Raw genomic sequence first — 72,089 nt, 5'->3', positions numbered from 1 at the left:
TACAGGACCTGCAACATGTGGTCGTGCATTATCCTGCTGAAATGTAGGGTTTCGCAGGGATCGAATGAAAGGTAAAGCCACGGGTTTAACACATCTGAAATGTAACGTCCACTGTTCAAAGTGCCGTCAATGCGAACAAGAGGTGACCGAGACGTGTAACCAATGGCACCCCATACCATCACGCCGAGTGATACGCCAGTATAGTGATACGAATGCACGCTTCCAATGTGTGTTCACCGCGATGTTGCCAAACACGGGTGCGACCACCATAATGCTGTAAACAGAACCTGGATTCATCCGAAAAAATGATGTTTTGCCATTCGTGCACCCAGGTTCCTCGTTGAGTACACCATGCAGGCGCTCCTGTCTGTGATGGAGCGTTAAGGGTAACCGCAGCCATGGTCTCCGAGCTGATAGTCCATGCTGCTGCAAACGTCGTCGAACTGTTCGTGCAGATGGGTGTTGTCTTACAAACGTCCCCATCTCTTGACTCAGGGATCGAGACGTGGCTGTACGATCCGTTACAGCCATGCGGATAAGATGCCTGTCACCTCGCCTGCTAGTGATACGAGGCCGTTGGGATCCAGCACGGCATTCCGTATTACCCTCCTGAACCCACCGATTCCATATTCTGCTAACGGTCATTGGATCTCGACCAACGCGAGCTGCAACGACGCGATGCGATAAACTGCAATTCGCGATAGTCTACAATCCGACCTATATCAAAGTCGGAAACGTGATGGTACGCATTTCTCCTCCTTACACGAGGCATCACAACAATGTTTCACCAGGCAACGCCGGTCAACTGCTCTTTGTGTATGAGAAATCGGTTGGAAGCTTTCCTCGTGTCAGCCCGTTGTAGGTGTCACCACCGGCGCCAACATTGTGTGAATGCTCTGAAAGGCTAATCATTTGCATATCACATGATCTTCTTCCTGTCGGTTAAATTTAGCGTCTGTAGTACGTCATCTTCGTGGTGTAGCAATTTTAATGGCCAGTAGTGTATCTAAGTATAATGTTGCAAAGCGACAGGAAATGGAACGAGCAATTTAGGTCTGTTGAAGGAAAGTTGAATGGTTTACTATTGTTTATTGGCAGAATTCTATGAAAACGTGGCTCATCTATAAATCAGACCGCGTACAGAACATTTATGCAACTCATTCTTGACTACTGCTCACGTTCTTCGATCCCTCCCTCCCCCTTCCCCCCCAAATCGGATTAGCGAATGACATTGAGAGAATTTAGAGACTTGCTGTTACATTTCATACCCCTTGGTCCGATCAACACTCGAGTGTTACAGAACTGTTCTGAAATGAGAACCCCTGGAGAAAAGGAGTGCTTTTCGCAAAACGCTATTGTGAAAACTTAGAAAATCGACGTTTGTGACAAACTGCAGAACAATCGAATATAAGAGAAATCAGGACTCGTCTGGGAGTATACATACAATCGGTTTTCTTTCGCTCTATTGGCGAGCGGAACAGGAGACTGCCAACGGTACAAGTTACCTTCCGCCGTACTCCCTACGGTGTCTTGCGGAGTGGATGTAGATGTGACACACTACTACTTGACGCTGGCGCCTGGTTCCGTTCTCTTGACGTCCGGTCTGTATCGACCTTCCCTGGTTGTTCTGTGAGTGGGAGAGGTGAGCAGTGATTTGACGGCCGGATGTGCCGCAAGCCTCGTCACTTTCACGCTCGCTCGTAAAAACGAGCGCACGCCGCCTGCGTGAGGTAGCAGCCAGCGCGTCTGGGTCGCCTGTTACCTCAGCCGCCGCGCTCACACAACAGCTTAGCTTTCTATTGGCACACTTCGCCATGGCATTCCTCCTCGGCCTGTAAACAGTCTCGTTAGTGACTCCCAAAGCGCCACATTTTCGAACCCGTGCCGGTCCCTTTGCCACACGCGTCGCCAGCGCAAGGATCTCAAGATCGCAATGCTACTTTAAAGTGGCGTATGTGGAGTAGGTTATTAGATCGCCGTCCTGCGATCCAGGACAGGCTGGTTTAAATACTATATCTTCTCATATGCTTTTCGAACTGGGGGAATCCAAATTAGTGGTCTTACTATAGGATGGGCGTAAAGTTTTTTCCTTTTTTTTTGTTATTAACAGAGCTAGCGAGGTAAGATGCTCTGTGGAGATAGTACCACTTTACAAGAACACGTGGTGCTGGCTGTATGAACTTGATGCTAGTTTGTATTACCTGATGGATCATAGTGAACACATTCCCACAGTTTTTTTCTGCTGCCGGCAAGTGTTGTTGTGGTGGTGAATTTCTTCTAAGCAGAACATTTTCATAAATTAAACACGCCTGGTAAGTTAATGAAAATTTGTCATTCCATAACTGTTTTATGTATTCTTATGTTCTCATCTAACGAAGTAACAGAAAAATAATTAATGGTATCTCTATATTTCCATGTGGCGTTTCGCGGATGATGCTGTAGTATACAGAGAAGTTGCAGCATTAGAAAATTGCAGCAAAATGCAGGAAGATCTTCAGAGGATAGGCACTTGGTGCAGGGACTGGCAACTGACCCTTAACATAGACAAATGTAATGTATTGCGAATACATAGAAATAAGGATCCTTTACTGTATGATTATATGATAGCGAAACAAACACTGGTAGCAGTTACTTCTGTAAAATATGTGGGAGTATGCGTACGGAACGATTTGAAGTGGAATGATCATATAAAATTAATTGTTGGTAAGGCGTGTGCCAGGTTGAGATTCATTGGGAGAGTCCTTAGAAAATGTAGTCCATCAACAAAGGAGGTGGCTTACAAAACACTCGTTCGACCTATACTTGAGTATTGCTCATCAGTGTGCGATCTGTACCAGGTCGGGTTGACAGAGGAGATAGAGAAGATCCAAAGAAGAGCGGCGCGTTTCGTCACAAGGTTATTTGGTAAGCGTGATAGCGTTACGGAGACGTTTAGCAAACTCAAGTGGCAGACTCTGCAAGAGAGGTGCTCTGCATCGCGGTGTAACTTGCTGTCCAGGTTTCGAGAGGGTGCGTTCCTGGATGAGGTATCGAATATATTGCTTCCCCCTACTTATACCTCCAGAGGAGATCATGAATGTAAAATTAGAGAGATTCGAGGGCGCACGCAGGCTTTCCGGCAGTCGTTCTTCCCGCGAACCATACGTGACTGGAACAGGAAAGGGAGGCAATGCCAGTGGCATGTAAAGTGCCCTCCGCCACACACCGTTGCGTGGCTTGCGGAGTATAAATCTAAATGTAGATGTAAATTTTAATTAGGGAGATAAAAAACGACAGTCTTGTACAAGTTTAACTTTTTCAGTTATAGGATTTACACATTGCTTATCTAAGTCAATTTTTAACTTTGTTTGTATACTGCTCTGTGGTTATTTGTGTTTTCTGTTTTTATTTCTTTAAGGGCGTCATTAAAAACTGGGACCAAAACGTGAACATGTTCGTTCTCAGATTGAAGTCCTCTATGCCAGTGGAATGTCTAACACCAAAATTGCTAAAGCATCGGGTGTTGAGCCAAAAATCGTTAGAATTTCAGTTAGTAGAGGTGCGCTAATGTTAGGACAGCAACAGAGTTGGGCAACCAATAAATCTCACACCAAACACTAAAGAAAAGTCTGACATATAATACAGGATAAAATTGGCGCTTAAAATCAGGCAGTTGCTAAACGGCAGAATTTCTCAGGTGACTACCAGCAAAGAAAGAAGCCATCGGTAGAACAACTGTGAAAGACTTTATTCGTAGACAATTCTGGGGAAAAGCTGCCAATGTCCAACCAATAAAACCCATACTGACGCAAAAAAGTTGATCATCGGGTATTTAGTGAAAGAATAATATCTGAAGGTTTCTCCAATACAAACCCCAAAGGAAAGAATAAAATGATGCACACTTACTTTACAGGCGAGTCTCCAGTAGAACCTTATCGAAAGCCCAACAAACAAAATGCCTGAGTTCGTACAAACAAGCCAGAGAAAATTTCCCCAGTTCACAGACAAAAGTAAGGATTTAAGATAGTGGTCTCCTCTAGGGACATCTGTGCTGTGGAAATACTGAACTGCATGTGACTGCTGCAAAAAGTACTGTCAGTGGTGATTTTTATCGGGGAAAGATTGTTCCCGTCTATACTAAAGCAATCCAGAAAGGTCTTTTGCCAGATTCAGACAATCCTGTTCTTATGCAAGATGGAGCAACAGCTTACGCAGCCAAACAAACAACGGCATTCATGAGGAGAACTTTATATGTTATTTGGGGTGACTGGCCTGAAAACGTTCCAGTCCCTATCGAGGACCTATGGGCCAGAATACAGGACGCAGCCTTCAAAGAACCTCCTCCACGCAACAGACACTAGCTTATTCCACGTGTTCAGGAGGAATGGAACTCGCTCACCCCTGAAGAGACAGCAGTGTTTGAGATGGGTTTTGGCAGACGAGTTGAAGAATGTCTTCATAGCCAGGGACACCATACAAAATCTTGAAGAAGTGTTCAAATGACTAACCAAATAATTCATTCAAATGTAGAAATGTGTCGACGAAAAAAAATCTGTGTAATAAAAATATTCTTTAGAACTTGAGGGACAAACTCTCCGTCCACTTTGTACACTGAAGAGCCAAAGAAACTGGTACCTTTCTTTCATATCGTGTAGGACCCCCGCGAGCACGCAGAAGTGCCGCAACACGACGTGGCATGAACTCGACTAATGTCTGGAGTAGTGATAGACACAATTGACACTATCAATCCTCCAGGGCTGTCCATAAATCCATAAGAGTACGAGGGGTAGGAGATCTCTTCTGAACAGCACGTTGCAAGGCATCCCAGATATGCTCAATAATGTTCATTTCTGGGGAGTTTGGTGGTCACCAGAAGTGAATAAACTCGAAAGAGTGTTTCTGGAGCCACTCTTTAGCAACTCTGGACGTGTGCGGTGTCGCATTGTCCCGCTGGAATTCCCAAGCCCGTCGGAATGTACATGAATGGATGCAGGTGATGCTTACATACGTGTCACCAGGGGTCCCATATCACTCCAACTGCACACACCCCCACCATTACAGAGTCATCATCAGTTTGAACAGTCCCCTGCTGACATGCAGCGTCTACGGGTTCATGAGGTTCTCCCCATACCCGTAAACGCCCATCCGATCGATACAATTTGAAACGAGACTCGTACGAGCAGGCAACATGTTTTCAGCATCAACAGTCCAATGTCGGTGCTGATGGGTCTAGGCGAGGCTAAAGCTTTGTGTCGAGCCTTCATCAAGGGTACACAAGTGGGCCTTCTGCTTCGAAAGCCCATATCGACCATGTTTCGTTGAATCACACTTATCATGGCCCAGCACTGTTATCTGCAGCAGTTTACGAAAGGGTTGCACTTCTGTCACGTTCAATGATTCTCTTCAGTCGTCGTTGGTCCCGTTCTTGCAGGATCTTTTTCCGGCCACAGTGACGTCGGAGATTTGATGTTTTACCGGATTCCTAATATTCACGGTACACTCGTGAAACATTCGTACTGGAAAAAAACCCACTTCATCGCTACCTCGGAGATGCTGTGTCCCATCGCTCGTGCGCCGACTATAACACGACGTCCAAACTCGCGTATATCTTGATAACCTGCCATTGTAGCAGCAGTAACCGATCTAACAACTGGGCCAGACACTTGGTGTCTTATGCAGGCGTTGCCGACCGCAGCGCCGTATTCTGCCTGTTAACATATCTCTGTATTTGAACACTCATGTCTATACCAGTTTCTTTGGCGCTCCAGTTTACTCCATATACAGGCTGTCTTCTTCATTTTCCTTTCCTTTAGCCCGCATCTTCAAGGAATCTGCATGTTAATCTTGGTTTGGTAATGTTAGTGGCAGAGATCGGCCGGATGCCCTTGCTCTGTCGCCCCCCCCCCCCCTCACGGATAGAATTTGCATGCCCCACCTGCCTGCGGCTAGTGTTATCCTGTGTGAAATACTGAGAACGTCTCGAAATCTACGCCCAGGCTGCCGACAGACCGGCGCTCGTCGTTAATCCGCAGTGCGGATTCGATTCGAAGCCGTCGAGCCCCCTCCTCCCCCCCCCCCCCCCCCCCCCGAATGCCAAAAGCGGCATGCAAACGTTCTGTATCTGGGCTGGTCATATACAGGATGCACACAAGACAACAGAAGCGAAACAAAGAAAACGTAAGTCTGCATAAGAACCATTTTCGCGAAAATTGCGAATGTGTGAATTCAAGCCGCCACTGACTTTAGTTCGTAATATTTTCCTAGTCACTACAAATCTATTTGAAATGTAAACTATTAGATTTAGACCCCATCTAATTCATACGGCACACCGACACTTTGCGGAAATTGAAGAGCACTATCAAGTCCAAAGATCCAGGAATGTTGCAGGATAATACCCATCCACACGTTGCCAAGGCAGTTTCCACAACACTGCAAAAGTTCAACTGGAAAGTCGTTACATGTCCTCCATAGAGTTCCGATATCTACCCGTCCGATTTCCATATTTTTTGAGCCCTGAAGAAAGAGATTTGCAGCCTTCGATTTTCTTCGGACAAAGAGGTGCACGCCCGGGTAAATTAATAGTTTCATAAGCAACGCAAACAATTTTCCACGAGGGCATTGACAGTCCTGTCACACAGTGGTATAAATGTATTAAAAATTATGGCGATCACTTTTGAAATAATGAACAGTTTACTTACTCTTTTTCCATATGTCTCGTTTTCATTTGGTCGCCCCTTATAATAATGCCCACGTCATATGCAACGGTAAAAGGGAAGGGAGAAAAAGAACAGTAAGAATAAAATGTATTAATTTAATACTTTTTTCTTCGTGTTTTAGTACCTCTATAGCATAGCTTCCAATAAACTTTAATTCGGAGACTCACGACTTTGACAAAGACGTAATTTACACGATATAAATATAGAAGGGTGCACTCGCCATCAGAAAAAGCACCCTATGACATTTGTTCTATCTTTAGCAGAGCCTTCATGAGGACTGCAAATATTGAAACAGGGAATCTCTGGCTTCAGCTGAACAGGAATTTGACCTATCGATCCTATCAAATTTAATGACGACGACTTCAGTCTTTTGCATCCAGAAGAAGAGCCAGTTTTAAAATCACCACTTTTTGAGGATGGCAGCACTAAAATGATGAAAGCAATGCGACAGTTGTGCTTTGTTCTTCAAAGACAGCGACTGGTGTCCTCGATTATGCAGACAAAGGCTTTCAAGTTCAGCCTCCAGTTGGGCCGCAATTCAAAAATATTTTTTCCTTACCAGGCCCTCTTAAATTGAAGAAAAGTGCAAGGCAGCAGCATTGCTCAATTTTCACTTTCGGTCCTAAAAAAGTTAGTTTAGAAAAAGCTGCAGGGAGTAATAAAGCAAAATTAAGAAAGAAAGGAAGAAGAGCAGGAGAATTACCTTTAGAAAAATCAAAGTTAAAGCCTAACGGAGAAAGCTAGTTCAGAATGTTTGCATCGAAGATAAGACCTTACCAATCTGGCATAATGAAAGACGACGGAACATTCCTCAGATGATGATTTAGATCCACCGTTGTACAATCTCTGAAGTGACGATGATTGCATGACACTGATCGTTTCGGAGAAACTCCTGTTACAAGAAACATTGGAACATTTACTGAAAACGATTCCGTTTGTCTCCTTTGTGGAGAGTTTGAGAAAAGCAGGGAGCTTTGGTTACGACGTGTGATCTGCAGTGGATGAGTTCATTCAGAGTGTAGTGGATGTGACACCGTTGAAAAGTACGTTTGTGACTACTGCCGTTGAAATAGGCACTAAATGTGAACAGAGACTAGTTGAGTCCTTTAAGTTGCAATTTTATTATAACACCAAAAGGATTTTGCTTGCATCGCTTCATCACTATCAAAGTGAAGTCTTCGGAGGTGTTTTTTAAGTTTTGGAAACAGATGAAAATCGGATGAGGACAGCACAGGACTATATGGATGATGATCGACGACAGTGAACGCAAGGTGTCGGATTGTTGCAGATGTTGCAGCGATCTTGTGTTGTCTGGCATCGTCATGGTGGAGGAGAGGGTGCTCCATGTGTGGATGAAATCTTCGAGTTCGAAACTGGATTACAACACTCTGTTTCTCAAGCATCAGTATAGTTACGTTACACACCGCCTTGTTAGACGCTACAGTTCGGAGACCTCCAGCGGCAGAGAGCTACAGGTGTGTAGACATGAAGAATAAAGAGAGGCTTCAGATTTCAGTACTTGTGTAGGATATGCTTCCTCGTGAATGATACTACATCAATTTTCTTGCGACTGAACATTCATATCTTGCCTCGTACACCATTTTTACACAATGTTTAATGCACACTGTACCATTTTTCTAACAGTACTAGCAAATTTACCTAGTATTACTACGACCAAGTCGTCTGCGTAACCTCGGCAAAAGTAGCTTCTAGTATTTAGCGCCTCAATATACTCTAAAGCGCCACAGCAACTTGTATATCCATGCGTATTCAAATATAGAGATGTGTAAACAGGTAGAATACGGCAAGTATCTGGCTCAGTTGTTAAATAGATTACTACTCCTACAACGGCAGGTTAACAAGATTTAAGTGAGTCTGAACCTGTTGTTGTAGTCGGCACAAGAGCGATGGGACACTGCATCTCCGAGGTAGCAATGAAGTGGGATTTTCCTCTAAGACCATTTCATTAGTGTACCGTGAATATCAGGAATCCGGTAAAACATCACATCTCCGACATCGCTGCGGCCGGAAAAAGATCCTGTAAGAACGGGACCAACGACGACTGAAGAGAATCGTTCAACGTGATAGAAAAGCAACCCTTCCGCAAATTGCTGCAGATTTCAATGCCGTGCCATCAACAAGTGTCAGCGTGCGAACCATTCAACGAAACATCATCGATACCAGTTTTCGGAGCAGAAGGTCCACTCCTGTACCCTTGATGACAGCTCCACACAAAGCTTTAGCCTCGCCTGGGCCCGTCAACACCGACATTGGACTGTTGATTACTGGAAACATGTTGCCTGCTCGGACGAGTCTCGCTTCAAATTGTAACGAGCGGATGGGCGTTTACGGGTATGGAGAGAACCTCACGAACCCATAGACCCTGCATGTCAATAGGAGACTGTTCAAACTGATGATGGCTCTGTAATGGTGGGTGCGTGTGCAGTTGGAGTGATATGGGACCCCTTGTAGGGAAGCAGCCTACTCACGCCTTATAAAATTCTCATCAGTCTTTCCATTGTGTGCCAGTCTAGTCCGCTGTAACTAGCTCTGACGTCATAAATGTTGCGCAATACTTTAAAAATCAAGTAAATAACCTGAAACGGGTCTAGCATGTCAGGATTAATACTAAATTAATATGTGTTGAATATCAGTTCGATAACTTTAACCATTTTCGAAATTTGGACGTTTTTCTGTAAAAATCATTGGCGCAACAGAAAAGAGCTAGAGACTTAAAAATTTATATTTAGATTCCTTTTTCATAATTATTTAATAGAAACAGTCTTCTGGATCTCACAAATTAAGATTTTAGTTGAAATTCAATATTTTCTGGTTTTTGTCTTAAAAATTAAGGAAGCAAGATAAATTAAGTAGGCTAATAAATAAGGCTAGGATGTTTATATTTAAGTAGAATGGAGATCTGCTATAATCATAAAGATGTGAAAAATTTCAATTGAATAACTATAAAACTATAGCGATAGCGTATCTTCAAAGGGCAAGTTCAGAGCTCGTCTACTGCGTGTAGTGTAATTAAATTAATTCTCTCGCCCAAAATATTTTACTTAGCCACGTCAGACTTTTATTATGATTACTTACCTGTGTGCTGAATGCACATTTAAATTGAGAGCTTCATCGGACATCAGCAAAAGAAGCTATGATTTATTCAATGAGTTAATGTGGTGAATGAAAAAAATAGTGACCAGCAACACCAGGAGGGCTTTTGTCCCCACTTCTGTGGAACCTAGTGTGAACTAATACACGGAAGAGTCAAAGAAACTGGTACACCAGCGCTATATCGTGTAGGATCTCCGTGAGCACGCAGAAGTGCCGCAACACGACGCGGCATGAACTCGACTAATGTCTCACGCCTAGCTCTTCTACAGCTCTAACAATGGGTACAAAGATCTTATGTTAAAAGCCCCCTCGATATCCAGGGTCTTGTTGATATGTGTCCAGGTTTAAATATAGAGGAACCTCAGTTAGCCTCCTTTCCCTGACGTGTACGTTAAAAGAAAGGAGGGCAAACTGATCGGTCTGGACATATGCATCACAATTAAACAGCAGTTGTTCATTCTACTGTGAGCAACTGTCTGTCAATACCTTCACTTCCTGCGAAGGAGGAGTGCTGTCCTCGTAAGGAAGATGAGCTGAGGTCTGTGCAGTTTCACTCGAGCCTACTTCCTCACATCATCGGGATGCTCTCTAAGTAGCTGGAAGAAAAGTCCGCCATCGGCATGAATGAAATTATATTTTTTTAAATAAATACATTTTCTGGGGTTCCTTGGAATTCTAGCATAAATAAACCTACCTCCAGTTCCTCAGTGGCGTGAAACGCCACCTGCAGGTACATCCGGTTCCTGGATCAGAGACACTTTCATCACCTGTCTTCGCAGAAGATGACTCGGGGCGGCGGTTGCTCCTTTACCGTGTTGCAGGTCTCTAATACGTGCAGTCTCAATTTTTCCGCTATGGTCGCTTCCAATATCTTTGATAACCCTGGCGGTAATCTGCGAGAACCCAAAGTACAATCTCAGATCCTGTTCGTGCATTGCCGTCAGGGATATTTCACCTACTTCTAACAAGAGGGATTAGCTGTCCAGTACAGCCCTTCGGTGTCGAGACCTCCTGGTTCTGCGCCGTTATTTTCTCGAACAGATTCTTTGGTGGAGAATACTTAAGAAGTTTCGTACCCAATCTGATGCTTTTGTCGTCTTAAAGAGCTCGGCCGCTGTCTTCATCAGCAGCTTCGCCTCGTCCCCTAGAGATACCTCGGGAACCATTTTCTTAACCTTTTGAATACCATAGGGACATTTGTTTCCCACGATAGATTATCAGAGAGCCAGTGGGAATTTGTTGCCTGTAATTGCTATGTACCAATGTCCCACTGGTAAAGGGAAACCTGATAATTACAGAATTCTTATAATTACAGATTGCACCTTTAAGCTGTGCTGCCTTCAACATTCATTGTTAATCCGCTGCTCCGTATTGTCGCATCGAATTATCTCGTGCCTGCAGACAGGTAACCCGACCAACAGATTAGCAAAGCGTGCTGCTGTCGCGCCTCTCCGGGCAAGTCACGTCAATGAACTGCATGCTCGTATTGACGTTTGCCGGGTCACAAACGGTGCCCATATTGAGCGCCTATAATGTGAGCCAAAAACTTGGAAAGACGATCTCCCACAGAGATGTGACAGTTTTCTGTATGTCTGTTAGCTTCTGCCCAGTCGTCTACTGAAACCCCACAGGAACTTAGGCATAACCCTGTGTGTCCCAGCCCCTCACTGTATTGGAAAACAAAATGGTTGGAAATTCTTTTTTCAGATAGTTACGTCATTCTAAGACATCAATTAAAATAACCATGTATTAATATCTTTCATAAAAAGAAAAGAAATGGTAGTCAAATGATTCAGCAACTCCACAGTTTCCATCCTCTCACAGACAAAGATAAGACCACATTTGCCCTGAAGGACCTTCCTGAACTGGGGTCCTGGACTTGAGATCCCCGGATCTTCTCAAAGAGAGCCATCTGAGCAAGCTCAGTCTACTTGACTTATGAATATCCCTGTTGGATAACCGCCATTCAGAAAACAGAGAGTGCAGCACCTTAGGGCTTTTCCCTATTACCTTCCTCAGCTTTTTCTGAATGTGAAAAGTGAGAGTACTAGTTCTCTTTTCCCTGTCTTAGATCTGGAAGTGGTCTGTTTACCACTTCACTCTGAGACAGCCCTTTTTTTGTGAGGGAATAAGTACCAGACCTTTTAATTCCTTCCATGTTTCTTTAGAAAACGAGTCTTCATCTTCCTTTTGTTTCTGTTCCTTGAGGAGTAATCTCTTCTGAGCCTCAGCCAAGGATTTAATCTTGACCTGATAAGACTTCTCTGTGACGATTTCCACTTCTTGAACTGGTCTATTGCCTGGTCCAGTTGCGGACGTAGCATCCATCCATTCCAACCCCGATGTTTGGATGTTTTAGGTATCATCATATCCCTCAGTTTCTGTTTTTTCTTGTTCCTTGTTCTCCATTATTGTCCCACGAAGATTGGAGATACATTCAGTCGACACCATGTAACCCCAAGTGGGACAAGACTAATTACTCTGGGAAGTCACCTGGTATTCCTGAGGCTCCGTTAATGACACATTTCCCCAAGTGCCAGCACTATCAGGATGGATCGCATCATATCTTGGGTTGGGTATCTGGGGAATTGCTGAAGGACAGTGGGACTGGATATGGGAGAGATGGGGCATTGTGGAGCACTCTACGTCTGGTTCATGTGCTGAGGCCTTTCTAGCATGGGAGACACTCCCAGTAAGTGTGCTAGAGCCACATAACATAACCCTCAGCTTCTTGCGAACTTGCAAGACTCTCTGCCTGCATGGACAGTGCTTCTAAAAGGTGGTGTCCCCTGAGAGGACTGCAGTAAGATACACTGGGGTGACAAAAGTCATGGGATACGTCCTGATATCGTGTCGGACATCCTTTCGCCCAGCGCAGTGCAGCAGTTCGACGTGACACGATCTCAACAAGTTCTCTGCAGAAATATTGAGCCATGCTGCCTCTATGGTCGTCCATAATTGCTATAGTGTTGCTGGTGCAGGATTTACTGCACGAACTGACCTCTCGGTTAATAACATAAATGTTCGACGGGATTCATGTCGGGCGATCTGGGAGGTCAAATCACCCACTCCAGTTGTCCAGAATGTTCTTGAAACCAACTGAGAACAATTGTGCCCTGGTCATATGGCGCCTTGCCACCCATGAAAAATTCCTCGTTATTTGGGAACATGAAGCAAGCAGCAGAACATAACCATTGCCAGTCAACATCGGTTTAGTGTGACCAGACAACCCAGTCCATTCCATGTAAACGCAGCCCAAACCATTATAGGTCTACTGAAGTGTTGCACACGTCCTTTTTGACAACCTTGGTCATGGCTTCGTGGGGTCTGCGCCACACTCGAACCCTACCATCAGCTCTTACCAACTGAAATCGGGACTCATCGGAGCAGGCCATGGTTTTCCAATCCCAACCGATATGGTCACGAGCCCTGGAGAGGCGCTGCAGAGTAAGTCGTGCTGTTAGCAAAGACACTCGCGTCAGTCTTCTGCCGCCATAGTCCATTAACGCCAAATTTCGCAACACTGTCCTTATGGATACGTTCGTCGTGCTTTCCATATTGATTTCTGTGGTTACTTCACGCAGTGTTGCTTGTCTGTTAGCACTGATAACTCTACGCAAACGCCGCTGCTCTGGGTCGTTAAGTGGTGGCCGTTGCCCACTGCGTTGTCCGTGGTGACCGATATTGCCTGAAACGTGGTATTCTCGGTACACTCTTGACACTGTGCATCTCGAAATATCGAATTCCATAACGATTACTGAAATGGGATGACCCATGCGTCGAGCTCCAACTTCCAGTCCGCGTTTAAAGTCTGTTAATTCCCATCGTGCGACCATAATCACGCCGGAAACCTTTTCACAAATACCAAATGAGTACAAATGACGGCCCCGCCGGTGCACTGCCCTTTTATACCTCGTGTACGCAGTACTAAAGCCATCTTTATATATATCTTATCGCTATCCCATGACGTTTGTCACCTCAGTGAAGTCAAGATGTGGAACTTTAAGCTTCAATGTTGTTAAAAACTAATTCTAAGGCTCACACGTTTTATCTTTTGTTAACTTACAGAGAGCATGAATTAAATTTTTTCTAACAAGTACGGTAGATCAGTAAGTGTGAACTATACCATAATGATGAGAAAGAAAACACGAATCAATTTTTAAACAATATTTTCTTCTCAGATTGTATTTTTCAGAGCAAATACTCTAAATTGCTGCCTCCAGCTTAGCTACAAAGTTGACATTGTCGAAGAAATGACGTACACAACAGCAGCGTAACGGGGTATTGCCGCCCTGCTAGACACAGTGTCGGTCGCAACCTCCCAAACTCGCCCACGTTCGTCGATCATTTGCTATTTTTTAAAGCCCGTAGCTCACCAACAGTGTAATTTCGACCTGCGGCTACCCCGAAAATTTGCCTCGGTCCGACTTACCCTATTCTGCAAATGGTTCAAATGGCTCTGAGCACTATGGGACTTGACTGCTAAGGTCATCAGTCCCTTAGAACTTAAACCCAACTAACCTAAGGACATCACACACATCCAGACCCAAGGCAGGATTCGAACCTGCGACCGTAGCGGTCGCGCGGTACCAGACTGTAGCGCCTAGAACCGCTCGGCCACACCGGCCGGCCCCTATTCTGCTCCGACTATCTTATCCTTATGTTTTTCTTCATCCTATATTTCACTTCTGATAAACGACAAGAATTGAAAGGGAATACACGCACGATAAGGGCGATTATGACCTCTCTGTAGACATTGACAGATGATATGTAGATTCTTCCGTCGCTTTGTAATCTGAGGCGCCCGAGTTTATCTATTAAATACACATGAGTGAAAATTTTAATACGAGTAACATATTCTCATAAAAGTAAATCAGTAATAACTTGAACTTGACATTCTTATTTTCTGTTTATCTTTTCACATGAACCAAATGAGTACAAATGACGGCCTCGCTGGTGCACTGCTCGTTTACAGCTCGTGTACGCAATACTACAGCCATCTGCATATTGCTTATCGCTATCCCACGACGTTTCACACCTCATTGTAGTCAACGTGTGGAACTGTAAGCTTCAATGTTATTAAAAATTAATTCTGAATCCTACATGGTTTATTTTTTGTAAATTTACAAAGAGTATGAAATAAACTTAACGAGGAACTGGCCTGTCTTATATGCCTCACACTCACGCATACCACAACTCAAATAGCGCTTGTCTTTTAATCCCTGTTTGTTTCCTATAGGAAGCAAAAGAGGGCATCAGTAGTCACAAGTCGTTATGTTTATCACAGTCTTCAAATACTGAAAGTGCACGCTTACCCATTGTACACTATTACCCAGCTCTCCTTATTATCTTTACCGCATGCACAGCATACAATACTTTACGAGCACGGTGTGGAGCGTCATACAGTGCAGATTGACTCACTACAGTAAGAAGGCCTCTCCCACTCCAGATTGACCGACTGACTCTCAAGCACTCGTAAAACTCTCTTTCACCTCACTCGCATACCTGTTCAACATCTATTTCAATTAAGAAACATGTCCTACCATTTGTAATGTCCACGGGAATTTCATGAATCGCTGTGACTTCATTGTAATTATTTTCTGTAAATAAATGTGTCCTTTCTGTTTCTCTCCTTGCGTATTTCTTTCATTTACCTATGTGCTATACCGTACCAGTTGTTTCTATGGATGGTCCAAGTTTCATTATGCTGTACTGAGTAGCTCGTCACGCGAAAGTTACTTTCGTCCTTAAGTTTTGCACAGCAGTTTAGTTGTAAGATAAAATTTTAATATTAACTTCTATTTTTTTATAGAGCAATGCCTTCGGCTGATCATTATTAAAAGGGTTCATTTTTCCCCCTTAACCCTTTTGAAGTTTTTCATATTTTCTTTCGTGTTAATTTTACATATATCTTGGGTAGGAGTTACATGTTTTTTTTTTTTTTAATTTGCTCGTAATTTTATTCACATCGAAATTTCGGAGGTTTTGTGACAAGGTGATTCACAGCCGTCACTCAAGCATAAACAATAGTTTAGAAGGTGGTCGTAGACAAATGTAATAACACGCACTGGGTGTTGGAACGATTCAGCAAAGAAAGGAGCAGTAATGTGGTGCCGTTTACCATCAGGACACATGATACATGTCTCTATGAACTGCCTGCGTGATGGTGAGGTACTTCTATGGCCAGCAAGATCTCCATATCGTTTCCTGGCAGTATATATATATATATATATATATATATATATATATATATATATATATATATATATATATATATATATATAGGGTGGGGGCACTAGGTGTGTGTAACGTCAACTCTGCCCCATTAGCAGCATCCAGGATGTCAAGGAGCAATTAGAACAGTTGTCGGACAGTTTTCCTCACGGCAAGGTCCAACGTCTTTATGACACCCTATGCTTCTTTCCGACGTCCCTTCACTATGTGGTAGCAGATACGTGCTAGGTAGTGTAAAACCAGCGTTGATGAAACCACTACATAATACCTACCACACAGAGGCCGCGTAACTCGAGTTGAAAGTCAGTTACTAGAAGTTCATTTCTAAAAAATCGGGCATTCGGAGGATGCAGTCTACTTGTAGAAAACATTTAAAATTAGACTGAATCTACTTTTTATTCATACGGAAACATATGAAATTGCTATCAAGTCCGTGTTTACTATGGTAATGCTCTATCATTCAAAGTTCACTGTCTGTACAACATAGTTTCACTCAAACAGCAGCCAGAATTTTTGCAACTCCGACCCGACAAATTTTCACGTTCTACCAGGTACCGACCCACAACTATTCGCGAGTTAAACATTCGGTAGTCTCAGTGGTCTTCTTCGAAAGAAGTGCTCGACAATGTATTCCGTACAGAGCACGAAACATGCCACGCGGAATTGTTACTACAATCAGAAAGATCACAGGCTCATAACTCTCAAACTACACTCCTGGAAATGGAAAAAAGAACACATTGACACCGGTGTGTCAGACCCACCATACTTGCTCCGGACACTGCGAGAGGGCTGTACAAGCAATGATCACACGCACGGCACAGCGGACACACCAGGAACCGCGGTGTTGGCCGTCGAATGGCGCTAGCTGCGCAGCATTTGTGCACCGCCGCCGTCAGTGTCAGCCAGTTTGCCGTGGCATACGGAGCTCCATCGCAGTCTTTTAACACTGGTAGCATGCCGCGACAGCGTGGACGTGAACCGTATGTGCAGTTGACGGACTTTGAGCGAGGGCGTATAGTGGGCATGCGGGAGGCCGGGTGGACGTACCGCCGAATTGCTCAACACGTGGGGCGTGAGGTCTCCACAGTACATCGATGTTGTCGCCAGTGGTAGGCGGAAGGTGCACGTGCCCGTCGACCTGGGACCGGACCGCAGCGACGCACGGATGCACGCCAAGATCGTAGGATCCTACGCCACTTCCCAGCAAATTAGGGACACTGTTGCTCCTGGGGTATCGGCGAGGACCATTCGCAACCGTCTCCATGAAGCTGGGCTACGGTCCCGCACACCGTTAGGCCGTCTTCCGCTCACGCCCCAACATCGTGCAGCCCGCCTCCAGTGGTGTCGCGACAGGCGTGAATGGAGGGACGAATGGAGACGTGTCGTCTTCAGCGATGAGAGTCGCTTCTGCCTTGGTGCCAATGATGGTCGTATGCGTGTTTGGCGCCGTGCAGGTGAGCGCCACAATCAGGACTGCATACGACCGAGGGACACAGGGCCAACACCCGGCATCATGGTGTGGGGAGCGATCTCCTACACTGGCCGTACACCACTGGTTATCGTTGAGGGGACACTGAATAGTGCACGGTACATCCAAACCGCCATCGAACCCATCGTTCTACCATTCCTAGACCGGCAAGGGAACTTGCTGTTCCAACAGGACAATGCACGTCCGCATGTATCCCGTGCCACCCAACGTGCTCTAGAAGGTGTAAGTCAACTACCCTGGCCAGCAAGATCTCCGGATCTGTCCCCCATTGAGCATGTTTGGGACTGAATGAAGCGTCGTCTCACGCGGTCTGCACGTCCAGCACGAACGCTGGTCCAACTGAGGCGCCAGGTGGAAATGGCATGGCAAGCCGTTCCACAGAACTACATCCAGCATCTCTACGATCGTCTCCATGGGAGAATAGCAGCCTGCATTGCTGCGAAAGGTGGATATACACTGTACTAGTGCCGACATTGTGCATGCTCTGTTGCCTGTGTCTATGTGCCTGTGGTTCTGTCAGTGTGATCATGTGATGTATCTGACCCCAGTACTGTGTCAATAAAGTTTCCCCTTCCTGGGACAATGAATTCACGGTGTTCTTATTTCAATTTCCAGGAGTGTATTTAATTTAGAAACACCGAACTTGTTTGTAACTCCAGTCGCTTCAGTCACGAGGTATTCGAACCGCAATTAACTCACTATTTCTTCATTCCGTAGACCGGTTAGCAAGCGATTATCTCGAACTATTCTACTCACTGCCCACTCCACTATATTCGCGCGGGAAGAGTTTAACTCTGATTGGCTGTTGATCCAAATGACCAATCAGAATGTTCCTTCCAGATCATTCTCGGGCCAAAACTTGCCTTATCCAATCAATAAAAATGGTTCAAATGGCTCTGAGGACTATGGGACTTAACTTCTGAGGTCATCAGTCCCCTAGAACTTAGAACTACTTAAACCTAACTAACCTAAGGACATCACACACATCCATGCCTGAGGCAGGATTCGAACATGCGACCGTAGCGGTCGCGCGGTTCCAGACTGAAGCGCCTAGAGCCGCTCGGCCACTCCGTCCGGCTCAAATCAATAATCTGATAGTAATTAACATCATTAAAACTTCAATTTCTAGTATATTGTGTAGTCAAAATAGGTGAAGTACGAATTACTCTCCAAATTGATAAATAAACTTATTCCATCTCTAACATTCATTCCGGCTCCGTTTATACAAAACAAGCTCACACCACCATACGTCATCTGAATCATGGTTGCACCACAACTTTAACACGGTCTGTTTGTATGGGGTTTTATGAAAAATGACATATTAGGTTTTAAGGTATGTCTCACATACACTCTCTCAATCCTTCTTACGCATTCACACAGCAAAATATAATCAAATAATAATTTTGACTGATTTTTGTATTACGTAATTTTTATGCACTGGTAACTTTGTAATGTCTTCAAATGATAATGCAAGTCAATCTGTATTTCTTCCTAACATGGTTTTAGAAAACAAACATTGGTTTTCCGACTTTAAGGTAATTTTCTTTATCACCGGCACTATAATAAATAAAAATCTGAAATTTTGAAAGCATCATTCCATTACTTAGAAAAGGCTGTGTACCAAATTTGAACAAAATCGGATAATAACTAATACGGATTATTTAGATTTGTAGAGGGTATGAATCTTCGTATTGTCTGTCTGTTACGCTATGCAGTTGTGAGTAAAGCGACAAAAAACGTAGCCATCCTGCAGCCACCGCACTAAACGGCTGCGTGCCTTACTGCGACGAATGTCATCTCGTAATAACTTGCTACGTTACACCTTCCGAACCAAATGAGTGCATGCCTCCAGGCTACAGAGGTGCAACGTCATACGGATAAATGGTCTCATACAGCAAAGTTCATGATGAATTTAACTCGATATTTTAATCACTGAAAACATCTTTCCATCTCTTCCTGCCCCCGTCAGGTAAGGTTTGCCTTGGCTGCAGCCCATGGATAGATGATATAATGATCACTCATAAATTTTCTCAAAAACAAAAAAATGAAAGTATTTTTATATTAATCGTTTTATTGGTTGTCAAAATGTTCTTTTAATATTTACTCACTTTTGGAAACATTCGATCAATTCTAGAAATATTTTTCCACTCTGATGTTGGTACATCGAAAACATGGTTTTTGAAGCATTCAGCAACTTGTTTACGTAATAGATATTGATGCCTAGGAGTTTATGGTTTGGCATAAGATAACACAAATAAGTCGTCAGTCGGTAAACGAAATAGATATAGCCACGAGACTTTAATTCCATTTTCTTCTCTGCCAAGTAATCAAATGTTTGATGTGTTGTCTGACAGCTGTCATTTTCATGATTATGAATAATGCCAAGTTCTTGTTGATTTCAATCGATGGCTTCTGATAAACAAATACCTGTGTAGCTCTCAGCATTAACTATTCTTAATTACCCTAACGATACGTTCACAACGTGTCCATTGTACCAAAAAAGCAAGCCATCATTTTCTTGGAAGTACTACGCGAACTAACCATTTTTATTGTCTTTGATACATTTTTCATGTTGAAACGACCCAGAAGATGACTTCTGCATATCTTCATAGTCTTACGAAGTTTTGTCCCCTGTTACAATGTTGACCTTTTGCATCTCCTCTAAAAAATGGCTCTGAGCACTGTGGGACTTAACTGCTCTACCACTAAATGTTCATGCAAAATCGAATCTACTGCTTTCTTCGACATTCCTAAGGATGCCTCTATCCCACGATTTGTTCAGACGAGGATCCTCTTCACTCATGTTATGATAGCATCGATGGTTTTTGGAACATCAACCGATTTTAGTCGACCTTCAGGACATTAATCCCTGCAGAAGCACAAAGACGACGAAATTCTGCAAATTAATTGTGAACAGTCTTTTCTGAACGTGATTGATTACCAACTAGTTGAACTAAGCGTTCTGAATGATTATTGTTGACTTACGTGATTACGAAACTCATAAAAATCCATCTAGAGAAAATTTCCATTTTTTCTTAAGACTGTTTCTTTAAACACTCATTAGCTATTCACACAATTTCTGTCCTCCCTTTGTTTTAAGAATAAGAAATGAGAAATGTTAAAGCTCTCAGTATTAACTATTCTTAGATCCCCCAAGGATACGTTTACAGCCGGCCGGAGTGGCTGTGCGGTTCTAGCCGCATGCAGCCACAGTTACAGTATCTGTTGAAAATGGTTTCCAAGTACCTCAGCACATTTGTGTACGCGCCATAGTATGTTGTGTCTGACACGTTCGCATCGGCTAGGCTGCCTCCGAACAGTGTCAAAGGCAGAATAAATATGCTGCTCCACATCTGGAATGGGCTCTGAATACACGATACTTTTGAAATGGCCCCATAATCAGAAATCCCACGGGTTAAGATACTGTTAAAGAGCAGGCCATGCAGCGGGACCCCCTCGTCCGTTCCATCGGCGAAGAGAGACACGATTGAGGTGCGTCTGGGCGTTAACGGCGAAGTGAGTTGGCGCCCATCATGTAGTACCCACATAACCCTTCGAATCATCAATGGTACTTCTTCCAGCAAGGAAGGCAAAGCTACCCACGAAAAACGCCGATAGTTCCGGCCTGTTAGGCGACGTGCGAGGAAGACTGGTCCCAAAATGCGGTCGCCAGTTATCCCAGCCCACACATTCCGACTGTACTGATGCTGACGATTAACTGTCACCATACCATAGGGGGTCTGCATAGTATCCCACAGATGACTGTTATGACAGTTGAAGATACCACAAACAAACTTCACAAGTATCAGTATTGTGGGATTTATCTCCCTATCGCCAACATGAGCGGAAATACGGGCAAAAATGGTCGCATTTCATTACATATGGCTGTTATAGAGGCTCCCTGAATGTGAAAAATGATTCATGCCAGAACGATCTTTCTTGAAGCAAAAAAACTTTTTCTGAAGTGTTTTGCCCAAAAGCACACGCCCCACACACTACGTAAATGTTCAGAGCTGCCTTTGCTGCCTTCACTCATGTACTAAATCCAAAGCGAACAACATGTCACAAATGTTAGATCTTTTTCCACTTGCAACTATATTTTATAACACTTGAACAACGTTCATAATTTTCAGGCTTGAAAGACCTAAATCGTAACTGCGAGGGAAATATGAAAATTTCAAATAAGAAAATGACCGTTGAAAAATACACTCATAGCGGCGCGTCACTTTCATCTGTTGAGAGCCGTTTGGCAGCGGGAGGCCTATGGCCGGAAGCCAGTACTGTAGGTACTGCTGTGGGGCGAGGACACCCTCGGTCGTAAACTGTTCTGATCTCGATGCAGCCATGAGCTGTTTGTGCGATATGTTTATGGAACACTTTGCTATTACAGATGGATTCGAAAATGATAAGAATTGCGTTTGAGGTTCCATCAAAAACGTATCTGATACGCAGCTTAAAAAACTAGGGAATGGAGTGGACTTGAGACTTTGATTTATAGAGTGCAAAGATTACTATTCGACCATGAGCAGATACGTTTCTGTAACAGATCGAGAAGACTGGAGACCTTCCTACATACACTTCCGCATCTTACAATGTTGGCAGGTCGTGCATATGACCGGATTTAGAATTTTGAGGCGTAGTGGGGAACATTGGCTTCCTTAAGTGAACGACTCTGTCTCTGGCGTGGCCGGCCGGTGGCCAAGTTTTATGTCTAATACTGTACTTTCTTGCCATCTTGATAAAATATTCTGAATGGCTTTCAGTTAAGATGTGACACTGAGTAAGTAAAACTCATTATTTAAACCCAGATTTGAAGTTTCGCATCTAAGCTACAGTTGCTCTCTAATGTCACGTTCCGAGTAATCTACATTAGGAAACATGGATGTAATGAAAATAGGCATATCACAACAGCGCCATGTCAGCCTAGCGGCAACAAGTTCGACTTTGAATGCGCTGGTTGACGTGCAAGTCGGTTTCGATCTCACTGAAGAAACTCTTTGGTATGGAAGTTTTTCTCTTGATTTCTTTATACGATCTGCAGACAACCGGAACGAAATACAGTGGTTAAATCACAAGAGAAGCTCTGAATCATAATCCATCTCACAACCTCAATTCAAAACATTATATGAGTGAGCATGAGTACCTGTTTCGGAAACAGTTACACTCAGAAAAGGCTCAAAGGGACCATTTATGACAGTAATTTGTGTGCTGCTCATCATTTCGGGAATCATCATCAGAGACAAATGATATGGAAGCAATGGTCATGCTGAGGTAAATATGGAGGTAAAAAACATATTGAATAGCAGAACTTCACGCTCTTTCATATCTTTCTTTATGTATCTGCGTCACATGAGGTATATTTTCCTTGTAAATATACATTTTGATTCACTGTGTGATATGCTTGAATGATTTCACAACTGTGACTGAAAGAAACAATTTCTTTCATTACATCAAACTTTCGTCATAAGATAGACACGACAAATGTATAATTCAACAGCATTTTCTGATGCATTTCAATCGTGGTGGTAGAATGTATGCTTCAAAGCTTCTCAAGCCATTTTCTTCACGAGCAATTGCTACATAAGTAACTTTGCTGTCTCTGTGCCGAGCCGGCCAGAGTGACCGAGCGGTTCTAGGCGCTACAGTCTGTAACCGCGCTACCGCTACGGTCGCAGGTTCGAATCCTGCCTCGGGCACGGATGTGTGTGATGTCCTTAGGTTAGTTAGGTTTAAGTAGTTCTAAGTTCTAGGGGACTGATGACCTCAGAATTTAAGTGCTCAGAGCATTTGAAGCATTTGAATCTCTGTGCCGAAATTGTATGACACTTGCTTTGGTAGCTATTAACTTCTCCCATTCTCCCACAGAAGATATCTCTAAAACAAGCAGATCTCTTAAAACCTAGCAGAATACCTACTGTGTCACTTTCAATGAGTTTATGTCCTCCATAACTCCGTTCAGGAATTCAGATGGTTCAAATGGCTCTGAGCACTATGGGACTCAACTGCTGAGGTCATAAGTCCCCTAGAACTTAGAACTACTTAAACCTAACCAACCTAAGGACATCACACACATCCATGCCCGAGGCAGGATTCGAACCTGCGACCGTAGCGGTCGCGCGGTTCCAGACTGTAGCGCCTAGAACCGCTCGGCCACTCCGGCCGGCAGGAATTCAGAGTTAAATGGACTGTCTGTACTTACGTCAAAAACGCACTGCCTCCCTTTCACTTGGTATAACACTTTTTCATAGGAACGGTGTGACACCACAAACTACACTCCTGGAAATTGAAATAAGAACACCGTGAATTCATTGTCCCAGGAAGGGGAAACTTTATTGACACATTCCTGGGGTCAGATACATCACATGATCACACTGACAGAACCACAGGCACATAGACACAGGCAACAGAGCATGCACAATGTCGGCACTAGTACAGTGTATATCCACCTTTCGCAGCAATGCAGGCTGCTATTCTCCCATGGAGACGATCGTAGAGATGCTGGATGTAGTCCTGTGGAACGGCTTGCCGTGCCATTTCCACCTGGCGCCTCAGTTGGACCAGCGTTCGTGCTGGACGTGCAGACCGCGTGAGACGACGCTTCATCCAGTCCCAAACATGCTCAATGGGGGACAGATCCGGAGATCTTGCTGGCCAGGGTAGTTGACTTACACCTTCTAGAGCACGTTGGGTGGCACGGGATACATGCGGACGTGCATTGTCCTGTTGGAACAGCAAGTTCCCTTGCCGGTCTAGGAATGGTATAACGATGGGTTCGATGACGGTTTGGATGTACCGTGCACTATTCAGTGTCCCCTCGACGATCACCAGTGGTGTACGGCCAGTGTAGGAGATCGCTCCCCACACCATGATGCCGGGTGTTGGCCCTGTGTGCCTCGGTCGTATGCAGTCCTGATTGTGGCGCTCACCTGCACGGCGCCAAACACGCATACGACCATCATTGGCACCAAGGCAGAAGCGACTCTCATCGCTGAAGACGACACGTCTCCATTCGTCCCTCCATTCACGCCTGTCGCGACACCACTGGAGGCGGGCTGCACGATGTTGGGGCGTGAGCGGAAGACGGCCTAACGGTGTGCGGGACCGTAGCCCAGCTTCATGGAGACGGTTGCGAATGGTCCTCGCCGATACCCCAGGAGCAACAGTGTCCCTAATTTGCTGGGATGTGGCGGTGCGGTCCCCTACGGCACTGCGTAGGATCCTACGGTCTTGGCGTGCATCCGTGCGTCGCTGCGGTCCGGTCCCAGGTCGACGGGCACGTGCACCTTCCGCCGACCACTGGCGACAACATCGATGTACTGTGGAGACCTCACGCCCCACGTGTTGAGCAATTCGGCAGTACGTCCACCCGGCCTCCCGCATGCCCACTATACGCCCTCGCTCAAAGTCCGTCCACTGCACATACGGTTCACGTCCACGCTGTCACGGCATGCTACCAGTGTTAAAGACTGCGATGGAGCTCCGTATGCCACGGCAAACTGGCTGACACTGACGGCGGCGGTGCACAAATGCGGCGCAGCTAGCGCCATTCGACGGCCAACACCGCGGTTCCTGGTGTGTCCGCTGTGCCGTGCGTGTGATCATTGCTTGTACAGCCCTCTCGCAGTGTCCGGAGCAAGTATGGTGGGTCTGACACACCGGTATCAATGTGTTCTTTTTTCCATTTCCAGGAGTGTATATCAAACCATTTCGTAAGTATAGCTTACGCGATTGGTAGAATGGTGTAATGGTTAAGGCAAGCTGTATCTAATTAGCACGTAGAGGGTAAAAATGCTGCCACTTACATCAACTTTAATTCGTAGTGAGAATTGTTAGTTTAGGACGATAACTAGAATTACTGAGTATTCATAATTGTAAAAAACTCATGTGTGTATAACTGTGGATGTAATGGACTCACATGCTCGACTACGTCTACACTGCCGGTCTTGCACAATTTCTTCTCTTTATGTATTGTGGTTTCAGCTTGGTATTAAAAGAAAATGATTTTCGTACTTCAGTCGGTATTGGCGTCTTCGACGTAAAAAAAAAAAAAAATACATTCTGTTTGATGCCTTCATCGTCATTGACGTCATACGCCATGCGACAAAAATGTTAGTTTCATATTCGTCTCAGTAATTTTGGTTAATGGTCGTAATATAATTTAAAATCAAGTGTCTATTTAGTGACAAAAGAGAGTCAAATAGACAGCGTAGTATGTATGTACAATCTGATCCTCCGTTTTTCTATAAAGAAAAGAGAGAGAGAGAGAGAAAGACAGAGAAGACTAACGAATTTGGCTCTTCTTCAACGGGAAACAAAACGTTCGTATGTCATAAGCAACGCAGTAATACAGTAACGTTTTCAGTTTCCTTCCTCCGCTACAACTGCATTTAGCCGCTGGAAATAGAGGCCACAATTTTCCAGATTAATCTGTCATTTTGTGATAACTTTTGCCATGCATCATGACCTGCTTCGGACAGTGCTGACTTGGTTGTCGATGCTGCTCTTCTACACCTAATAGTTGTCTCCATCCTACCCATACGTGATCTATGGGACTGCGGCCAGCACTTTTGGGAACCCACTCCAACAGCTCAACGTCTCCGTTCATTTGAAACCTTTTTTTTTTTTTTTTTTTTTTTTTTTTTTTACACAGTTCGCTGTCTGAACATGAGAAGATTATTTAGTGGAAGATTATTTTGCCTCCCGACAAACAGAAGGAAGCTTTACGTTCTCCAGTATTTTGCAGTAGTAATGACTAGAAAACGGATGGTCCATTTGCCATAGGACGCCGCAACCACTTCTTGATATTCATCTCCAAACTGTGACAGCAGTTCGGCCACACCTTTACCTCTGATGGTCATATTTGCTGTCGAATTTTGCTCCACTTGGTCGATATGCATGGACCGAAGTATTTGATATAATAGAAAAATCTTTCTCGACTGTAAATACGATTTGCTCTCAGTACTAAAGCGGTTTCCTTCAGTACGCCAGTGCGAAGTTTAACCAGGCAGCTTTTGTTGCTCCTTCAACATTTCCTTAACAGTTGATATTCTTCCACGCCTGCCTTTCTCGTTGAGGCGACGACAAATGGTCGACCTGCTCACACTTATTTGGAGGATGTTCCTAATTTCTGTGCTAGGTCTGAAAGAGTCATCAGCACTGCAGTGGTTCAAATGGCTCTGAGCACTATGGGACGTAACTGCTGTGGTCATCAGTCCCCTAGAACTTAGAACTACTTAAACCTAACTAACCTAAGGACATCACACACATCCATGCCCGAGGCAGGATTCGAACCTGCGACCGTAGCGGTCGCGCGGTTCCAGACTGTAGCGCCTAGAACCGCTCGGCCACTCCGGCTGGCGCACTGCAGTGGAGTGTATTGTTGTCTTGAAGCTGCATGGTAGTCCTTGGACGTCCAAGGCGACCACGACCTTTGATGTGGTCTTCCTCCGCCATCCTTTTCACCTAGAGATGTACCGTAGACTTTCTGTATCCTAGGGCACGGGAAATGGCTCTGATACAGTATCCATCTTCATAAAGCGCAAGAATGCTATCTTTATCAAATTCCTTGAGCTGTGACATTTCTCAAGTAAGGACCTACTCAAAAGGCAGAAGTAAACGAAGTGCGATACAAGCCGGAGAACATTTCCAACGCCTCAGAAGTCTAATTCATTCCCGATTACTTTCTTTGAAAAAAGATTTAATAAATTAGTTCCTTATGTTATTGTTTAGAGTATCATGCAAATATATTTTGTCTACAAACATCACACGTAGTAATCACAATGACATCGTTTTTAAAAATTGGTGGTAAAATTTAGATCCACGTTGTGATGTAGGTCACGTTGCTCCGGTTATCGTATTTTAGTTAAAAGTGTTATCTCACATATTACACCACAAAAGTCTGTAACAGCGCTTGATATATGCGGGAAGAGAGTGGAGTAGTTAAAGCGGTGAGGTCGAATCTCTTGTTACCCGGTTCCCATTCTGCCGCTTCTACAAATTTTAATTTGTAATGTTTCCATAAGGTAAGGTTTAACAACCGTAAAGTATTTTATCAAATGCATTTCAGTCATCAGCTATTTTGTGTCCCATTATTAATCTACTGGTTGCGGTTATTAAGCATCATCCAGAATGTTTAGGTCCATTTCTAAGTTGCCAATGTAGAAATGAAATGATCGTATGGCATTGTTGCCCAGAGTGTCCCATTCGGGTTCGGCCGCCAAGTGCAAGTCTTATTTCAGTCGGCGCCACATTGGGCGACTTGCGGCCGATGATGAGGACAACACAACAGCCAGTCCCCGAGCGGATAAAATGTCCGACCCGGTCGGGAATAGAACCTGGGCCCACCGAATGGAAGGCAAGCACGCTACCACCCAGCTAAGCAGTTGGACTACTAATGTAAAAACAACATAGAATCATTTTACACTGGTAACCTAGAAATGGCTGTTAATGTATAACAATTATTTCTTGTATGTCGCTTACCAGGCTCCTAGGACCCATTTATGTCATTTGTTTTAGATGTCTTCACATGGTAATCTCTATTTACTTATCTGATAATTGTCTTCTAACTTTTAAGAATACCCATTACAATAAGAGGTATAGCTGATTTTAGGAGTGTCACGAGATAATTACACATTGAAGCTTGTTGTTACATTACCTGGAACTATACAGGGTGGTCCATTGATAGTGGCCGGGCCAAACATCTCTCGAAATAAGCATCAAACGAAAAAACCACAAAGAACGAAACTCGTCTAGCTTGAAGGGTGAAACCATATGGCGCTATGGTTGCCCCGCTAGTTGGCGCTGCCATAGGTCAAACGGATATCAACTACGTTTTTTAAACTAGGAACCCCCATTTTTATTACATCTTCGTGTAGTACGTAAAGAAATATGAATGTTTTAGTTCGACCTATTTTTCCGCTTTGTGATAGATGGCGCTGTAATAGTCACAAACGTATAAGTACGTGGTATCACGTAACATTCCGCCAGTGCGGGCGGTATTTGCTTCGTGATACATTACCCGTGTTAAGATGGACCGTTTACCAATTGCGGAAAAGGTCGATATCGTGTTGATGTATGGCTATTGTGATCAAAATTCCCAACGGGCGTGTGCCTTGTATGCTGCTCGGTATCCTGGACGGCATCATCCAAGTGTCCGGATCGTTCGCCGGATAGTTACGTCATTTAACACCCGTACCACATTTCTTTGCACAGGAATTGCATGTCGACGACTTTGCACGTCGTGTACAGTTCTGCCACTGGGCACAAGAGAAATTACTGGACGATGACAGATTTTTTGCACGCGTTCTGTTTAGCGTCGAAGCGTCATTCACCAACAGCGGTAACGTAAACCGGCATAATATGCACTATTGGGCAACGGAAAATCCACGATGGCTGCGACAAGTGGAACATCAGCGACCTTGGCGGGTTAATGTATGGTGCGGCATCATGGGAGGAAGGATAATTGGCCCCCATTTTATCGATGGCAATCTAAATGGTGCAATGTATGCTGGTGTCCTACGTAAAGTTCTACCGATGTTACTACAATATGTTTCACTGCATGACAGAATCGCGATATACTTCCAACATGATGGATGCCCGGCACATAGCTCGCGTGCGGTTGAAGCGGCGTTGAATAGCATATTTCATGACAGGTGGATTGGCCCGCACGTTCAACGGATCTGACGTCCCCGGATTTCTTTCTGTGGGGAAAGTTGAAGGATATTTGCTATCGTGATCCACCGACAACGTCTGACTATATGCGTCAGCGCATTGTCAATGCATGTGCGAACATTGCGGAAGGTGAACTATTCGCTGTTGAGAGGAATGTTGTTACACGTATTGCCAAATGCACTGAGGTTGACGGACATCATTTTGAGCACTTATTGCATTACTGTGGTATTTACAGGTAATCACGCTGTAACAGCATGCGTTCTCAGAAATGATAAGTTCACAAAGGTACATGTATCACATTGGAACAACCGAAATAAAATGTCAAACGTGCCTACGTTCTGTATTTTAATTTTAAAAACCTACCTGTTACCAACTGTTCGTCTAAAATTGTGAGCCATACGTTTGTGACTATTACAGTTTCCTATTTAAAAAAACGCAATTAATATCAGTTTGACCTATGGCAGCGCCATCTAGCGGGCCAATCATAGTGCCATATGGTTTCCCCCTACAAGCTAGACAAGTTTCGTTCTTTCTAGTCTTTTTGTTTAACGCTTATTTCGTGAGATATTTGGCCCAGTCACGATCAGTGGACCATCCTGTATAACTGATCGTCTAGAAACGATGTTCACAATTGTACGCCACTGTTTGTTTTAATTTAATACGTTCGATACGGCCTATTTTGTAGAGTGCGGCTGAGAATAGCCATGAAGAAGGAAGTGCGTGGCAGTTGTGTTAGGTGGGCTGCATTCATTAAGGCGAAGCCTCTCAGCAGGCCCTCCTACACTTGTCGGGAGACATTGTTGTTCTAGGCATCTTTACTCGCTCGCAGTTCGCTCACAACTGAAAAGAGCGTCTTGATGCCATCGACGCGCATACTAGAGACACTGCCCAAAACGTCTGTGAAAAGCCTCGTGGGATTTTCACAGTGGCTTCCATTTCGCGATCGATCGTTCCTCAGTCTCCAAATAGCCCCCGTATGTCGTTATGTTACCTATGCAGTACATATGTACTATCTTCGATATAAGTTGACTGCTGAGGGTTCATCCAATAATTGTTCGTCTTGCTTTTCCTGTGATGCCTGTTTATGTAACATGAGATATGACTCTCAGTATTTCTAGAGAAATTATGTCAGGTGTTTGTACAATTTCAGTGGGTAATTTCTATATTGTTCAGATTCAAAGGAATACGGGATGCTCTTAAGTAATCTGTTGTACTCTGTAAGCATACAAGTGGAATCTTGCACTCATACATTTGTAGAGTTCTGCTATTTTTGTACTCATTGTACTTTCATTATTTTTTTAATGTTGTTGTTGATAGACATCCTGGATGACGGTTAATAACCGAAACTGGTAGATAACTAATGGGACAAATAATAGCTAATGGTTGAAATGCATTTTATACAAAAAAATTAATTCATTGTTAACAGAGAATTGTTAGTTTAGGAGGTCATTGTCAATTGTAACGTTCAAACTACATGTAGTATTCTAAACATTTGTGTATATAACTTCCAATGCTCATTGGAGGAAGGCAAGGACAAACGGTCTCCCCTCGTATCCTTAATATAAATACACCTCTGTTTGAAAACGAACTAGCCGTTGATTGTTAATCGTTTCGTATTTTTAGCAGTATCATACTCTTAGATCTTAAACTCAGTTTTAACTAATGATTTCTGCAGATACTTTTGTTACCTTTGTTAGCGAGAAAAATGCGTACTGACCGTAAAACTACTCTCCCAGAAGGAACTAAATGAAAGCTCCCATGTTGGGAGTCATGTAACGTTTATTTTAGTGATTAAAAATCAAGTGAAACGAAGAGTGAAGTTGGCAGTATGAACACACTGTTGGTGTCAATATGACGTTGCAGTACCTCGGGCCTGAAATGATGCAGAGCCAGTTTAGACCAGAAATATACAGAAGTGGAAGCACTATTAAATGCTGCAATTCGTATGAATTGATTGCACATGGCATTCCTGTTGTAGTATAGCTATAGAGCCCAACAAAGTCAGCTGCGTATTTTCCGGTGAGAAAAAGCAGTCTTCGCTGCATCAGTTTACTGAAACTGGTGTTCCACGGAGTTAAAATTTCTGGTTGACGACTATGCGTAAAGCCTCTAAGTCGGATGTCAGTTTCCCAACCTTGAAATATTTTTCTATGTTGTTGTAGTGGATACTTGAGTTAGACTAATTCCACGATAGGGCGGACTTGGACCACGTAAAATGGGTTTATTGTAACGGAAAACAGGTGATCTTCTGCAGTATTTTCTACCATCTACATCTACATTTATACTCCGCAAGCCACCCAGCGGTTTGTGGCGGAGGGCACTTTACGTGCCACTGTCGGTACCTCCCTTTCCTGTTCAGTCGCGTATGTTTCGCGGGAAGAATGACTGCCGGAAAGCCTGCGTGCGCCCTCGAATCTCTCTAATTTTACACTCAAGATCTCCTCGGGAGGTATAAGTAGGGGGAAGCAATATATTCAATACCTCATCCAGAAACGCACCTTCTCGAAACCTGGACAGCAAGTTATACCGCGATGCAGAGCGCCTCTCTTGCAGAGTCTGCCACTTGAGTTTGCTAAACATCTCCGTAACGCTATCACGCTTACCAAATAACCCTGTGACGAAACGCGCCGCTCTTCTTTGGATCTTCTCTATCTCCTCTGTCAACCCGACCTGGTACGGTTCCCACACTTGTGAGCAATACTCAAGTATAGGTCGAACGAGTGTTTTGTAAGCCATCTCCTTTGTTGATGGACTACATTTTCTAAGGACTCTCCCAATGAGTCTCAACCTGGCACCCGCCTTACCAACAATTAATTTTATATGATCATTCCACTTCAAATCGTTCCGTACGCATACTCCCAGATATTTTACAGAAGTAATTGCTACCATTGTCTGTTCCGCTATCATATAATCATACAATAAAGGATCCTCCTTTTTCTATGTATTCGCAATACATTACATTTGTCTATGTTAAGGGTCAGTTGCCAGTCCCTGCACCAAGTGCCTATCCGCTGCAGATCTTCCTGCATTTCGCTGCAATTTTCCAATGTTGCAACTTCTCTGTGTACTACAGCATCATCCGCGAAAAGCCACATGGAACTTCCGACACTATCTACTAGGTCATTTATATATATAGTGAAAAACAATGGTCCCATAACACTCCCCTGTGGCACGCCAGAGGTTACTTTAACGTCTGTAGACGACTCTCCATTGACAACAACATGCTGTGTTCTGTTTGCTTAAAACTCTTCAATCCAGCCACACAGCTGGTCTGATATTCCGTAGGCTCTTACTTTGTTTATCAGGCGACGGTGCGGAACTGTATCGAACGTTTTCCGGAAATCAAGGAAAATGGCATCTACCTGGGAGCCTGTATCTAATATTTTCTGGGTCTCATGAACAAATAAAGCGAGTTGGGTCTCACACGATCGCTGTTTCCGAAATCCATGTTCATTCCTACAGAGTAGATTCTGGGTTTCCAGAAATGACATGAGACGCGAGCAAAAAACATGTTCTAAAATTTTACAACAGATCGATGTCAGAGATATAGGCCTATAGTTTTGCGCATCTGCTCGACGACCCTTCTTGAAAGCTGGGACTACCTGTGCTCTTTTCCAATCATTTGGAACCTTCCGTTCCTCTAGAGTGGCTGTTAGAAGGGGGGCAAGTTCTTTCGCGTACTCTGTGTAGAATCGAAATGGTATCCCGTCAGGTCCAGTGGACTTTCCTCTGTTGAGTGATTTCAGTTGCTTTTCTATTCCTTGGACACTTATTTCGATGTCAGCCATTTTTTCGTTCGTGCGAGGATTTAGAGACGGAACTGCAGTGCGGTCTTCCTCTGTGAAACAGCTTTAGGAAAAGGTGTTTAGTATTTCAACTTTACGCATCTCATCCTCTGTTTCAATGCCACTATCATCCCAGAGTGTCTGGATATGCTGTTTCGATCCACTTACTGATTTAACGTAAGACCAGAACTTCCTAGGACTTTCTGTCAAGTCGGTACATAGAATTTTACTTTCGAATTCACTTTACTTGAAATAGGTGATATCAACCAAGTCATCTGGAGAGAATGATTGTGACATTTAACAAAAGACATAAACATTCACTGGCTTTGAAAGTGGCGTTTACCACCATTTTATAAGCGTCGTTTTTAAGAGCATGTAAATGAAGTAATGAACGCACTTTCTGTTATGAAATAACGTGTTCACCAGTTAATTTTGTTTTAATGTAATCTACCAATGATTGGAGATGTTTAATATTAACTTTAAAAAAACACACATCAAAAAAAATTTTCCTTCACCCCGGTTCCCAGAACTCCAGAAGATAGACGTTGACTGTGGATATTGTATCACAGACACAGTCTCTTTCACTGTTCAGAGATGTCACTAAACCCGCCCAAAGATGTAAACAACCATGCATGAGCAGCGCCTATCAGACGGAGGTGGTCTGACAGCTGATCAGTTCCAGTCGTTCCACCAGGAAGAAGGTACACGGCTCGTGTTGTCTGTAGTTCAACCATGCCTAGACAGTCAATACCGCGGTTCGATCGAGTCCGCATTGCTACTTTGTGCAAGGTAGGGCTCTCAACAGGGGAAGTGTCCAGGCGTCTCGGAGTGAATCAGAGCGATGTTCTTCGGCCATGGAGGAGATACAGAGAGACAGGAACTGTCGCTGACATGTCTCGCTCAGGCCGCCCATGGGCTACTACTGCATTGGATGACCGCTACCTACGGATTATGGCTCAGAGGAACCCTGAGAGCAACGATACTATGTTGAATAATGCTTTTCGTGCAGCCACAGGACATCGTGTTACGACTGAAACTGTGCGCAATAGCCTGCATGATGCGCAACTTCACTCCCGACGTTCATGGCGAGGTCCATCTTTGTAACCACGACACCATGCAGCGCGGTACAGGTGGGCCCAAAAACATGCCGAATGGACCGTTCAGGATTAGCATCACGTTCTCTTCACCGATGAGTGTCGCATATGCCTTCAACCAAACAAACATCGGAGGCAACCTGGTCAGGCTGAACGCCTTAGACACGCTGTCCAGCTAGTGCAGCAAGGTGGACGTTCTCAGCTGTTTGGGGGTGGCATTATGTGGGGCCGCCGTACGCCGCTGGTAGTCATGGAAGGCGCCGTAACGGCTGTACGATATGTGAATGCCATCCTCCGACCGATAGTGCAACCATATCGGCAGCATATTGGGGAGGCATTCGTCTTCATTGACGACAATTCGCGCCCCCATCGTGCACATCTTATGAATTACATCCTTTAGGATAATGATATCGCTCGACTAGAGTGGCGAGCATGTTCTCCAGACATGAACGCTATCGAACACGCCTGGGATGGATTGGAAAGGGCTGTTTATGGACGACGTGACCCACCAACTACTCTGAGGGATCTACGGCGAATCGTCGTTGAGGAGTGGGACAATCTGGACCAACATTGCCTTGATGAACTTGTGGATAGTATGCCACGACGAATACAGGCATGCATCAATGCAAGAGGAAGTGCTACATTAACGCCAAATTTCGCCGCACTGTCCTAACAGATACTTTTGTCGTACGACCCACATTGATTTCCACGGTTATTTCACGCAGTGTCGCTTCTGTGTTGGCACTGACACATCTACGCAAACGCCGCTGCTCTCGGTGGTTAAGTAAAGGCCGTCGGCTACTGCTTTGTCCGTGGTGAGCCTAAAATGGGCTATTGTCGGCACTGTCTTGACACTGTGAATCACGGAATATTGAGTTTGCTAACGATTTCCGAAATGGAATGTCCCATTGGTATAGTTTCAGCTACCATTCCGCTTTTAAATCTGTTAATTCTCGTCTTGTGGCCATATTCACGTAGGAAAACATTTCACGTGAATCACTTGAGTACAAAAGACAGCTTCAGCAATGCACTGCCCTGTTTTGTGTACGCGATACTACTCGCCATCTGTGTATGTGCATATCACCATCCCATGACTTTTGTCGGTTTCCCAAAAACACTTAAAATGCTTATTACGTTGTGTGGCAAGGCAAACTGATCGGTTTCCAAGAAGGTACGCACAGCTTGGGCACTGGAGAGCGTCGAAGCCTGAGAAGAAACGGTTGTGACTGCGGTTTGTTCTGATTGGTTTTGTTATCTGAATACGGAAAGTATGCAGACCTTTAGCTATCTGTCTACTGCTGAAGTGACGATCTGAGTGTAATAACCTTCCTGCGCATGTGCTACAGTTCTCCACACAGCCCTTATGCACATCCTACTGTACACCCTTTGTGGTCTGCCAGGGCAGACATACACTATCGAATATCCAATGGCACCTTTTCAAGAAGAACCGCAAAATTTTCTTCAAAAAGTGTGCATAGAAATGTCCATGTAGAACGCCTGAGATGAAGTAAGGTCCCAAAACGTAATTTCTTACGATGCCGCACCATACGTTTTGGTCCGTGGCCGTTGATGTTGCACCTGAGTGTGTGTGGATTTTCGGCTGCCCATTAGTGCATGTTATGCAAATTTGCATTAGCGTGGTTAGTAAACGTTTCTATTTCGATAAAGAGCAAACAATGGAAAGACGTAGGGTCGTCCCTCAGTTGCTGAAGAGGAAACCGACGCAGTTCTGTATGACGTTCGAAATCACTGTCGTCAAGTGTCCGATGTAGTGATAGATGACAGGTATGGAAATGCTGTAGATGCAGGATCCGAATGACACTCGTCTGAAAGATTCCACATTCCCTGGCAATATTCCTCCTACAACAGTGCGGATTCATTAGGGTCGTAGCCAGGACAGCTTCTTCGTGTTCTCTGTCAGTTTCAGTCTCCTTTCTTGTCCTCTCTTTGACGTTCAGGCAGCCTGTCCGCCCAAACATGCATGTTGTGCAAGTTTAATATGCCGTCTCTAGTAAACGTGCATTCATCCATGAATAACTCGGGAATTTGGCTCGAGTATGCATATAAATACCACTATGAAAAACATAACTGTCGCGGGTAGTCCTTCTCATATCAGGTTTGGACTTTCTGCCGATAGAGTGGATGGAGCCAGTGTTCATGGAGAATGCGCCACGCGGCACTTTTACCTCTTTACAGTGCCTGTGCCACCTGCCAGGTACTGGTGGCTGAGTCCTCTTCGAAGACTGGCAGCACTTCCTCCATCAATTGAAGTGTTCGAGCCGAGCGTGAACTACCCCAAATCACGTTTCGGCACCTATCAGAAGACAGACAGTACACTGGGGATAGTATACGCAAGTATCAAGCACAAATTGCTACTGCTTTACTGTGCAATGGACATACCTTAGGCAGAAAAACCGAAGTGCAAATTGTCGGCTTCTCTGAAGCGTCTTTCAATGGCCGCGAACGAGAAATTGGGAAATGTTTCATATACAGTATTGCAGCAGCTCTCCCATTCCAATCCGCTTTTCTGTATGTAAATAAAATGTAGATGATTTCCGCCGCTGTGTACTGGTGCACGTCGCAGCTTACTTGTCCCGTGTTGCAACCCAAATACTGAATGAGAAATTTCCTGGACATTGGATAGGACGAAATTCTGTTGTCAAATGGCCTGCGAGTTCCTCCAATTCGACTCCTCTCGATCTGTTTGTTTGCGGAGCACTTAAAAATGCGTTCTATGACGAAGCCCCAACTACGCCAGAAGATACGTGTCGCCGAATTGTCAGTTCATACTCTACCATATCATCCACTGTAATTATATCTGTTCATCGTTCTTTCGAACGGCGATTGAAAATTTGCCTTTAGCCCATGGTCAACAGTTTCAACACATGCTTAAATAAGGGATAATGTTTTTTTTCTGTTTCTGAGAGAAAGATTATGTTATGTGATTTGGACTGTTATCAAATCATTGTTAGTAAATTGTTTATTTCACTTACGTGTGTACGAAATTGCATTGCCATGACAAAATAGTCGACAGCTTCTATTGCACGTAGCCGGTAACACTATCACTACGCGCTTATGTTCAGCATAAAACGACGTTTCGTTAAGAAGAAAATTTATTTTGCGGTGTACAGATAGTCACCAAAGTATTTTTAGTAAAATGTTTAGTTCAACGAATGTATCCTATGTGATATAGACCACTGGCCATTAAAATTGCTACACCAAGAAGAAATGCAGATGATAAACGGGAATTCTTTGGACAAATATATTATACTAGAACTGACATGTCATTACATTTTCACGAAATTTAGATGCATAGATCCTGAGAAATCAGTACCCAGAACTACCACCTCTGGCCATAATAACGGCCTTTATACGCCTGGGCATTGAGTCAAACAGAGCTTGGATGAAGTGTACAGGTACAGCTGCCCGTGCAGCTTCAACACGATACCACAGTTCATCAAGAGTAGTGACTGGCGTATTGTTACGAGCCAGTTGCTCGTCCACCATTGACCAGACGTTTTCAGTTGGTGAGAGATCTGGAGAATGTGCTGGCCAGAGCGGCAGTCGAACATTTTCTGTATCCAGAAAGGCCCGTACAGGGCTTGCAACAGGCGGTCGTGCATTATCCTGCTGAAATGTAGGGTTTCGCAGGGCTCGAATGAAGGGTAGAGCCACGGGTCGTAACACATCTTAAATGTAATGTCCACGGTTCAAAGTGCCGTCACTGAGAACAAGAGGTGACCGAGATGTGTAACCAGTGGCACCCCATTCCATCACGCCGGGTGATACGCCATTATGGCGATGACGAATACACGCTTCCAATTCGCGTTCACCGCGATGTCGCCAAACACGGATGCGACCATCATGATGCTGTAAACAGAACCTGGATTCATGCGAAAAAATTACGTTTTGCCATCCGTGCATCCAGGTTCGTCGTTGAGTACACCATCGCAGGCGCTCCTGTCTGTGATGCAGCGTCAAGGGTAACCGCAGCCATGGTCTCCAAGCTGGGTAGTCAGGATAGGATACGATGCCTGTCATCTCGACTGTTAGTGATACGAGGCCGTTGGAATCCAGCACGGCGTTCCGTATTACCCTCCTGAACCCAACGATTCCATATTCTGCTAACAGTCATTGGATCTCGACCAACGCGGGCAGCAATGTCGCGATAGGGTAAACCGCAATCGTGATAGGCTACAATCCGACCTTTATCAAAGTCGGAAACGTGATGGTACGCATTTCTCCTCCTTACAAGAGGCATCGCAACAACGTTTCACCAGGCAACGCCGGTCAACTGCTGTTTGTGTATGAGAAATCGGTTGGAAACTTTCCTCATGTCAGCACGTTGTAGGTGTTGCCACCGGAGCCAACCTTGTGTGAATGCTCTGAAAAGCTAATCATTTGCTTATCACAGCATATTCTTCCTGTCGGTTAAATTTCGCGTCTGTAGCACGTCATCTTCGTGGTGTAGCAATTTTAATGGCCAATAGTGTAAGATGCTGATTGAGAAATAATTATTAACGTTATCTGAGCTCGCTTTCATCGAAATATTCAGAAGTAGGGAATGCTATCGTTACGCAAAGGAGAGAAAAAAAAACAGAGCTTGAACGAACATTTAAAGGAATGAAAAATTACGATTATAACCTCTAACTTTCTGGCAGTGCCTGTAAGTGTGATCATAACCTCCCTTACAGGCAGATCACGTGCAAAGAGGTTGTGAAACATTAGCTCGAATGCCTAACGCCTTCTGACAAAAAAAGGGATATAACAGTAACTTCGAATATATTCTGGAACAACGTGATGTCTCGAAGTCTTGCCAACACTGACTGAAGCCAGTTACACATTTACGCGGATGGTCTGCACACCGCATTCCGCGTGCGTGTGGCTGTCAAGTAACTTAACAGATCCGCGATGAAGCCTTCAGCGCAGACCTTCCGCGCCCCTGACCGCCCGTGTCAGCTTAAAACGCAGAAACAAGTTGGCGTGTGTACAGTCCTGCCGATACAGCACGCAGACGAAGCAGAAAATCTTCCCTTCCGCAACAGCATTTCACTAGCATGTTAATAAGCTCGTTCAGCAGACTGTTTTCAAGTATCAGACACTCTTGCATCCTGCCAACATGCTCGTCAAAAGAACGAATAGACATATAAAAATAATTATAAAATTTGCCTTCGTCGTTATGCTATTTGAAATACAGTGCGACAAACGAGCTTTTCCTACATATTTGTTCCACTATAGATGCGCCCAAAATCTTCGCTCGTGTGTGGAATTTCTCCTTTTGTATAGCAAATGGGGTCAAATGGCTTTTAAGTGTAGCGAGCTCGCGTCTATGCTTGCGATTAAGCACCACGATGCACTAGAGCCTGGATCACAGAGCACAGAGCAGAGAACTCCACACTTGCTCGACTGCTCTACCACAGACGCGGGTCCGACAACGGCATGCGCAACGAGGAGCGGCCATTATCCGCATGAGTGTGTAACGAGCCTTACTTTACTTTCCATAATACCATATAAAGACTTCAAAATATTTATGCTGTTAGTATAACAATAATTCCGCTGAAAGCGGAAATCGAAAGCACTTTAGTGTAATTGCTCGTTATTAATCGTTGGCTCAATAAGCAATGGCAACAACAAAATTATATTTGACCTATGATGGAATATGTGGAACACAGTTCCACGAAGGATGAGAATCAGAACAAAAGGGAGCTCCATACAGGCTTGGATAATAACCATAGAAATAATGAAGTAGTGAGAAGCTCATGAATGCTATACCCTAATCTCACGAACGAACGTTTGAAATACCGATGTTGTTCCGTGAACGTGGAACAAAATCTCTCTCTTTGAACAACAGATAATAATGATGGACACAACAAGGTAAATCTACAGGGTGAAGATCAATAGAAACGACAAACTGCAGTGACGGGTTTCTGACTGGAAATGTAAGAAAAATGGTCCTATGAACATGTGTCCAGAAACGCACCATTGCCACGGTAGACGCCGCTGACGAATGACATTGCCTCTCATCTTGTGCCGTGTGTTCCTTGTATGTTGCACGTTGTGTGATTGATATAGACTACTATAAGCAGCAGAATGGTCCGGTATTCATGTCGATAACAAACCGAGATAGCGTTTGTGTACGGCCAAGCAGATGGAAACGGTCGAGAGACAGCACACCTAATCCAAGACAAGCACCCTCGCAGACGCCAACCACATCACACATTTGAAGCCCTTTTTGGCGTTTGTGTGATCATGAGTCCTTTCAGACAGACGCAGATGGCACGCCAACATAGCGTAAGCCAAAGCACGATTATGTGTATCCTGTATGACAACCCCTACTATCTCTAGCACTGCAATCCCATGCAGACCACTTTGAACATCTGTTGTGACGTGAATGCGATGCAGCTCTGTACTGTATTCTGGGACGATTTGTTGTCCTTGCACGGACACCGTCCATTTCCGAACACGTGTACGTAGGACCTTTCTTCCTCCATTTCCAAACAGGAATCCATCCCTGCAGTTTCTGGGTTTTATTATTGTTCAGCCTGTTTAGTCACGGAAGCATTGCGAACAAAATAATACGGCAAGTTGTTCCAACATTGCCACGATCTAACCACAATTATTGTGCACATTAAACGTAGTCACAGTTGCGAATACGAACAACCATCAGCTTTATAAGGAAACGACGACAGTGAAAATTTGTGCCGGACCGGGACTCGAACCCGGATTTCCCGCTGTCCGCGAGCGGTCTTTTTAACCGCTTTGGCAATCAGAGCAAACAATTAGTTATGCGAATACATTGTATTTCATAACGGCAGTAGTCGCCGCAGTTCCTGTTCCTTCGGACATGCATGCATGTCATTGCATCGTTTTTCTTAACAATACAGGCACTGCGACATCATATTTATCCGGCGATACCAGGCAGTGACTTTCAATTAAGATATCCTACCCTGTATGGGGATTACATCATGCGTGTACGAGCACAGGTTGTGATGCAGGAACGACGAGATATGGAAGTTTTCGTGTGACCGTGAGACGTACACGGATAGCCAAAACGAGTAAGATGAAGCTCACGTCAAGCGGGAAATCTGGGTTCGAGTCCTTGTCCGGCATAAATTTTCATTGTCGGCTTTCCATTACACAGCTAATGATTGTTCGTATTCGCAACTGCGAATACGTTTCAGGTATTTCATAACGTCCGTAATCGCCGCTGTACCTCTTCCTTCGCGCATGCATGCATGTCCGAAGGAACACTGCATCGTTCTTTTTAACGACACAATCACTACAATATCGTATTATAACTTTTACAGGCTACAGCATGAAAATGAACATCGAAACCTCACATCGACTTAGTACATGCAACTTTCTCACGGTGCACGTGACCTCAACAACTCCAGAAAAGCAAGCCAGCCCCGAATAATGTGAAGAATCAGTGCGACCGAAAAAAGAAAGCGAGTGGCTTTGTGTAGCGTTCACAGGGGGATGCTGCCACGGAACCTTGTATCGCAGACACGTGATTGGTCTGTCACTGTTGGCTACTTCCATCGTATAGACTGCAGGCGTACCATAGCTTTGCCAGTCAAAGACTGTGATATGCTTAGCAGTCGAGTACCTGGGAGCAGAACGTCTTTGCAATACTTGACCAGTTTACATCTCGCGCAGAATTAAAGGATTTGAATGGCGACTTCTAACAAACGGCTTTCACAGTTGCGGAACCCACCAGGAGGCGATCTTTGTCATGTTCGAAATGTCATACAGGATGTTGGAAACTACTTAACGACAGGTATCCAGGTTTTCCGCGATCGTCTCGATTGCAGAACGCCGGTCTTCGAGCACCAGGGCCTCCTCTTCTCGGTAGTTTACAGAAAGATGGTCTGCAACTTCGTTCTTCGTCATTTAGACTTGTTTCACCACACTGCAAGCACCTGCGCTACAAAACTGCTAGGACAGCCAGGTGCAAAACAGGATATCTCACGTTTACAATTTTTGCGAAAAAAAACAAAAAAACATAGTAACATAGTAAATGTACAAAAATCACTTTGTAATATACTCTAATGTACTTTACTTTAAAATCACTTAAAACTGTTCATTACGTATTTTTTATATTTTCTCAAAGAAATATTTGTATATTCCCCGTTCCGCTCCACCCAAGAGACAGAAAGAGATGAGGCAAGTTTGCTGTGAAATTACTGCATAAACGTTGAACTCATTAGGAAGTTCAACTTCAAAATTTTGTGGTAAGTTCCTAAGGGACCAAACTGCTGAGGTCATCAGTCCCTCGGCTTTCACACTACTTAATCTAACTTCAACTAACTTACGCTAAGGACAACACACACACACACACACACACCCATACCCAAGGAAGGACTCGAAACTCCGACGAGGGGAATCCGCGCGAACCGTGACAAGGCGCCTCGGACCATGCTGCTACCCTACGCGGAGAACATCTTCAAAATTAACCGATAAAGTTGTTTAATGATTAGTTTGGACTAAGAAAAAGTAATCTTCAAATAAATCATTAACAATCAGAGAACACTGTAGTGTCATTTTGAAAAACGTACAGTCATTTTAATGCTTACTACCAAGTTACTGTTACTGTTAAATTATTGAATCCCATCGCTCGTGCACCAGATGTACCTTCTGGCTTGCGAACAGACAACGTAGAACGCCAAGTAATAACTCCTGTAACCCAACCTGTACAGTTAGACAATTTTCTTTGTCAGGCCAATTCCATCTACTAGTCTATAGGCTAACGATCTGACAATGAGTTGTTTCATCGTTGAACTAAAAAGTCTGCTCTACATTGACTTCAGATATGGTACCAGATCGTATTCTTGTTCTGTATTGAACACATTTTTAAATTTTCCGTATGTTTTCTCAACTGCTTAGTTAGTATTATTCGACGATAAACAGTTTAGACAAGAAGAGTGCAGAAGCTTTCGAAATGTGGTGTTACAGACAAATGTTGAAGATTAGATGGATACTTCACGTAACTAATGAGGAAGTGCTGAATAGAACTGGGGAACAAAGAAATTTGTAGCACAACTTGACTAGAAGGAGGGTTCGGTTGGTAGGACATATCTGACATATCAGGAATAGCCATGAAGAAAACTGAAAGAAATAATTTGAAATCGACTTGCATCAGAAAATGACTTGGGAGAACGGGACACAATCCCATTCTGCCTCGTCTCGTTCGCCCCAAGGACACAGCTCAGGTGAACAAATTTTATAGACCATAATAACTGGGCCTTTAAATGTATTACACACTGAAACGCCAAAGAAACTCGTATAGCCACGCGTGTTCAAATGCAGAGATATGTAAACAGGCAGAATACGGCGCTGCGGTCGGCAACGCCTATATAAGACAGTTTGTGAGTTTGAACGTGGTTCTGTAGTCGGCGCACGAGCGATAGGACACAGTATCTCCGAGGTAGCGATGAAGTGGGGATTTTCCCGTACGACCATTTCACGAGTGTACCGTGAATATCAGGAATCCGTTAAAACATCAAATCTCCGACATCACTGCTGCCGGAAAAAGATATTGCACGAACCAGACCAACGACGACTAAAGAGAATCGTTCAGCGTGAGAAAAGTGCAACCCTTTCGCAGACTGCTGCATATTTCAGTGCTGGGCCATCAACAAGTGTCAGCGTACGAACCATTCAACGCAGCATCATCGATATGGGCTTTCGGAGCCGAAGACCCACTCGTGTACCCTAGATGACTGCACGACACAAAGATTGACGCTTCGCCTGGGCCCGTCAACACCGACATTGGACTGTTGATGACTAGAAACATGTTGCCTGCTCGGATGAGTCTCGTTGCAAATTGAAAATTTTGGAAGATTTTGTGGTAGTGTTATTGTTCTAAGGGACCGAACTGCTGAGGTCATCGGTCCCTAGACTTACACACTACTTAATCTAACTTAAACTAAATTACGCTAAGGACAACACACACACATGCCCGAGGGAGGACTCGAACCTCCGATGGGGGGAGCAAGGCACCTCAGACCGCACTGGTACTACGCGCGGCTTTCAAAATGTATCGAGCGGATGGACGCGTACGGGCATGGAGACAACCTTATGAATCCAAGGACCCTGCATGTCAGCAGGAGACTGTTCAAGCTGGTGGAGGCCAATGATTCAAATGGCTCTGGGCAATATGGGACTTAACATCTGTGGTCATCAGTACCCTAGAACTTAGAACTACTTAAACCTAACTAACCTAAGGACATCACACGCATCCATGCCCGTGGCAGGATTTGAACCTGCGACCGTAGCGGTCACGCGGTTCCAGACTAAAGCGCCTAGAACCGCACGGCCACACATGCCGGCCTGGTGGAGGCTCTGTAATGGTGTGGGGCGTGTGCAGTATGGGACCCCTGATATGTCTAGATACGACTCTGGCAAGTGACACGTACGTAAGCATCCTGTCTTGATTACCTATCACCTGCATCTATTCATGTCCATTGTGTATTTCGACTGACTTGGGCGATTCCAACAGGACAATGCGACACCCCAGACGTCCATAATTGCTACAGAGTGGCTCCGGGAACACTCTTCTGGGTTTAAACACTGTTACTGGCCACCAAACTCCCCAGACATGATTATTATTGAGCATATCTGGGATGCCTTGCAAAGTGCTGTTTAAAAAAGATCTCCAATCCTTAGTACTCTTACTGATTTATGGACAGCCCTGCAGGATTCATGCTGCCATTTCCCTCCAGCACTACTTCATACATTAGTCGACTTCATGCCACGTCGTGTTGCGGCTGTTCTGCGTGCTGGCGGGGGCCCTGTACGATATTAGGTAGGCGTACCAATTTATTTGGTTCTACGGTGTATAACCAAGGTATAGCGAATGGCATACACATTAAGATTTACATATCATTTAATGGTGTACAAGTAACGATTAATGGTTTATCTTGCGATGAGAGTTACCATAAGTTATAAAAACACAACTGAAAACGTGAAGGACAAACGTTCCTTACAAGTCGCACTCGGAACCATGTCAAAACGGCTGTCGCACCTTTCTTCCATTCCGATACATAGCTGCGTGTCATCATAATAGGTTGCAGCACTCTCCTATTTAGAAGACATCACAATCCCGTTGTTGCCCCTTCTGCCCCGAGGTCAGTTGTATGCGAGGGCGTGCTGAAAATTAATTTAAGGCCTCCGAATTTTTAATGTATAAACTCTTAAAGTTTTTTGAATAAAACAAACTTTATCAACATGCTACATCTTTGTTCTTCATGTCTACATATTTATTTCTCAACATAGTCACCTTGGCGACAAACAAATTTCTCGCGACGAGAGATCCGTTTAATGACCCGTCACTGTAGCACATTTGACGTGGTTGACGAGAGCCACAACCTCACCTCTGTTTGCACTGATTTATCACAATCGAAGTGAAGCCCTCGAAGGTATTCTTTAAGTTTTGCAAACAAATGAAAATCGGATGGGCCAAGTCGGGACTTCGTGTAGGATGATCGATGGCAGTGAACCCAAGGCGTCCGATTATCGCAGACGTCGCAGCGCTCGTGTGCGGTCTGACATTGTCATGCTGAAGGAGAGGGTGCTCCAGGTGTGGACGAAATCTTCTATGGTTAGAAACTCGATTACAACACGCTGTTCCTAACGCACCGACATAGTCACATTACATACCGCCATGTTAAACGCTATAATTATAGATCCCTAAGCGGCACGGGGTTGTAACATGCGTCAGCGAGTGGTACAGTCGACAGAGTAATATGCGTGACATGTAATACCTCAACCGATATTGAGAACAGCATAAAAAATTCGTATGTATTACTTTTCAGGGTTACACACAGAGGTGGCAGAAGTCATAGTAGTGATATGCACAATACAGATGGCGGTAGTATCACGTACACAAGGCATAAAACGACGGTGCATTGATGGAGCTGTCATTTGTACTCAGGTGATTCATGTGAAAATGTGTCCGTCGTGATTACGGCCGCACGACGGGAATTAACAGACCGTGAACGGGGAATGGCAGTTGGAGGTAATGCATGGAACGTTACATTTCGGTACTCATTAGGTAATTCGGCATTTGAGAGCTGCAGTGTCAAGAGTGTGGCGAGAATACCAAATTTCGAACATTACCTCTCACAACGGACAACACAGTGGCCGACGGCCTTCACATAACGTACGAGAGCAGCGGCGTTTGCGTAGAGTTGTCAGTGCTAACAGACAAGCAACACTGCGTGAAATACACTCCTGGAAATGGAAAAAAGAACACATTGACACCGGTGTGTCAGACCCACCATACTTGCTCCGGACACTGCGAGAGGGCTGTACAAGCAATGATCACACGCACGGCACAGCGGACACACCAGGAACCGCGGTGTTGGCCGTCGAATGGCGCTAGCTGCGCACCATTTGTGCACCGCCGCCGTCAGTGTCAGCCAGTTTGCCGTGGCATACGGAGCTCCATCGCAGTCTTTAACACTGGTAGCATGCCGCGACAGCGTGGACGTGAACCGTATGTGCAGTTGACGGACTTTGAGCGAGGGCTTATAGTGGGCATGCGGGAGGCCGGGTGGACGTACCGCCGAATTGCTCAACACGTGGGGCGTGAGGTCTCCACAGTACATCGATGTTGTCGCCAGTGGTCGGCGGAAGGTGCACGTGCCCGTCGACCTGGGACCGGACCGCAGCGGCGCACGGATGCACGCCAAGACCGTAGGAGCCTACGCAGTGCCGTAGGGGACCGCACCGCCACTTCCCAGCAAATTAGGGACACTGTTGCTCCTGGGGTATCGGCGAGGACCATTCGCAACCGTCTCCATGAAGCTGGGCTACGGTCCCGCACACCGTTAGGCTGTCTTCCGCTCACGCCCCAACATCGTGCAGCCCGCCTCCAGTGGTGTCGCGACAGGCGTGAATGGAGGGACGAATGGAGACGTGTCGTCTTCAGCGATGAGAGTCGCTTCTGCCTTGGTGCCAATGATGGTCGTATGCGTGTTTGGCGCCGTGCAGGTGAGCGCCACAATCAGGACTGCATACGACCGAGGCACACAGGGCCAACACCCGGCATCATGGTGTGGGGAGCGATCTCCTACACTGGCCGTACACCACTGGTGATCGTCGAGGGGACACTGAATAGTGCACGGTACATCCAAACCGTCATCGAACCCATCGTTCTACCATTCCTAGACCGGCAAGGGAACTTGCTGTTCCAACAGGACAATGCACGTCCGCATGTATCCCGTGCCACCCAACGTGCTCTAGAAGGTGTAAGTCAACTACCCTGGCCAGCAAGATCTCCGGATCTGCCCCCCATTGAGCATGTTTGGGACTGGATGAAGCGTCGTCTCACGCGGTCTGCACGTCCAGCACGAACGCTGGTCCAACTGAGGCGCTAGGTGGAAATGGCATGGCAAGCCGTTCCACAGGACTACATCCAGCATCTCTACGATCGTCTCCATGGGAGAATAGCAGCCTGCATTGCTGCGAAAGGTGGATATACACTGTACTAGTGCCGACATTGTGCATGCTCTGTTGCCTGTGTCTATGTGCCTGTGGTTCTGTCAGTGTGATCATGTGATGTATCTGACCCCAGGAATGTGTCAATAAAGTTTCCCCTTCCTGGGACAATGAATTCACGGTGTTTTTATTTCAATTTCCAGGAGTGTAACTGCAAAATTAATGTGGGACGTACGACGTCCGTATCCATTACCGCAGTGCGGTGAAATCAGGAGTTAATGGGCTATGGCAGTAGACGATCGACTCGAGTGCGTTTGCTAACAGCACGACATCGTTTGCAGCTCAGTGATAGAGTCCGAGGGTGGCACAGACCCGACCACGCCATTGACCCAAATTTTCAACAAGTTACTGTGCAAGCTGGTAGTGGCTTCATAATGGAATGAATTGGGTCCCCTAGTCCAACTGAAGCTATCATTTACTGTAAAATATTTGCAGTCATATTCTCAAACAAAGATGGAATTTTTATAGATGACAGGCTGTCTTTTGTTCTAAATTGTCTATGCACTGAGAAGAATTGTGTCAAAGTTCTGAATATATTCTTTTGTTTGCAAGTTCGGTTTATTCGTTTAAAATATTATTTAGATTTCTTTTTTAAATTAGTGTAGATCTGCTCTAAAATTTACATATAGCTCCCATTTCCCTCTCTATGAACTATCAAAGAGTACTCTCTATACATACTATAGCGTCGTTTTTCTCTAAGACGCATACTCATTGTCGACAGGATATTTTCGCTTTTGTTTAGTGAGAATATACTACATCTCTGTTGGAGTACATAGATAAAAATGTTAACAAGCTAAATATACATTATTGATGTTCCACAGTAATATTAATATAAGTGTGACATAAAATCATGCAGGAGGCAAGAGCCTATTAATATATTAATCAGCAGTTCGGCATACAGGGTGACAGGATCGCAATGGTAAAAGTCAAACATCAGGCAAACAAAGACTTTATTGCTCACATGACGCGTTTCGAAATTTATTCATCATCAGATAATTATCCAGGAGCAATTGCTACACGTTCAAGCTGTATGAGAAACAAACATTCGCAAACTACCGTAGTCTGCGAATGTTTGTTTCACATGCAACTTGAAGAGCCATATCTACGTAGAGCAATTTCTCCTGAATATATGATGGTGCAAAAATTCCAAAAGCGCCTCATATGACCAATAAAGTCATTCCTTGCCTGTTGTTTGACTTTTACCATTGCGACCCACTCAGTCTGAATGCAGAACTACTGACTAAAATAATATTTATATATATATATATATATATATATATTTATTGTTATTGTTGGCGGATTTTCCCTAAAAGGAAATCGTTAAGCTTATGACTTTGAAGGCTTGTTCTTCTTGTCCTTCCAGTACTCCTTCATTCTCTTGGAGAGGGCCTCTTTTCTCTCCTCAGACCATTCTTGTTTGGTCCGCTGTTTTAGCGCTTCTGACTTTACTTCCCAATTGTCTATGTGTTTTCGGAAGGTGCTTCTGTCTGTGGTGTTTGTGGTGCCAATTGCTTGTAGGTCTTTTCGGACTCCTTCCATCCAGGGTGTCGAAACTTTAAGTGTCTTGATGTGTTCTAGAATTTTCTTGGTGAGTCTTGTTTCAGGGAGTCTATCTAAATGTCCGTAGAATTTAAGGCGCCTTTTTCTCATATCGTTCTCGATGTTCGAATATGCTTCTACTGTTGAGTTCTTCTGTAGTCTGTAGCCATCTGGTGTGGGTCTTCCTCCTAAAATTTTCCTCATGATTTTGCGTTCTTCTTTTTTGATTTCTTCAATTTTGATTTTCCTGTTGAGTGCTAGTGTTTCGCTGGCATACAGTACGGCGGGTTTGATCACTGTGTTATAGTGTCTGATCTTGGTGTTTCTGGAAATGCATTGTTTGTTGTAGACGTTTCGTACCATGCCTAGTGATTTCCGTGTCTTCTGTTGTCTGTCTTCGTAAGCCAGTTTCTCTGTTCCGGTCGGTTCGATGATTTCGCCTAGGTATCTGAAGTGTGTGACCCCTTTAATTTTGCCGTACTTGGTTGTGATGTCGTCGCCTTCTCTTGTTAGGACTTGCGTTTTTTCAAAAGAGATTTGTAGGCCGACTTTCTCGGCGCATTCTTTCAGGATTTCGATCTGTGTTTTTGCTGATGTTGGGTCATAGGTCAGTATCGCTAGGTCGTCTGCGAATGCTAGGTAAGGGATTTCCATTCTTTTCCTTCCTAATGTGACTTGTCTCCAGGTGTTTTGTCTCCTGACTTCAGCTTCCCATTCGCTCATTACTTTGTCCAGGACGATGTTGAACAATAGCGGGGATAGTCCATCTCCTTGTCTTAGGCCAGTGTGGATTTCAAAGGGGTCCGAGATTTCGCCCATGAATTTGACTTTGGATTTTGTATTAGTTAGTGTCTGTTCGATTAGTCTTCGGGCCTTCTGGTCTAGGCCTTTTTCTCTGAGGATTTGGATGAGGGACTTTCTGTCGATCGAGTCGTAAGCCTTTTAGAAGTCGACGAAAGTGCAGATGATTTTTTTGGGGCTTGTCATGTGGGATTTTATGATTGATTTCAGGTTGAAGATTTGTTCGGGGCAGGCTCTGTTGGATCTGAAACCCGCTTGGTATTCCGAGATGGCGGGTTCCAGTTGTCCTTGCGTTCTGGTGAGAAGGCAGGTTGATAGAATTTTGTAGATGACCGGTAGCAGGGAAATTCCTCTATAATTGTTTGTGTCTGTCCTGTCACCTTTCTTGTGAAGCGGGTGAATGAGTGCGGTCTTCCAGTCGTCAGGTATGATTTCGGTTGTCCAGGTGTTCTGTATGATTTGTGTGATTTCGTTTAGCGAGTTTGGTCCTAGGTTCTTCAGCAGTTCTGCCGTTATTCCGTCTTCACCGGCTGCCTTGATGTTTTTCAGTTTCTTTATGCAGTGGAGGATTTCTTCTTTTGTTGGTGATGGTGAGTCTTCCGGTGCGTTGGCCGGTTCTCGGGGTTCGAAGGTTGAGTTAGGTTCCGGGCAATTTAGTAATTTTGAAAAGTACTTCGCGAGCTCTTCACAGTTTTCTTTGTTGGTAAGTGCCAGTTTTCCGTCTTCTTTTCTGAAGCAGAGGTTCTGTGGTGAATATCCTTTGACTTGGTTGGCGAACGTCCTGTAGAAATCCCGTGTGTTGAAATTTCTGAAGTCTTCTTCGATGGAGTTTAGCTGATCGTTTATGTATTTGCGTTTCTCTTGTCTTATTGTTTTCGATGTTTGTCTTCGAATTTCATAGAAGTTGTCCTGTGTTTCTTGTGTTTTGTTGCTGTTGTAGTTTGTCAAAGCTGTTCTTCGATTTTGTAGGGCGATTTCGCAGGTAGTGTTCCACCAAGGGTGCCTGGGTTTTCTAGTCAGCGGGATCAGTTCTTTGGCTGTGTTCACAATTTTTTGTTTAAAGCTGGTCCAATCTTTCGCCTCTTGTTTTTCCCAGTGTTCTGTGATGTTCGATTCTCTGATCTTTCTTGTATCAAATTTCGGTGAGGTCAATTTCTTTTTGTGTTGTCTTCTTGGTGTGAGTTTGATTTTGATTCTTGTTAGGTAGTGGTCCGAATCTATGTTGGCGCCTTTTCTCACTTGGACGTCGTGGATTTCTTTCTGGTATTCATAGGAGATTGCCACGTGATCTATCTGGAATTCGCCTAGTGAGTGGACTGGTGATCGCCACGTCTTTTGTTTCTTGGGCTTTTTCATCAGGGAGGTTGACATGATTTTGAGGTTGTTTTGCTGGCAGAGTTCGATCAGTCTGGTGCCGTTTTTGTTGGTGAATTTGTGTGCAGGGAAATTTCCTACTGTTTTTCTGTAGCGTTTTTCTCTGCCGATTTGTGCGTTGAAATCGCCTAGTAGAATTTTCGCGTTGTCTTGGGGTATTTTTGCCAGGGTGGTTTCGAGTTTGTCCCAGAATTTGTCTGTTTCTTCTGGTTTGTCCTTGTTGTCTGCGTTCGTGGGGGCATGTACGTTGATGAGGGTGTACTTCTTGTTGGCGTGTTTGATTCGCATGGTCATGAGCCTGTTGTTGATCGCGTTGACTTCTTTTACTGAGTCTAGGATGTTTTTGTTTACTGCGAAGGCCATGCCGAGGAGTGCTCCTCCTTTGCCGATTTTCCTGTTGGTTCCACTCTTGAAGAATCTGTAGTTTCCGTAGTCTATTGTGTCTGAATCCGTGTATCTTGTTTCTTGTAGCGCTAGGATCGAGATCTTTTGACTGGTGAGTTCCGTTGTTAGATTGTGTAATTTTCCCGTTTGTATTAGTGTCTGTATGTTGAAGGTGCCAAAGTATGTGTGTGTTTTCTTGGGTAGTTTGCCAGAGCGCTCCGACTCGCCCTTTAGTACATCTCCAGGTCCCCCAGAATCCGAGTGCCTGGTTGCCGTCTTGCGACGGGTGGATCGTCCACCTGGTGTAATGTTGTTTTTAGGTGTACTTGCCATTATGCTTGTAATTCGTCTGGCTTGCGCCAGTTTGGTAGAACCAGGGATTTTCAGTTCCTGGAGCTCGTATCAGCCGCACCATTGGTGACAGACGCTGGCCAGAGTACCGGTGGTTACCACACAGACGTGTCTGGGCTTTTGTGTTAGTTTTCTTCGTTTCGCTGGTTTTTACTCCGGGTACTTATCCTCGAGGATGTGATAGTTTTGGTCCGCCCCGAGTATTTGATTTCCTCGGTGCCACCCATATCTGGGAGGCTTTCCCCTATCCGCCACCTGGGGAGGCGCCCGATGGAGGATCTATCAAATATATATATATATATATATATATATATATATATATATATATATATATACAGGGTGAGTCATCTAACATTACCGCTGGATATATTTCGTAAACCACATCAAATACTGACGAACCGATTCCACAGACCGAACGTGAGGAGAGGGGCTAGTGTAATTGGTTAATACAAACCAACAAAAATGCACGGAAGTATGTTTTTTAACACAAACCTACGTTTTTTTAAATGGAACCCTGTTAGTTTTGTTAGCACATCTGAACATATAAACAAATACGTAATCAGTGCCGTTTGTTCCATTGTAAAATGTTAATTACATCCGGAGATACTATAACCTAAAGTTGACGCTTGAGTACCACTCCTCCGCTGTTCGATCGTGTGTATCGGAGAGCATCAAATTACGTAGGGATCCAAAGGGAACGGTGATGGACCTTAGGTACAGAAGAGACTGGAACAGCACATTACGCCCACATGCTAACACCTTTTTATTGGTGTTTTTCACTGACGCACATGTACATTACCATGAGGGGTGAGGTACACATACACACGTGGTTTCCGTTTTCAATTTTTGGAGTGGAATAGAGTGTGCCCCGACATGTCAGGCCAATAGATGTTCAATGTAGTGGCCATCATTTGCTGCACACAATTGCAATTTCTGGCGTAATGAATGTCGTACACGCCGCAGTACATCTGGTGTAATGCCGCCGCAGGCTGCCACAATACGTTGTTTCATATCCTCTGGGGTTGTAGGCACATCACGGTACACATTCTCCTTTGACGTACCCCACAGAAAGAAGTCCAGAGGTGTGAGATCAGGAGAACGGGCTGGCCAATTTATGCGTCCTCCACGTCCTATGAAACGCCCGTCGAACATCCTGTCAAGGGTCAGCCTAGTGTTAATTGCGGAATGTGCAGGTGCACCATCATGCTGATCACATACGTCGACGCGTTTCCAGTGGGACATTTTCGAGCAACGTTGGCAGATCATTCTGTAGAAACGCGATGTATGTTGCAGCTGTTTGGGCCCCTGCAATGAAGTGAGGACCAATGAGGTGGTCGCCAATGATTCCGCACCATACATTTACAGTCCACGGTCGCTGTCGCTCTACCTGTCTGAGACAGCGAGGATTGTCCACCGACCAGTAATGCATGTTCCGTAGATTCACGGTCGTCATCGTAAACATGTCCCTGCAGATGCTGCTCGCCGACCGTGGCCCGTGTTTGTTACAACACGCAACTGAACGTCGAAGGTTTCAAGCGTCAACTTTAGATTACAATACCTCCGGATGTAATTAACATTTTACAATGCAACAAACGGCACTGATTACGTATTTGTTTATATGTTCAGATGTGCTAACAAAACTAACGTGGTTCCATTTAAAAAAAACGTAGGTTTGTGTTAAAAAACATACTTCCGTGCCTTTTTGTATGGTTTGTATTAAACCATTACACTAGCCCCTCTCCTCACGTTCGGTCTGTGGAATCGGTTCGTCAGTATTTGATGTGGTTTACGAAATATCGAAATATATCCAGCGGTAACGTTAGGTGACTCACCCTGTATATATATATATATATATATATATATATATATATATATATATATATATATGTGAAAACAAAAAATTGACTGACACCACATATATGTGTCAGTCAATTTTTTTCTAGAAAGAATAGACACCACATATATATAATTCAGGCGAGGGTGGCCAATGATCTCTTCAGTGCGGACGTCCATCAGGCTGGAACTCTTACGGCAATCGGCGAAATTGCGCGAGTAATGCGAATAATGGACAAGGGGCACTACATTATAGGGTGTGGATAAGTTGAGAATTTGGGTCTGACAGGAGGCGTACCAGGGTAGTCCGTGCAGTTGCGATGAACACTGTGGTCGGATGGCCTAATAATATAATAATATGGAAAGTTGTATAATTGGTGCATGCTACTAGAGACGTCTGGTGCCATTTGAAATGTGGTGCTGGAGGCTGATGGGAAAGATCTCGTGGACAGCAAATCTCACAAAAAAGATAAAAAATAATTACAAAAGTGGTCAGAGCATCTGCCTAGTAAGCAGGAGACCAGGGTTTGAATCCCGGTCCGGCACAAATTTTCAACTTTCCCCACTGATTTAAATCAAGGCCCACTTGCATCCAGTGTCCGTAATTCCTTTGTGTCTCTGTATCACAATAATATTTATTTGATAGTTCGTTATGAACCGACTTTCGGTTTTGTAGGCTATCCTCAAATAATTTAATACTAAACAGATAGTCCACACAACATCGGCGAGAGTTCATGTAAGGTGTGGGTTTAAAATAACGGGATTGTTGCTGTAAAACATTTTATTTCAAAACATACATATTTACTTACACTCTCCTCCTCTATTCCTACATTCACGGAAACAGTGCTAGATATCTTGCTCTGTGAGCTTGTTGATAACACGTGCTGCTTTCTCTTTCACTGCTTCAGCGGACTGAAATCTTCTTGATTTTAATGCAGATTTGCCCTCCGTGAATAAATGAAAGTCCCGTGGTACTAGATCAGGCGAATGAGGTGGTTGGTTTAACACTGGGACGCTGTACTTCGCTACAAACCTCTCGACAGAGAATGCGGTATGAGTGGGTGCGTTGTCTTTGTGCTGAACCATGACTTATTCTTCCACAATTTTTGTCGTTTGCTTCTTATTTTCTCACGGCGTTTAGCAAGAACGTCAAGTTATTAATGGCGATCAGTAGTGTGGCCTTCAGGAATCCAGTGAAGATACACAATTCCATCAATATCGAAAAAAACAATCATTATCGCTTTGACTCTTGATTTGTTCATTCGAAATTAATTCGCTCTCGTTGAAATTGGGCCCTTCCAGTTCACGGACTGGTGTTATTTTCTGGGTCATAAGTGAAAAACCTAGATTTATCACGGTTAAAGGCGCTACAGTCTGGAACCGCACGACCGCTACGGTCGCAGGTTCGAATCCTGCCTCGGGCATGGATGTGTGTGATGTCCTTAGGTTAGTTAGGTTTAAGTAGTTCTAAGTTCTAGGGGACTTATGACCACAGCAGTTGCGTCCCATAGTGCTCAGAGCCAGCCTAGATTCATCACATGTCATCACCCTTTCCAAGAAACTGGGATTATTTTTAGTGGTACTCAAAGTGTCAGTATAAACATTTTTTCGAGCTCTTGTTTTTCGATCGTGAGAATTTTCGGTATCAGTTTCACACACACTTTTCTCATGTTAAATTGGTTATGTAAAATTTGCCTTACGCATTCTTTGTCAGTTCCTACAGTTTCAGCAATCGATCTAATACTCAATCGACAGTCAGATCGAATCAAATTACCTACTTTTTCGATATTTTCATCCGATTTTGATGTTGAATGGTGTCCTGGGCGTGGTTCATCTTAAACGTCCTCTCGGTCTTCTTGGAAACTCTCGAACCACTCAAAAACTCGTGTACTTAATAAACAGATTTCGCAGTACACTTCTTTTACTAAAAGATAGATTTCAGTAGCAGTGTCATGTGTAATTTCAGGACAATTCGTTGCTCTTTTATTACAATTTCCATTTTCCGGCAAAACAAAGTAACAGCTCTTAAACAAACGAAGGCCATAGCCTGATTTATTTATAGAAACCAGAGATGCCCCATTCGTCTGAAAATGCCTCACGCTTCACGGTTATTGGTCGTTCGTATTTGGCACATGCGCACTTACTCTGTGGCAGCATCAGTCCCGTTGTTTTATAGCTATACAAAGATTGTTTTTCAGAGACATGCGATATTTTACGACTACGTATCGATTCGAAAACACAAGCATAATGAAATTCCCAAAGAAACTCGGAATAAATAAATCTTTGTAAGTTTCATTACGCTTGTGGTTTTGTAGCGACATATATAGTCGCAAAATCTCTGAACAAATAAATCATGTTTGTGAATTTTACTATGCTTGTTTTTTGTATCGATATATAGTCGTAAAATGTCACATATCTTTGACAAACAATCTTTGTAACGCTATGAACTATTGCTGATGATGTGTGAATTATCTGTTTGGTTGTAAGTTATCTGAGGATGACCCAGAAAGCCGAATGCCGGCTCACAGCAAATTATTCTACAAATATTATTATGGAACATCAATACTGTGTGTTCAAGTTTTTAATCAGTCTATGTTCCTCCAAGAACCGACGGTATATTCCATAAACATAAAAAAATATATTTCATAAAATACACTGAAGCTGTGGAACAGCGTAAACAAAAAAGTATTCGACTCTCTAGACTCCACTTTCATTGCTGAGCGCGACCTAGAAATGATACGTGGCGCTGGGCAGATCGGTGGCTGGTGGACGGCGCGAAGAACGAGGTCAGCAGCTGACCGTGGCATTGATATGCGAAGCCACGGCTGCCGACGGCGTTGCCTCACAGCTGACGACATCCACTCTCCCTGCTGTCGCCACCCGTGGACCAGGTAACAACGTACACACTCGATGCACACACTGAAGAGGAACGACGATAGCTAATTATGACATTTAGCCACGCCTGGAAACTATTTCCGATTAACCTCGACATCAGAAATTAGTATTATTACCCTCTAGCGGACACTTGTAGCATACTCCCACCAGACAGCATATTAAGCACCTCCATAAAGGAGCACACTGTTGATTTTGGTTTTGCCGCGCTGTAAATGTTGAAGCACTGGTACGAGGCGTTCATGTGATCCTATACAGTTGATATAAGTCGTGGCAGTGAAATGGTGTGCATGTGCTAGTCATTTGTGTGAATCAGAGAAGTAAGATGGTCCGATGTTGTAATACCACAACACCTTTTGGGATCCTGTATCCTTCTCCAGTCTAAGCCCCACTCTCTCGAAGAGGGCACATATTTAATATCAGTAATTTACACCAATATAAACTGCCGCTTCGACTTTGTCTTTTTGGGTTATCTGGATTCGAATACACCGATGATTTTTTCTGCAGCAAATTGGTAATTTGCAATAATTTAAGCTATTGTTTTGACATTGTTTACGTTGTGCCTCACCAGTATGTAGAATGAAGGAAACATGTTGGATTAAAAGCTAATGTAGCATCACAGTTTATATATAATACAAACTACAGGCACATGGTAGGAATAAAATTGCTATTGTAATTATGGAGTAATTAACGATTAAAGTTCCGATATTTCTAGTCATCAAGAGACAACTACTTTTATGCTTCGTTAAATCAAAAAACTATTTGTATTCATAACAGAAATATGACATGATTTTTCAGTCAGAATTAAGCATACTCATGTTTTAATTGGTATTAGTTAACAGAACTGTAAATAACGGCCATATAGAAACGTAAAATTTTCTCGTACAAAATTTAATTAATTAAATGTAGGCCTTTTATTCAATAAAAGTAATTGCTCTGTTCACCTGAAAAAGGTAAGAAGATATTCCTTTAAGTCAGTAAAACAATATACGCAAATTAACGAAATACATTGTTGCAATGACAAAACATGTAATTTACAGTCTTAATAGAAACAGGTTTTTTCCTGTCTTTGTATGAAATTATTAACCTTAATTTCATGTAAATTTCTATGTAATTTTGGAAGGTGTGCATAAAAACTTTAATTGTATAAAAACAAAATTCAATATGTAACAATGACAGTAATTGTTTGAAACTACATAAATATAGGCGATTTGTACGCTACCATAAGTCAACCATAGGTCAGTCTTACGTCAGTCTTAAGTGAGTCTTGCACCAAATTTTGTTTCAACAACAAGCAGTCAGACTTTTTACATTCGCCGCCGAACATCTAGCGTGCGAAATAAAACTCTGTGTGAACAAGAAGTACTGAAACTTATTTCTACCACTGTATGATTCCTGTGTGGCGATTCAGTAACATCAAGATGAACCTACGGTAGCATTAAGAAGCAGCACCCCGGATTACACAAGATACGTATTTTTTTATTGGTTGAGGATATCCGTAATAAGACGTGGTATATTAATTATTATTTTTCTTGTATTAAGCAACGACACACATTCCAAATTTCACCCACAAAAACGTTTTTGCCATGTTATATTAGAACGTGGAGACCTGTCAGAATGTCAAAATGTAGTTGCCCAATTTCCTGGTGTGTCAACGCGGACTATCGAGAGTATCTATAAGGAATGGTGTACCACTTGCAACAATGCTACATTAGAATGAAATTTTCACTCTACAGCGGAGTGTGCGTGGATATGAAACTTCCTGGCAGATTAAAACGGTGTGCCGGACCGAGACTCGAACTCGGGACCTTTGCCTTTCGCGGGCAAGTGCTCTACCACCTGAGCTACCCAAGCACAACTCACGGCCCGTCCTCACAGCTTTAATTCTGCCAGTACCTCGTCTCCTACCTTCCTTTGGTAGAGCACTTGCCCGCGAAAGGCAAAGGTCCCGAGTTCGAGTGTCGGTCCAGCACACCGTTTTAATCTGCCAGGAAGTTTCATATCAGCGCACACTCTGCTGTAGAGTGAAAATTTCATTCTAGAAACATCCCCCAGGCTGTGGCTAAGCCATGTCTCCGCAACATCCTTTATTCCAGGAGAGCTAGTTCTGCAAGGTTCGCAGGAGAGCTTCCAAAGGAAGGTAGGAGACGAGGTACCGGAGGAATTAAAGCTGTGAGGACGGCCCGTGAGTCGTGCTTGGGTAGCTCAGGTGGTAGAGCACTTCCCCACGAAAGGCAAAGGTCCCGAGTTCGAGTCTCGGTCCGGCACACCGTTTTAATCTGCCAGGAAGTTTAATGCTACACTGTTTAACAACAGTGATCGTAAAAAGACCCTACCGCCAGGAACCAGAGACGAAGGGAAAACCCGACAGGAATTGCAGCTATCTGTGAAGGCAGTCCAGCAACCAGTTGTTAGGCAAACATTGCGATCGGAACTGCGTTCAGAGGACATTGGGAACCGAGCACTCAGCAAAAGATCATTGCTCACAGCGGCAGGTCGTTAGTAGACCAAACGACACAGAAACCGGACAGCAGCTCACTGGAGGCTTGTGGTGATAAAAGTCGCAATTTTACCTCTTTTTCAAAAGATGCAAAGGGTAGAGTGCACCGACAGTGCAATGATTTGTTCAACTCCCAGTTTGTGTTTGTTTTAGTTCAAGCTAAAGGTGGTTCTGTGATGTTTTGGGGTTGGTTTTCGTACCGTGACTTGGAGACAGTCATTCATCTTACAGTGAACACGAACCAAGATGTTTATTTCAACATTTTCGGCAACCTTGTGTTACCCTTCTCATACATCGTAGTGAAGAGTATGCAACGGACATTCCTGTCTTCCGAGATGACAACAGTCATGTTCACAGGAAGCACTCATACTTTTCTGGTTTGACGAAAATTCAAGCAACTTTCGCATTTTGACTGCCTCGCTAAGTTACTCGATTACAATTGTGTAAGGAGTGTCTAAGACTGCTTGGAACAGCGGATGAAATGTAGCAATCAGCATCCTCGAAAATTTGGTAGCCCTACGTGATTTAATCATTAATGAGTAGATTCAGCTGGATATGTCTCACGTGAAGAAACTTTTGGACTTTCTTCCTTGCCGAGCAGCGGCAATAATCAAGGCTAGAGGTAGCGATGGTGTGCTGTCTCCTGCTGATCATAAACTTTTATCTCGGATGCTTACGTCATAAATACGTCCAAATTAAGTTAACTCCCAAAACTGAACTGCATTTTGCATGACGTCACAATCATAATCTTCTGTACACTATGTTGAACGACGACATCATCCATTTGTTAATCTTACATGGGAAATAGCCCAGTTCGAATCATTAAAACCGAATATTTCAAAATATGGAATGTATCTGTTCCACCACACGTCGAAGCAATTATTTCTAAAACTCTGACTCTGTGTTTGAATATTTTAACAAATCTAAAGACTACACATGCACAAGTCAATGAAGAAAGGATTCCGTGTAACATATTATTCTGCTCATTGGATTCACAAGTTGTAAATGAGAGATTATTTGCCAAAACGCTAAGAGGGCGTGCTGAAAAGTAATGCCTTCGAAGTTTTTACGTGAAACTCGTAAGGCTTTTTAAATAAACCAAGCGTTATTAACATTCTACCTCTTTATTCTTAAGTCTACATATTTGTATGCCTCTGCCGATAGAGGGCTCCCAATTGTAGCGTGTAACGCGGCGGTGTGTAACGTAACGACGTTACGTGAGAAACAACGTGCTGCAACCGAGTTTCGAATTCGAAGAGTTCATCCACACATGGAGCACCCTCTCCAAGAACGCCAGATCACAAGATCGCAATGAAATCTACACAGTCTGATGGCTTGGGTTCACTGCCATCGATCATCCTTAATACAGTTTCGACTTGACCCCATCCGATTTTTATCGGTTTCCAAAAGTTACAGAACTCCTTCGAAGACTTCATTTTGCTATTGATGAAGCGGTGCAAGCAAATGTGAAGTTGTAGCTCCGTCACCCAAGTAAAACATTCTTTAGTGACGGTGCCAACAAATTGGTCCCTCGTTAGGAGAAATTTGTACGTCACAGGATGACTATGTTGAGAAATAAATATACAGAAATGAAGAATAATGAGTTAGAAAGTTATTGAAGTTTGTTTTATTTAAAAATATTTAAGAGTTTGTTTTATTTAAAAATATTTAACAGTTTTCACGTGAAAAATCTGGAGTCATTGCTTTTCAATATATCCTCGTAAATGTTTGTGAAAAAATGTTAACAAATGCTACACTTACGGAAACAAATTTCCAAATATGGAAGTTTCTGTGTTGCCGTGCGTTCTTCTCTTCTTCTCTTCTTCATCGCCGAAGTGCAAACGTCTAGTTTCGATAAAGTGATTAAATGACAACAGAATGGAGAAATTTGCAAATTTTTCAAAGCAACAAGTTGGATTTTTGCATCAGTTAGGTGTATTCGCACAGTAGTAGTCCAATATCAAAAGCCACAGTGAGCACAAAATCCAGATCTCTGCCAAGAGCTTTTCGATTCCATTGCGTTCTAATTTATTGAACCTCCACGGTACCACCTCTATTATGAATAAAGGAAGAACGTAAAACAACACAGCAACTTCTGTTTTGGAAAATATGATTCAAATTACTGCATGTGAAACAGATAATTTTTCAAGTTAATGTTTAGTTTCTTACAAATAATACTTCATGTATGATTCTTTTGAATCCGCTAGTCAGAATTGTCTGCTACTTGTATTTCTTTCTCCAGCGGCTTGCGTTTCTGTAACATTTATTCGTTCATCTTCGAACATAGATCGTACGCAAACATTGCTCTGTTGGAAGCAGGTGTCAATGCTATATTATCAATCAGAAGGATATCAATCGGTTCTTTGAAAATGGAGTCTCAAAATTTATCGTTGGTATCTAGGACTTTCGTTTGCTGGTAATTCATTTTATTTCCATTTTCAGTGCAATGTTCTGCTATTGATATGTTCGGCTGCAGTAATCGGATGTGGCGATTTTAGATCATTGAGATTCATACCGTCTTTAACTGTCCCTAAAAGAAGCTCCTATTTTGGCCGCTGGGCGCAAAAATGGCGTTATGTGGTGTTTTCGCAGACGTCTCCTGCTTTGACGATGTCGGGACGTCTCTGGACACGTCTTCACTGGTCATATGGGCTCTATTCGAAGCAAGACTCAGCCCTGAAGCCAATTCTACTCCAGTCAGTGAGATTCCAGGCCGAAGACGTGTTTGGAGATGCTCCAGACAGTGATGGGATATCAGCCTGACTGTCAACTGCCACATGGATCGACAACCAGGAAGTGACGATCTGGAGTGCCATTTCTTTTCATAGCAGGACCCCTTTGGTTGTCAACCGCGGTACCCTCACAGCACAGCGCAAAGTCGACAATATTGTACGCCCCGTCGTGTTGCCTTCATGGCAAGGCATCCTGGGCTTACATTTCAACAAGATAATGCCCGTCCGCAAATGGTAGCAGTTTCTACTGATAGTATTTGCCGAATCCTAACTTGGCCAGAAAAGTCACCGGGTCTCTCCCATACTGAGAACGTTTGGAGCATTATGGACAGGGCCCTCCAACCATTTTGATGATAGGAGCTTCTGGCGTATACAGTCTTCGAACAATCCATGTGCCGACTCGTAGACCAACGCGTGTCGCCCTTTTCGTCTTATATGGCTCCATACCTTTCCAAGGTTTTTGGTAATGATAAGTGTTCTCTGGCCGCGTTGCGGACGCTGTGCAGGGTTAGCTCAGTAGTGGGGTGCCGCTATTCTATTCTTGAGGTGGCAGGATTTATCATCAAAGATTTCTCCCCTATGAGTGTACGTTCATTACATCTCGAGAGTGCCACTGGCATACGAAATGGAAAATATGAGATGAGGAAGGAATGTAAAATAGAGGAAACGGGCCAGTGCGAGGCACATTTCGGCGCCTTGCTGAGAGCTATGCGGCTAGATTGCAATGTAACAAAATAAAAGTGATGGTGTTATTCAATGGAAAAGTTGGAATTTGAGATTTCGCTTACTGTTTTATCAATCACAATTGGTGTAAGAATCATGGATTGACCATTGTCATAAAATATTGCATTATGAAATGTGAATAGTCTTTAATTGCAGTTTCGCGTTGCTTGAAGCAGTCACAGCTAGCGTGCTACTGATTAAGAAATTGCATTATCGTCTTTCTAATTACTTCATGATCGTACATACGATCATACCCGGTCGTGAAGCTATTGTTATGAGAAAACTGTGGTGTCACCGCCAGACACCACACTTGCTAGGTGGTAGCCTTTAAATCGGCCGCGGTCCGTTAGTATACGTCGGGCCCGCGTGTCGCCACTATCAGTGATTGCAGACCGAGCACCGCCACACGGCAGGTCTAGCGAGACTTCCTAGCACTCGCCCCAGTTCTACAGCCGACTTTGCTAGCGATGGTTCACTGACAAATTACGCTCTCATTTGCCGAGACGATAGCATAGCCTTCAGCTACGTCATTTGCTACGACCTAGCAAGGCGCCATTACCAGTTACTACTGATGCTGTAAAACATGTACCGTCAAGAGCTATGTTCACCAATTATGGATTAAAGTTAAGTATTCCAGCAGCTACGTACGTTTTTTGCTAGTCTCATTTCCTTGACCTGTTCCAGACCTCACGCCAGCCTGCGTGAGCTAAAACGCGTGCCTTTCGGCTTCCTCTCATAGTGGGTTGGCTGTCTTGCCAATCTACAACAAAAACAATTTCCTAAGGGACCAGAAAGTTCTTAAGGGCGCAGAAACAACTGTAACATCACACAAAAGGGAAATTCAAGATTAAAGCTGATGCAAGGAAACGATAACAAAGTTTTCTTTTCGTCAATGTAACACGCACATTGGACTGCTGATATTGGTGCCTGTAATCTTAGCAAAATGCATAATTAAAATGAAAATAATACTGAGGATATGATAGGAATGAGCACTGCTAACTGATTCAATATTTCCAGAACATATATTTATTATAACTAAAACATATATCGTACCTTAAGCTTAGTACTACAATGACGGTAGATTTTTATGTCCGTTTCATGTCCATTGAGCGCTCTTTTTTATAGCCATTGTCCTCTTGAGTCGCTCGTGTGTCGTCACGATAAGTTACAACAGTTCTTCTTTTTGCACTTCACTCAAACTTAGACGGAACACGTTATTATACGCTTAGTAAAAGTTAGATCAGACTGCCACAAATCTGCGTCCGTCTTACTTAAGAAAAACAGTACAGGTGTTTAGCGCTCAAGGCTTCATTTGTTCTCCAGCGAACAAAATAGTGAAGGATCGCATATCTATCCGTATTCTTCTGTTTATGTTGCCGCCCAAAGACGACGAATTACATTATTTAGGAAATTTCACTGTTGCTATGCGACGCCTTATTATACGTTAATCATTCTTTATAAACAAGTATTTGCCTTCTGGCTGAAAATATTAACTATTTGCTGTTTTAATGAAGCCAAAAATAGCGAATATCACACCGCCTCCCATGAGGAGAGAGGGAATGCCGAAGGATTACCTCGATCCTCATGTCCTCATGAGATATTCGTGATTTTTGGTAGGACATTTACATAATGTTACTGGCCTACTAAGTACATAACTTAAAATTACGTTTATAAACGCATATCAGATATTTATCATTTTTCAAAATAAAGTTTAACACTCTTTGTTCATCAGTCACTTCATTTCTTAATACCAGTTTCATATTTATGTGCATATTTAAGTTTGGTCCATATTTGCTTATAACAATAAGTGAACGTTCATTTCTTATTTCAGGGGATAGAATTCAGAATTTACATCATTGTGAGCTTAACAACTGATACATGAGTGCAGTGAGTGTTTATTTTCACTAAACTAGAGTGGACAATGTTCGAGCTTCTGTTGACTCATTGTGGTTCAATTACAGTTTAATAACGTAGCACTACACTTCGTGATGCTTTCACGTTCTGCGTTAGCTGTCTACGGCGTTCATCATGCAATACATCTGTCCTTTCCTCTGTGGTGCCAGGAATTGAAGTGGCTTCCCGGGTTTTTATTTACAATATGAAACAGAAAAAGTGGAAAATTATTGGTATAACTTACAACCTACTGGATACATTTGTTAAGGATCGGAACTGGTATGGAGTTCAGGGTCTTCCTATAGTGCACATTCATTTTCTTTGTCCAACAAGAGACAGGATTATAATTCATTTTAGAAGTGTTCAGGAGTGCTGGTATTAATGGCTTTAAGGTCTGAGTAATCTGACAATCTACTTCTCATTCATCTTAACATCAACTCAAGTAAATTGCTTAATTTACGTATGAAAATGTAGTCACACAAGTGTGCAAATGTCTTTCCACCAGTATGTACGATTGAAGTCATGGCGGTTAGCAGTTTAAAGTTTGGATTGTTTCGTCACCCACACGTCAGCCACTCACAGCGGTTGCACAGTGTTGCGTGAGCTCCAGTACTCAGTACCCGTTCGCGCTCAGGTTGTAACTGAGCTGCTGGTCGTCGATCGCTCTTTTTTTTTTTTGTACTAACTTAAATTGAAATTCTTTCTGCAACCTTACTTTCCTGCTTCAGCTTCTTGAAGAAATATCGGTTCATGTCCCTCACTATAAACAATTTTTCCACACGTAACATTTAATACTTAAAGTTTCCATGTAGCAACCGTTAGCATGTGGTCCAGGCGCTGTTCAACACGATACTTATTATTAACAGTTCACACAAGGAAATTTTCAGTACTCAAGAGGCAAGAAACCAAAACAGATTTTATCTGTAGTTGACGCTGTGTCTGTAAACTTACTGTCTGTTTCAATGGACCAATCGCTCCCCATATGGAGCAACCCTGAATCGGCAATGATAAAACTTTTGAAACAGAAGACACCTGTCTGAAGAGACATGATGACATGACATTGATGTTTGCTCCTGTATCAAAAACGGCTGTGACAGGAATGTTGGCAATAGAAATCTTAATCGAAGCCTGGACCTGTTCGTCATAAATGTCATTAATGTCTTGAGCTTCTCTGTCAGTTGCAAGGTCATCTCGTAAGTGGGTCTCATGGTCGTATCGAATCGCGTTAGCATAGAATCAGAGGATTCGTTAGTGCCCCCACTCAAAATCCGCAGCGACCTCTAGGAGGCCGAAACGTGCTGCCTCTAATTTTCCGCAGGATGTTTAGTCTGTTTGTCATTCATGGCCTTAAGTGTTTGTTCCGTTTCATATTGGTGCTGGTTATGTGGTACAAATGCCGGTGTAAAGGGGTAAAATCCAACGGGGTGCATTCATTTGTGAATAGAATACTTGAGACGGCTGCTGTCGCCCGATCTTTTGGTTGCCGACAGAACCATTTCCTTGTGAAGGAAAGTTCGCATTTGGTGCCGTTTGAAAATTGTTCAAAAATGGTTCAAATGGCTCTGAGCACTATGCGACTTAACTCCTGAGGTCATCAGTCGCCTACAACTTAGAACTAATTAAACCTAACTAACCTAAGGACATCACACACATCCATGCCCGAGGCAGGATTCGAACCTGCGACCGTAGCGGCCACGCGGTTCCAGACTGCAGCGCCTTTAACCGCACGGCCACACCGGCCGGCTGAAAATTGTTCCGCGGTCCTCTATCCCGGGAAAAGTTGTTCTGATGTTGTGCTGGGTGGCCTCCGCCTTGCCCATGCCACTTGCTATTTTTCGACCTATAACTTTGGTTGTACACTGGTCCATTTGAAAAATTATTTCTCGTTTGTGGAGAATTTCCATACTGCTCAGGCGCAGAATTAAAGGGCCGGTTTCCATTATGCTGTTGTACCTGGTGGCTATAAATTGGGTGGTATCTCTGCTGATTACTGTAATTGGTTTTCTGCTTCCGTTTAAAGTTATTGCCGTTTGTGTTTTCATAACGGCTGGCAGGTTGGTACCAGCGATCGCAGTAGCACGCTCTCCCCTTCGGCGCATTGTTGTCCGCGTGCGATGCATTCTGCTGGCTGCCAGGGAAGAATTTGCAGCTGCCAACCTTGGAGCGCACATCCTCGCTAATTAAATCTAAGGAATCCAGCACAGAAAGGAATGCATCCGTGTCTTCTTCGGACACATTTACTAGTTTCTCTCTAATAGACACAGGGAGTTTGCTTTTGAGAATCATAATTACGTCCTTGGAAGTAATCGGAGAATCCCAAAATTTAATTTTTGCTAGATACTTCTCAAAGTGTCGCCGGAGATTCCATGCTTCTCATTAAAAATTTCCGCACCATACACCTCCTTCCTTAATCTCTGCTGTACCCCATTACTCCAAAATTTTGCCAAGAACATTTTCTCAAACTCTTTATAATTTCTACACGTGTCTACCATTTCCGTTCCCCATAATGCTGCATCACCGGAAATAAATCCCGTAACGAACTGAATATTCACTGTAGTGTTCCGACAATGCCTCCGCGTGTGCTTTCACGGTGCTCTTAACCTGTTCTTCGATATTGATTGAGTCTGTCTGCCTCGACAGATCCTCTACTACACCTTCAGTGTCAGATACCGTATTTCTAACTCAGTTTATTTCTTTGGTAGCTGCCTGAATTTCTGTGTTTAATGTTCCAGATACTTCAGCTATTTCACTTTTCACCTGTTTTTGCATTTTCTGAATTTGATCACTGATCTTAGTTTGCACCTCACCCAAATGGGTATTTAATTCAGCCGTAATTTCTTTATGCAGATCTGTTTTGATTGTGCCTAGCTGTGTTTTTACTGATTCGCTTACAGCATCTAATCGAGCGTTAACAGTCTCATTCTGTCTTTTTATAGTCTCATTTACTGCGTCAAACTGTTGTTTCAGCATTTCCATTAACGTACCGACGTCATTTGCAGCTGCAGCGGGAAGAGTCTGGACTTTAGGGTCACTTTCCCCAGTTACAGACATGGTTAGTTCAGTTTCCACATCGAAACCTACCGTTCGCGATCGTAAAGGGTATGGAATACTGTTAACGTCTTCACTCCCGTCTCCTGTTGTCACCTGTCTCTGTTTACTATCTGCCATTTTCGTCAGTAAATTACGTACTACGCAAGGCTTTCGTCGTTTGTCGGTGACGTAGTGAGTCCGCTAAGAGCACCACTCTCGCGTGAGCAACAAATGAAATTCTATCTGGCGAGAAGACAAGATGGAACCTAAACGTTTCAGACAAATGAATGAAGATGCTCTTCACTGCAAACTGCACAAAATATCCACCATGTTGAAAATGTAATACAGCTATACTAACAATGGTGAAAAATAATTTCTGTTATCAGACTACGAAGAATTTTACTTTGAAAGATAAAATAGAGCAGATTTTCTATAGCGGGAAGGAGAGAGAAGCGAAGTGAATCGACTTGGAAAAGCAACGTTGCTACTGAAGCACTACACTGCGTATGCAAAATTCTGACTTACACTTTGATGGCTTGGTTACCACTATGTTGTCTCAGCAAATTCACGTCTATTTTCTTTTCTCTCGGTAATTAAACTGCGTTATCGACCAGCGTATTTTCCGTCTTTCTCTCAGAGGGATGGTGTGTACATGAAACGACAGAACATTTATTAACATAAGCACGTAGTAAATTTTCCAAGTATTTGAACTAATTTTTGGTCAAGTCCCTGTTCGGGCGCAAAGTGTGATGTAACAAAATAAAAGTGATGGTGTTATTCAATGGAAAAGTTGGAATTTGAGATTTCGCTTACTATTTTATCAATCACAATTGGCGTAAGAATCATGGATTGACAATTGTCATAAAATATTGCATTATGAAATGTGAATAGTCTTCAATTGTAGTTTCGCGTTGCTTGAAGCAGTCACAGCTAGCGTGCTACTGATTAAGAAATTGCATTATCGTCTTTCTAATTACTTCATGATCGTACATACGATCATACCCGGTCGTGAAGTTGTTATTAGGAAACAATTTCCTAAGGGACCAGAAAGTTCTTAAGGGCGCAAAAACAACTGTAACATCACACAAAAGGGAAATTCAAGACTAAAGCTGATGCAAGAAGACGATAACAAAGTTTTCTTTTTGTCAATGTAACACGCACATTGGACTGCTGATCTTGGTGCCTGTAATCTTAGCAAAATGCATAATTAAAATGAAAATAATACTGAGGATATGATAGGAATGAGCACTGCTAACTGATTCAATATTTCCAGAACATATATTTATTATAACTAAAACATATATCGTACCTTAGGCTTATTACTACAATGACGGTAGATTTTTATGTCCATTTCATGTCCATTGAGCGCTCTTTTATATAGCCATTGTCGTCTTGAGTCGCTCGTGCGTCGTCACGATAAGTTATAACAGTTCTTCTTTTTACACTTCACTCAAACTTAGACGGCACACGTTATTATACACTTAGTAAAAGTTAGATCAGACTGCCACAAATCTGCGTCCGTCTTACTTAAGAAAAACAGTACAAGTGCTTAGCGCTCAAGGCTTCATTTGTTCTCCAGCGAACAAAATAGTGAAGGATCGCATATCTATCCGTATTCTTCTGTTTATGTTGCCGCCCAAAAACGACGAATTACATTATTTGGGAAATTACACCGTTGCTATGCGACGCCTTATTATACGTTAATCATTCTTTATAAACAAGTATTTGCCTTCTGGCTGAAAGTATTAACTATTTGCTGTTTTAATGAAGCCAAAAATAGCGAATATCACAAGATGGACCTGCCGATAGCGACGCTACAATCGGTATCCCTCTCAGCTTCACTGCAGTGCACAAACTCTCCCTCCCACACGGACAGAGATACGATAAGGTGGTTTGCCCCCTGGAAGAGCCTCCTGAAACACCCTGTGTCCTGTGTATTTGTTACTTTAGCAGAGGAAATATGCTGACACAATATTCTTTTATGAAGAAATAGTTTTAGACTGTTCGATAATCTGTGGTTCATGGTGTGGGTTCCTGTAGTCATGTCCTAGTTCATGAACCACGGCAACGTATGAGTGGCCAAGTAAGTGGTCCCGACAGTCGGGATACCAGTTACTTCGGAATAAGGCTGGGCATCTCGGACACATTCTGAGTCGTGGTCACCTTTGTGCTCATACGGCAAAGACTACCAAATCCACCGGTTAGCCCTCAGCCGTTAGGGGTAAAACCCAATGGGACTCGGGGCAACTAAAGCTAGCAACCTGCTTCCCTGGTACTTTAAATATGATGCTGGCAACAATCAGAGCAAAATGCCTCGGACCTTTGGAGGTGACGGAGTCCCACCTCTAACTGACAAACCAGGGACTCCTAAGATACGACTTGGCAAACAAATGGTAATGAGATGGGGAGCTATTAATATCAATGAGGGCTACTCTGGGAAGAAGGTAGAGCTGGCAGAGGCTGCAAGTAAGATGGGGCTGGACGTTTTAGCTGTTAGGGACATTCGGGTAAGGGGTGAGAAAGAAGAGGAAGTGGGAGAATACAAGGTCTACCTGTCAGGAGTCAAAGCAGGAATAGCACAATGGGGTGCAGGGCTTTACATCAGGAAAGAAATGGAACCCAGCGTAGTTGCAATAAGGTATGTAAACGAACGACTGATGTGGATAGATTTGACAGTGACTAGCAAGAAAATTAGGATTGTGTCAGTATATTCGCACTGTGAAGGGACAGATCAAGATAAGATGGATAGTTTTTATGAGGCACTCAGTGATGTAGTTGTTAGAGTAAAGGACAAGGGCAGTGTTCTGCTCATGGGTGATTTTAACGCCAGGATTGGAAATCGAACAGAAGGGTATGAAAAGGTTATGGGTAAATTTGGAGAGGATATGGAGGCCAACAGGAACGGGAAACAACTCTTGGATTTCTGTGCCAGTATGGGCTTAGTAATCACAAACTCCTTTTTTAAACATAAGAACATTCACCGGTATCCTTGGGAAGGCAGAGGAACCAGATCTGTCATTGACTATATAATAACAGATCAGGAATTCAGGAAGGCTGTGAGGGACACACGTGTATTCAGGGGATTCTTTGATGACACTGATCATTATTTAATCTGCAGTGAAATTGGGATTGTGAGGCCGAAAGTGCAGGAGGTCAGGTCCATATGTAGGAGGATAAGAGTGGAGAAACTTCAGGATAAGGAAATCAGGCACAAGTACATAACAGCGATCTCAGAAAGGCACCAGTTAGTTGAATGTAGTCAATTACAGTCATTGGAAAAGGAATGGACAAGGTACAGGGACACAGTACTAGAAGTGGCTAAAGAATGTCTTGGAACAGTAGTGTGTAAAAGTAGGATGAAGCAAACAGCTTGGTGGAATGATACAGTCAAGGCAGCCTGTAAAAGGAAAAAGAAGGCGTATCAAAAATGGCTACATACCAGAACCTAGGTAGACAGAGAAAGTTATGTTGAAGAAAGAAACAAAGCCAAAAAGATAATTGCAGCATCCAAGAAGAAATCGTGGGAAGGCTTTGGAAACAGGTTGGAGACTATGGGTCAAGCTGCTGGAAAACCATTCTGGAGTGTAATTAGCAGGCTTCGAAAGGGAGCTAAGAAGGAAATGACAAGTATTTTGAACAGGTCAGGAAAACTGCTGGTGAATCCTGTGGATGCCTTGGGCAGATGGAGGGAATATTTTGAAGAGTTGCTCAATGTAGGTGAAAATGCGATCAGTAATGTTTCAGATTTCGAGGTAGAATGGGATAAGAATGATGATGGAAATAGGATCACATTTGAGGAAGTGGAAAAAATGGTCAACAGATTGCAGTGCAATAAAGCGGCTGGGGTGGATGAAATTAAGTCGGAACTCATCAAATACAGTGGAATGTCAGGTCTTAAATGGCTACATAGGATAATTGAAATGGCCTGGGAGTCGGGACAGGTTCCATCAGACTGGAAAAAAGCAGTAATCACGCCAATCTTTAAACATGGAAACAGAAAAGATTGTAACAACTACAGAGGTATCTCTTTAATCAGCGTTGTGGGTAAAATCTTCTCAGGTATTGTTGAAAGGAAAGTGCGAGTATTAGTTGAGGACCAATTGGATGAAAATCAGTGTGGGTTTAGGCCTCTTAGAGGTTGTCAGGACCAGATCTTTAGCTTACGGCAAATGATGGAGAAGTGTTATGAGTGGAACGGGGAATTGTATCTATGCTTTATAGATCTAGAAAAGGCATATGACCGGGTCCCTAGGAGGAAGTTATTGTCTTTTCTACAAGATTATGGAATAGGAGGCAAACTTTTGCAAGCAATTAAAGGTCTTTACATGGATAGTCAGGCAGCAGTTAGAGTTGACGGTAAATTGAGTTCATGGTTCAGAGTAGTTTCAGGGGTAAGACAAGGCTGCAACCTGTCTCCACTGTTGTTCATATTATTTATGGATCATATGTTGAA

This window comes from Schistocerca cancellata, chromosome 4, assembly GCF_023864275.1.
Source record: "Schistocerca cancellata isolate TAMUIC-IGC-003103 chromosome 4, iqSchCanc2.1, whole genome shotgun sequence".
In the NCBI taxonomy this organism is placed as follows: Eukaryota; Metazoa; Arthropoda; class Insecta; order Orthoptera; family Acrididae; genus Schistocerca; species Schistocerca cancellata.
This window is presented reverse-complemented; position numbering follows the sequence as displayed.